Genomic DNA, 72,089 nt, shown 5'->3' with positions numbered 1-72,089 from the left:
TTTTAAGTTCATCATCATCATCATCATCATCCCATGTTCGGCTCACTGCTGAGCTCGAGTCTCCACTCAGAATAAGAGAGGTTAGGCCAATAGTCCACCACGCTGGCCCAATGCGGATTAGCAGACTTGACACACGTAGAGAATTAAGAAAATTCTCTGTTATGCAGGTTTCCTCACGATGTTTTCCTTTAAGACGTGATATTTAATTTCTTAAATTGCACACAACTGAAAAGTTGGAGGTGCATGCCCCGGACCGGATTTGAAGCTACACCCCCCGGAATTTAATCATAAAGATTTAGTATTTTCAGATAGTTTTTTCCCGTGGTTCTTTTAAAAACGGCTCTTTTTACTATAGGTAGGTAGATACATTATTTCTAATTATCAAATAACAGAACTCTAAAGCCGTTCAATTGGACATTATGCGGATATTTTTGAGATTTCTTGGTAGATAGAAAGTGAGCATTTATATTATTACTAATTTTTTTTTGTTTACTGAATGACTAAATGAAATTAAGACAATTAGTCACTTTCGCCTCAGTTTCGACACGTTAGTGACATGTCTAATAGTATAAAATCTTTGAATATTTATATTAGATTTATCAATGTACAGAAAAAAAATACTTTTTAATGTAGGTATCCTAGTTAGGTCCTTCTAATAATATAAACGCGAAAGTTTGTATGCTTGTTACTCTTTCACGGTTTTATTTTGGATTAACAAATAGGCTACTCTTTGTCTTGAAAAAATCCATGGTTTCCCGACATTTGCAAAAAAAGATGATTTTGATAGTATGACTGTTTGTTACTCTTCTATGTCGCGACTACTGAACCGAATTAACTCAAATTGGAAATAAAATCAAAAAAAAAAACAAAATCAAAAATCATTTATTTCAAGTAGGCTCAGTTTACAAGCACTTTTGACACGTCAGTTGACTATTTGTAAAGATTCTACCACCGGTTCGGAAGGCAGGTTCTGCTGAGAAGAAACCGTCAAGAAACTCAACAGTTGCTCTTTTTAAAAAAAGTAGATATAGATGGTAGCCTGTATTAACACATAGACTAGGTACTTCATATCCCGAAAAAACTCATAGTTCCCGCAGGAATTGTGAAAAACTGAATTCCACGCGGACGAAGTCGAGCGTCAGCTATTACTTTTATAAAAGCATACTTATTAAAGAATAGTATAGATACCAATGAGCAGCTGTTCGTAAATTCAAAGCCTCTAAGGTTGGTGCGTGCCCCGTGCCCCGATACATTTGGGCCGAAACACATTGTTATTAGGGGCAGCTGCAAAGCACGCTCCTATTAAAAAAGATGGTCAAGTTAAGACTGTCACCCTCAAATGGTTCCGTACAGTTTTAATATCCAGCTAACACCGGATAAAGCTGTGAACTTTAATTCATGGGAGCGATATTCTTAAACACTATTGGCTGCCGCAGGTAATTATGGATAGTAAAACTGTACTGAACCACTAATTGAGGGTGACACCGGACAAAGCTGTGAGCTTTAATTCTTGGGGCCGATATTCTTCAATACTATTGGCTGTCGCTAAAATAGATGTAATTTGATTGGCGCGTAAATAAAATAAAGTGTAATGATAATTTTACGGTAAAAGATCCACATCTGAATGATGTTCATCTTGTTCAATATTAATTATAAACTACTTCTAAGTTACGTAACTATATTAAATAATCATACAGGTAATAAAAAGTCACGTAAATTTTAAAATATTTTGACATTTAATTGTTAATCCCAAACAAAGCGTCACTAAAAATGAAAAAAATACTTGCTTATATTTTCATTTCTACACTTATCAATTAGTATTTATTACATAATAATTATAAGTCATACCTTGAATAATACGGTATGTATTTAATACAGTTTATAAAAAACTAGCCGACGCCGTGCGGTTTCACCCGCGTGGTTCCCGTTCCCGTAGGAATACGAGAATAATATATATTTCCTTCCTTCCTGATAAATTCATATCACAGGTTAAAATTACACTTACAAGTTAATAAATAGAAATTTTACTAAGTAAATTATATTTTAATTTAAGTACGGGACCCTAATAATGAGCACAAATGCCTCTACCTGAAGTAGGTGCGGTTTTTTGGCTTCCTCCGGCACGGTCGCGTTGTTCAAAGATCACAATCTATAACTGCGTACCGAGTGCTTTTGGACTATAAAATTAATTGAATGAAATAATATTAAAAAAAAAGTTATGTTACGATTATATAAACGATACAACCAGTTAAATAAATAATTACAGTGTCTATTATGACACAGTAATTTATTTATTTATTTAACTGGTACAGAAAATATTCCAGAAATTAGCTTTCTACTTGAAGATTTCCGGAAAACTTTTGAACTCTGAAATTTTTGAATATGTAAATTTCTTTTGGGGGCGAGATGGAAATTAAAAATTAAACTTTTTCGTTTGTGATAGACCAAACGAACGAGCTTGTTAGGAGGATCTCAAATATATTATATTTCTTTGGAATTTTGAAAAAAATAGTTTTAAGTAATTCGAGATAATAGACTATTCCCCCCTCTTTTCTCCGAAAGTACTGAATCTAAAAAAACAGAAGATAGCTTTCTACATAAAGATTGAAACCGTTAAACTTTGAAACTGAAATTTTGTATTTATTATTATGTAGGTGTGGCTTTTTAAGATGTCCAGCTTCTAAAAAAGGGAAGTTTCTAAATCTAAAAAGAAAATCTGGCAACACTGCAATAGGGCCATGGTACAGTGGGCGCAACATCCGAGGTTTGATCCCGGACCGTTTTATTTAGATTATTGCTGCCATTGATGTTATTTGTATTTTGTCGTAACCCACACTTAGCACTGCCTCGGTGATCAAGTGATTATCATGTGTGGATTAGGATCACGAGGGTTCGATACCCCTGTAAGATTCTACTGAGCATTTCTTAATATTTTATTATTTACAAGCTAGCCCTTGACTCCGATCTCACCTGATGGTAAGTAATGATGCGTGTATAAACCGAAAGGGGTGTGGATTTTCATCCTCCTTCTATCAAGTTAGCTCGATTTCATCTTAGATTGCATCATCACTTATCATCAGGTGAGATTTTAGTCAAGGACTAACTTGTAAAGAATTAACAACTAACATTGAGTTGTGTATAAAGGAGATGGTCATTAAAATTGAAAAAATACAAGGATTTTATTAAAATCTAAATAAGTGAATAAATCTTACTAAATAAAAAAAAGTTAAAAAAATTAAAACCCAAGTTTTTGAGTTATATCAAGATTTCGCCCATAGGGCAACTATGATGTGACAATTGACAGCAAACGTCAAATCGATTACTGAATTACTTAATAATGTCTTGGGAGATAATGAATATTATTTCGAAAGAATTAAAGTATATTCATAGATTTGTATAATTAAAAATAGTTAACAAAAATATCTTCTTTTATTTCCGCTAGAGTGCAATGACTGATCCTGGGCTCCATACAATTTTGGACCATCTACTTTCCTCTTTCGAGCGCCTCATTTTTCATTCACATATGACAGTATTTAACATTGCCTTTATCCGTATTTGAGTCTAGAAGTCAAAGTATACAATTTCAAGCCAAAAATGGCTTCTCAACAGGCGGGCTACGCTAGTGTCGGGTCCAGGGCCAGTTGACTGGGGCCCGATGCACGGCGACGGTCCCGCCGAAGGCGCGGCTCCGCACATATGTCGACCGCCATCTGTCCTATCTCGTGCACTTAACAAAGTAGCGCACGCGTTATACTTATGCTACACAGGATGATCTCTCTTTATACTATCTCATTGTCAACCCATATTCGGCTCGCTGCTGAGCTCGAGTCTCCTCCCGAGACTGCGATGATGTACCTACCTATATATTTATATATTAAAGATAAGGTTCTAAACCTATTACTTATTAATCTATACTAATAATATAAAAGAGGTAAAGTTTGTAAGTTTGTAACATTCTTTGAAAGGGGTTTTTAGTGGACTCAAAAGTGATTACAAATATAAGAAAACTTATGTCGAACAAAGGTTATGATTCACAACACTTGTCAGGACAACTTAATTAACAAATCAAACTGTAACCAAAATAAGATCCTAGAATGGCAGAGTATGTGAAGTCACGTACTTGTGAACGATGTGAGTAGGGTTAAAGGTACCTTTGACTGTTAACAAACACTCCCCTTTTCCACTCAAGTCTCTCACCCCGCCTATCCCAAGTAACCCATAAAGAATTACACAACAAGATATGTGGACGGCTCGAACGCCACGAGCACACTGAAGCGGTCCGTACCGCAAGTCGTTGCATCGCGTCGATAACAGGGTAATCTTCGGAACTACTGAATCGATTTCAAAAATTCTTTGACCAGTAGAATACTATGTTATCGAGAATTGCTATAGGCTATTTTATATTGGTATCACATATATTAGCAGAGTTATCACAGTTTTTGTCATACAGGTCGGACCGAAACTCCTCTTAAACAGTCTTAATCGCATGCGCTGCCTTAACCATTGTGTAAAATTGAAATCAATGTATGAAGGCTTTATGTACCTTCTTCAAAAGTTCTACAAAAAAGTCCGCGACACCATTTATTTATCTTCTATATATTAGCAAATATAGTACCTTTTCATCATTAACAGCTGATGAACGTCCACTGCTGGACATAAGCCTCTTGCATGGACTTCTAAACAAAACGGTCTCGAGCCGCTGGCATCCAGCTGCTTCCTGCAACCCGCTTGATATCCTCGGTCCACCTAATGGGAGGTCGACTAACACTGCGCTTTCCGGTGCGGGGTTGCCATTCCAGCACCTTGGGACCCCAATGTCCATCGGCTCTTCAAACTATGTGGCCTGCCCATTGCCACTTCAGCTTCGCGACTCGCTGAGCTATATCAGTGACTTTGGTTCTTCTGCGGATCTCCTCATTTCTGATTCTGAAAAATGGTGGTGTGTAAATATCTAAATAGCACGCCTGACTAATTTCGAGTCCTTAAAGGGCCCTTTATCATGAGTTGGTTCTTACAATGCATCAGTTTGGCTCGCGCCGCGTCGTAAGAACGAGCTCATGAATAGTGGTTTCATAACTAGTCGGGCATACTCCGAAGTTGCGTCACGTGAGTTTTAGCCGAGTTTAAAAATTCATTATTAATAATGATTCTCGTAAGAGAGGTTCATATGACGATTTCTACATACAAGCGACGAGTTTATCGATCGCAACAACCTGTATATCGATAATCGGCAGAGATCGCGGCGACACCTGCGTAGCGCGCACCTGCCCGCCTCTGATTCGCCAAAAACGAACAGTCGGACTCATCACCTGCCGCATCGATAATCTTGCGCGTCGAATATCGACTATCGATATTTCATAATACATATATCTACTGTTTGACCTCGAAATCCGATAGGACTTCGGTTCGACCCTCGATCAATGTCGTTCTCAAACTAATTGGCGAACAATTAATTTGTAAATAACACGAAATTGACAATTTCAAAAAACCCCAAAAGTCATGAAATTAATTACACTCTCGATCAAGTCATCAATATTCTCTTGCAGTGCGCTTTCATTTGAGATCGCTCGAGTATATTTGCAAACGGTTATTCTTCCCCACTTTCAACCCCCACAACTTTTAAACGGCTCAACCGATTTTCATCAAACATATATACGAACACTCACCAGTAAGTCATCTTTAATACAAAAAAAAAACCAAATTGCAATCGCTTCATCCGTTCGGGAGGGTGCCACAGACAGTCGGACAGACAGATAGACACGTCAAACTTATAACAGCTCTCTTTTTGCGCCGGAGGTTAAATATAGCAGACTGCCCAAGGTTTCAGCCGCGTAGTTCCCGTTCCTGTAGGAATACGGGGATAAAATATAGCCTATAATACTGATATAAAACGTGCCTTTCTATTGGTAAAAGAATTTCCTAAATCGGTTCAGTAAATCTAGAGATTACCCGCTAACGTACAAATATACAAACTCACAAACGTACCTAGATACATACTTTACAACCCGGTCCCTATAACTTGTGCTATTGACGGTCGTAAAGGTTTGAACAGTTCAAATCTTTCACCTTATAAATCTACTAGCTGACGCCGCGCGGTATCATCCGCGTAGTTCCCGTTCCCGTAGGAGTACAAGGGAAAAATATAGCACATGTCCTTCCTCGATAAATGAGCTGTCTAACACTGAAAGAATTTTTTAAATCAGACCAGTAGTTCCCGAGATTAGAACGTTCAACCAAACAAACAAACAAACTGATGAGTTTGTTTGTTTGTTTTAAGTTTTATAATATTACTTATAAATAGTATTATTAATAAGAGGTAAAGTTTGTGGTGTTGTAGGGGGGTAACCTCTGGATCTGGTGGTGGTAAAAGAATTTTCAAAATCAGGTCAGTAGTTCCAGAGATTAGCCTTTACCATACCACAAACTTTACCTCATTATAATATTAGTACCTACCTACTTAATTTAATTTATTTTAAGTAGGTACATAAGTATTTAAAGTCGCTGATATAGCTCAGCGAGTCGGCAAGCTAAAGTGACAATGGGCAGGCCGATGGCCGATGGACGTTGGGGTCGCAAGGAGCTTGGACGGCGACCCCGCACCGGAATACGCGGTGTTGGTCGACCCCCCACTAGGTGGACTGAGGATATCAATATTAGATATTGCAGGCGGCTCGAGACCGTTTTGTTTGGAAGTCCATGCAAGAGTCCTATGTCCAGCAGTGGACGTCTATCGGCAGATAAGGTAAGGTACATGTTTAATGTTTCATTACAATAAGTTGTTGTATGCCAGAAATTGTTGAATGCATATTAATTACTTATACTGTTAATCTGTGTATTCTCAACAAATAAATGAATAATCGAGTATAGGTAGATAAATAAAAATCTACCTCTAAATCTACGCAGGTGCTACCTATCTATTATCTATTTAGATTGTAGGTGTAGTTTTGTTATATTTTAATAAAAAGTCTACAAGTGTAGCTACGTCACTGTATACAATGAATTTCAAAGGTGCCAAGTCTGTGGTAAATACAACAGTAAGTACCTACCTCACTACCTAATTAAAGCGATAAGGAAGTTGATTCGGCTGCAAGCTGTAGTAACTAGTATCCAAATGCAGGTAGCTACCCTATCTACTTAAAGCATTTTACGACTTTCATTTCGTGATACAAGGTTAAAACTGGTACCAAGCACGTGTGCCTAATTATAATGAAATTATGATTATAATAAATGTAAAAACATCTTTATTTCTTACACCATAGAGTTCGACTTCGTAACACATAAATACACGTTTTACTGCTTACATATTCAACTGGAACCTCCGTTTGCATTTGCAAGAAATGAAAATCAGATGTTTTTGACCACGTGTAGCTGTATCAGTAGGTGTAGTTAATTTGAGATAACGAAGGCCGGTGAATTTACAAGACGGAGGTCCTGGGTTCGATCCCCGGCTGGAGGTTTTTTTAATTGGCTGGCTTCGGCTTTGGCTAGTTACCGCCCTAGCCGCAAAGCCGTGCCGCCAACCGATTTAACGTTCCGGTACGAGGTCGTGTAGAAACGAAAGTAGGTAATTTTCACACTACGCCTAACAAGATAGCCCGCTTTCATTTAAGGTTAGGTACATCATCACTTACCTTCAGGTGAGTTTGCAATCAAGGGCTAAAATTGATGATGATTCTGACCACGTGTATTAATTGATACTACGAGTAATATGATAAAGCTGAAGACTTGGTTTTTTTGTTTGATTGATTGAACGCGCTAATTTCAGGAACTGCTGGTCCGATTTGAAAAATTCTTTCAGTGTTATTTAGCCAATTTATCGAGAAATAGGGTATGGTATATATTATCCCCGTATTTCTACGGGAACGGGAACCACGCGGCATTAGCTAGTTAGTACTTAAACCGAATACGTTAGCCGACACCTCCGGCTCCTCATTTAAGCTGTCAGCTGTCAGCTCATGATCTGACCATAGATAGGTAAGTACAGTAGCCATTATGGTAGTTTACTCATAATACTTTTTGGAATAAGGGTCCGAAATATGTTGATATTAATTAAGAAAAGTTATTATGTATTTTATAAATTTTTCCATACGTCACGGTAGAGCCGTGGTCGCACCTACTGTATACCTATTTAATTGTAATTCATCATCATCAACCTATATTCGGCTCACTATGCTGAGCACGAGTCTCCTCTCAGAATGGGGGGAGGGGTTTTTTTTGGCCAATAGTCCATCACGCTGGCCTAATGCGGATTGGCAGACTTCACACACGCAGAGAATTAACAAAATTCTCTGGTATGCAGACACGTGATATTTAAATTCTTAAAATGCACACAACTGAAATGTTGGAGGTGCAAGCTCCGGATCGGATTCGAACCCACACCCTCCGGAATCGGAGACAGAGGTCCTATGTCCACTGGTCTACTGTGATTATTCTAGGAAAATCTCTATTAAATATAGGAACATGATAGATAATTGGCGAAACCACGGCTCTGCCTTGGCCATTTTCGTATCTATGCATTTCTATATGAAATATTTTCATGATTCATTCTTTGTAGCCCCCTATTTACGTAGACAGGATACAGTTTTTAAATTTAATTTTTTTTCTTTAAAAAGAATATTTGCCATATCTTTTAAATATGATCAATATTCCCATACCCCTCCAACTAGTCGGAAAAGACTGTGTTAGGAGTATGACAATAGTCCAACGGGGCGGGGATCGAACCACCACCGCTCGGTGATGAGTCTGGCCCCTTCACCACTGAGCTATTAAGGCTTCATTAAATTTAGTGTGAAGTGTGATATTTCGGAGTCACGCAGAGCAGGTGTCATATGTCCATAACACGTTTTCCGCTTCGGTAATATATTAAAAAAAATACAAGCTGGGGATCGAACCTGTGACCTAATTACAAATCTCTTATCCACAATTATGAACACACGCAGTGCAGGTGTTCCCATAATTAAGTTCGAACGTCCAGCGAGAGAATTGTTTTTTTTTTTTATTAAAAGAAACCTACAGTAGTAAAGTTGATAGATTTCGACTTCGTCCGAACCTTTCAAATTTTTTAACCGACTTAAAAAAGGAGGAGGTTATCGACATACATGTTTTTTTAATGTTTGTTACCGCTTAACTTCGTCATTTCTAAACCAATTTTAAAAAATCCTTTTTTGTTTGAAAGAGTATGCTTCCAGGTTGGTCCCATTTAATTTTCATGAAAATCGGTTGAGTAATTTTGTCTTAAAATTAAATCAACATTTTGCCAGACGTTGACTATTAAGAAAACCACAATTAGCCCACCCAGGGATGAAACTCAGGACCTCCATTTTGAAAATCCACAGCTCATACTACTGCGCCACAAAGGCCGTCAAAACTGACGTAGCTTAGAACCAGGAGTCGCCAATGGGATAGTTATGGTAAGATGGGGTTGATTAGGGATAGCGTAGGGGTAGGTTATTATTTAGGGCAGGGGTAGGATCGGGTAGAGGTACGATTGGGTAGAGGTAGCCTGGGTAGGGGTAGGGATGGGTAGGTAGGGTAGGTGTAGAGTGGGAGTAGGGTAGGTGGGTGTAGAATTTCATAGGGGTAGGGAATGACTCAAAGCGAAGCTGGACCGGATCCGCTAGTAATACTTAGGAGAAACTCAAAAAAGTGGTTAGTATCGCCATCTTTCGTTTCGTACTTGCTTTACTTTACAAGCTTCTACTACTTAGTTCACAATTATGCCGCTAAGACAAACGAATTTGGCGTTGGGCTTGTGTTGTGTCAAATTTAGCAGAGCTACTACAGATGGCGCTTTATATATCATTTTGATGCCCCTTGGACTACTAACCACTGGACCAACCAACCAACTATAAGTCGTGCGCATTACTGTACACGTGGCTACCAAACAAACAGGACAAACATCATTCGACCCAGGTATTAAGTTAATACGCCCAAGGTATACTTTTTATATGTGAATGGAGGCGCTGGCTTGATATTATATCAATGCTAAATAAGCTAATATTATAGAAGTAAAGTTTTGGGGTATTGTAGGAGGTATCTCTGGATCTACTAAACCGATTTTGAAAATTCTTTTACCACTAGAAAACCAAGTTATTTGTGACTTATATATTTACGTAGATAAAACATGAAACTGAACCTTTATGATTATATTATAATTATTAACATAAAGATTAAAAATTAGGAAATGAAATAAAATACAAATTAGGTGTTTAAAATATGTTTAATTAATATAACACATTTAATTATTAAATTTATTATTTACAACCAATAATAATAATTAAGATATACAACTTTTTTGTTTATTGTATTGTATACAAGAAATGCTAAAACTAATAATTTACAGAACATAAAATTAAAATTAAAAAAAAATATATTCATAACTTAGATTAGATATGAATTTACATTAATTATATTTTTAGTTACATGACTTTTAAAGATATAATAGAGAAAATAGGTATAGACAAATATAATTAATTAATTAACAAAGTCGAATGGCCACCGGCCCATAAAACACCGCCCAGGGAATCCAGATATACCCATATAAAAGTATATGGAGATGAAAATATAATGTATAAATTAGTATCTAGTTAAAAAACTGGCTTAGTAAAAGTATGTTTTTTATTATATATTTAGGGCACTCACTCTAGGGCAAATTGTTCGCCGGTGTACCAAAATGGCAAAGTAACATTTGAAGCTGTATTATTTTTTTCTGTTACCAACAAGCTTAACAAATAAGAAAATCTTCAAAAAATCATAAGTCTTCAAAAAATATCGTAAAACTCAGGCTGTATGGTCAACGATCTTGTTCCCATTGTAGATAAATTAAAGATGAATTAAAATGTCGAAAAACGTTGTAGCATACTTTTTTTGATAAAGTAATGATTTCATTATTAAAGTAGAATTATCAATATTTTTTTTAGATATAAGTAAACTGCCGGGTGGTCAGGGTAGGTCTGGGCCGGGGATGGCTATTCCCATTTAGTTTATTTTTAAATAGTTTGATAGTACTCAACCTTAAACATCTATAAAGTTACAACTTACGGACGGAATACAATACTACTATACTACAATATTAAGGACGGAAACGTATGATATAATTACCAAACAGTGCAATATAATAAACATTGTATAAGTTATTACTAGAGATGCGCCGAGTAACACTTTTGCCGAGTAACGAGTACCGATTTTTACTCGGTTAAATTTTTTTTCAACCGAGTAACTCGGTTCAATCAAATTCCCATTTCGCGCGCGTAAACAAGTATTAATTCAATACAAAATTGTTTTTTTTAAGTAGGCTTAGTTTACAAGCACTTTTGAAACGTCAGGTTTGGCTATTTGTAGTAACTCTACCACCAGCTCAGAAGGCGCAGTCTCTGTTGAGAAGAGCGATGGGAAATTCAACAGTTGCTCTTTTAAATCTTCCATTTTAATTTATTTGAGATTTTCAAAGATTTCCTAAATTACTGATAAATACTTTTTGATTAACACTGTTGTTTTAATTATATGTACCTAAATAATGCTTTTCTTAAACAAGGTATACTCGGCATTCACCGGCCGAGTTATTCGGCCGAGTACGAGTATCAAAAAATCCGCCAAGTACGCCGAGTACCGAGTATCAATCGAGTACTCAGCCCATCTCTAGTTATTACTGACAATTTTAACTTTGAAAATGAATTCAACCGACTTTAAAAACGTACCCACTAAACGCAGATTAAAGAATAATAGGCAGATGGAGACCGTTACAAATCCACAATCTGCGTACGCCTTTAAAACATATGCGTCGAACGGGTAGTCCTTTTTGTGAAGTCGGTTAAAAAGCACAACAACATACTTATACATGTCTAAATAAAACACCGTTACATTTAAAGCTAATAATTACATAATAATTGACCATTGACCCTAGATGGGAAGTCTTATTAATTATATACCTATATATAACAAAAGCGGCTAATTGTCTTATGACGGATGATAAACCGTGCGTTTTACATTACATTACGGCACAAGTGCGTAATGAGGTAAATTACGATATTGAAATTAGTGAAATAAGAGATACTTTACGAGCGAATGTGTTTTATAATACATTAAATGATCAAATTCCGCGCGTGCGTATCGAATGCGAGCCACTCGAGCAATGCGAGAACATTATCAAGTTAGCCCTTGACTACAATCTCACCTGATGGTAAGTGATGATGCAATCTTGTTACAAGGAAATTCCACACCCGTTTCGATTTCTACACGACTTGGTACCGTAACGCTAAATCGCTTGACCGTTCGTATTTGCCGGTAGGGTGGTAACTAGCCACGGCCGAAGCTTCCCACCAACCAGACCTGGACGAATTAAGAAAACCTTTATCAACCCAGGACCTCCGTCTTGTAAATAGCAGCGCATACCGCTGCGCCACGGAGGTTGTCATTGTATCCAGTTAGCAGAAAGTAGTACTTGGTATCTAGACCTCTAGTATCTACACATTACGTATATACAGCTAGTAGTTACTATAAAGTCAGACTAATTACATAAGGACTACAATCGCACCCAAATTCACAAACAAATTGTCTGTCACTTTCTGAGGAAAATGAGCTTACGAGTAGATTTGGTATATATCAAACTAGAACGGAGGGTGTGGGTTCGAATCCGGTCTGGGGCATGCACCTCCAACTTTTCAGTTGTGTGCATTTTAAGAAATTAAATATCACGTGTCTCAAACGGTGAAGGAAAAACATCGTGAGGAAACCTGCACACCAGAAAATTTCTTAATTCTCTGCGTGTGTGAAGTCTGCCAATCCGCATTGGGCCAGCGTGGTGGACTATTGGCCTAAACCCTCTCATTCTGAGATGAGACTCGAGCTCAGCAGTGAGCCGTATATGGGTTGATAACGACGAAACTAGAATATTTTGCCCGTTTTTTACACAAAAAGGATTTTTTACAGAGCTCTTTAACCGACGAACACGATTACAACTATGAAACATCGATTCTATAGAGACAGTTTTTATAATCGCATTAGATCTTTGATCATATACTTTTACAGAAGCAAGCAAGCGAGGCAGGTCCTTATGTAGTTAGTCTGGGACTATAAATGACTACCGAAAGGTGGTCTGTCCGTCGATAGGACTTCGCGGTGTGGATGACCCAGAACCATTCGCCATCGAATCGTCGCTGCCGTCTTCCTTCTTCAAGTCGTCGGGCTGGTGTCTACAGAATGGGCATTGTCGCTTCGTAACCAAATGTATCTCGTAGTCTTCCAAGTAAAAGAGCTGAAACAATAGAGACACTCAATTAAGTTACAGTGTCTCTTTGGTCTAGTGGTTAGCCTATTTGACTTCGGATCACGAAGTCTTGGGTCAGACATAAGGATGATGACTAGGTTTGAATATATTGATTTTTATGAGACATTCGAGTAAATAAGGTCAATATTAACTAATTAATACGTAAAAAATAAATATTGACGGATGTTTGCAAAATAAATGAGATCATAATAATTTAAAATGTACTATAATTCTTTTATCGTAATTATATGAAAATTCAAACATTTTTAGCTTCCTTACATTAAACGTTTTTCAATATATGAACTATAAACATAACCGTACCAATAACAAAGATATTTCTAACTTTTTTTGAACGGCCCATACAAATCTAATGATCAGCGAATCAACGACGTCATTAATTCGTGTCATTCTGTCTTTCAGAGATTCGCGACAGCGCCGCAAATCTGATCCTTTAAATCCCTGTAGCTCCGAAAGTAATGATCACAGATACCCTGTTACTTTTACAAAATTGCTTTACTATTCGGCTGTTCCATTTCAAAACCTAGTAAGGGACACTTTTTTCAAAAATGGTTTTATTGCATAATCTTGCTAACCTGGTAAGTCCCCACAATCTCTAACAACACCAGCAGCGAAAGATCAATAATACCAGATATATTTAAACATCAATACTTAGTAAGGCACATCATTAACCGCGTTGAACCACGTAAAAACTTAGTAAGTCACTTTTACCATTTCAAAACCTAGTAAGTATCAGAGACTTACTAGGTTTTTGTATGGTCGATGCACCTTACTAGGTTTATAAACGGTCGAACTCGCAGAAAGATATAGAACCCCACCAAGAGTTAGACTGTTGAATGAAAAAGTTTTACTACACAGTTCTTCCAAAAACTGTCTTTACGCCAAGGGGGATCAAGAAATATAGAAAGGAAGAAATTTGCAGTAAATTAAAATGTATGATGACTGAATCAAGAAGGGCATTTTGGCAAAATTTACCCGTCAATGATTGTTATATCGATTTAATTAATGATGGACAGTTAAAATAAAAACAGAACCACTCATATTAATTCGAATGCTTTTCTAATTACAGTTTACCAGAAGTTGGAGACGTTTTTTATTTATATTTTAGGTTTTATTTAACTATATCTGTTCATCTTTTGGATATAAGATATTTGAACTAAACAATAATTGTGTAAATTATATTAGTTCAAGATATGGGCATTGATTCTTAAGTTGAACGTAGAAGAAATATTAATTTAGTTTACGTAATCCATTTGAACAGAACTGCCACTCGAAGATAGGAGAGAAGTTATTAAGCAACATATGGGCCACATTTTATCCCTGAAAAATCAATGGTTCCCGCAGAATTGGTGAAAAACTGAATTTTACGCAGACTAATTCGCGGGCGTCTGCTAGTCAATTATATATTATGTTTGACGGCCTCCGTGGCGCTGTGGTATGCGCGGTGGATTTACAAAACGGAGGTTCTGGGTTCGATGATCCGGCTGGGCCGATTGAGATTTTCTTAATTGGTTCAGGTCTGGCTGGTGAGAGGCTTCGGCCGCAGCTAGTTACCTACTGACAAAGACGTACCGCCAAGCGATTTAGCGTTCCTGTATGATGTAGTGTAGAAACCGAAAAGGGATGTGGATTTTCATACTCCTCCTAACAAATTAGCCCGCTTCCATCTTAGACTGCATCATCACTTACCATCAGGTGAGATTGTAGTCAAGGGCTAACTTAAAAATAATTAAAAAAAACGAAAGAAAGAATAATAAAGAAAGATATTATGCTGATGGTAAAGTTATTAGTTATTAATTATATCTATTGTTCAAAACTATAAGGGTTTAGCCTAATTTGTCACAAAAGTGTTTTTAATAAACCTGAGATATCTAGGACGATCCTATCTCATTAAGTTAAATATTGAATAAATGTGCTTTTATAAAACAGACACAACAAGTACTATTGTCCTAAAATGTCTAAATTACACACAATCAAAGTTATATAATGATTTATTTATTTTGCTATCATCCGCGAAAAGTCGACGAACCCATGCGACAACGTCACCCAGGTCCGACAAAATACTCTCTACGTACGTTTCACCCCGAAACCGGAGCATCCTCAGGAGATGTTGACTCTACAACGTGCAATTGCAAAGTAATAAGTGTTTTATGGAACAAAGTTCCATAAAACACTTGACTGTTTATTTTTTGGTGCTATTACCCTATTACTTGTAATAAAGTTTTCTGGTCGATGAAATATTTTTATTAGGTACTTCAATATTTATATAAATAGTTACTAGAATGCTATCAAAGAGATGAGATAGCTAAACATATTTTAAACCATATCAAAACCTAGCAAATGCTCTTACTATGTTATGAAAGTCATTACTACATCATATTTACCGTAGCGGGTCAATAATTAATCTTAGTAAGAGCTATAAAACTTGTAATATACACTAAAATTAGAATTTAGGTAGTGTTATACATTCATAATTTTGTATTTTACAAAACCAATAACTCATTAGTTGTTCTACTTAAATAGTTTTTAAGGGCTAACCTCATTTATGTTTTTTCGATCTCCTGTAAAATTTAGTTTTAAGCCCTTACTAGGTTTTAAAATGGGTCAGCCGCATTGTTTCTGACATATAAATTAATATCTAGGACTTTAACTCTAACTTTATCTAGTTTCATATTTGAGATATTTATTTTGTAAGATTCCATCGTCATCAACTAGATGGCGCTATATTCTCTTAGCACGCGGTAGCGTTTGCCTTTTTAAATACTATGAAGTTAAACCTAAGCATTTAACTGATAGGCTTTCACAATCTCTTTGTGACAATTTTTGACAGAGAAGTACTAGTTTACAACTAGTAACTCTCTAAGATAAGTGGTGATTATTCACTTTGACTTCACTGTGCTCCAAAGCAAAAGGTATCATTATCAATCTTAGATTGGAGATTGGAAAATTCGCCATATTCCCTTTTCCCAAATTTTTTTAATTCTTTACAAGTTAGCCCTTGATTACAATCTCACCTGATGGTAAGTGATGATGCAGTCTAAGATGGAAGCGGGCTAACTAGTTAGGAGGAGGATAAAAATCCACACCCCTTTCGGTTTCTACACGGCATCATACCGGAACGCCGGTACTTTTTTCCGGAAAAAAAGTAGCCTATGTGTTAATCCAGACTATAATCTATCTCTACTTCAAATTTCAGCCGGTTCGGTTCAGTAGCCGAGGCGTGAAAGAGTAACAAACACTCATACCATCAAAATCATATGGTTTTCGTAAATCTCGTGAATCCAAGGATTTTTTCGGGATAAAAAGTAGCTTATGTGTTAAATCTATTTCCGTTTCAAATTTCAGCCAAATCGCTTCAGTAATTAAAGTTATGACGTTAAAGAGTAACAAACATCCATACAAACGTTTGCGTTTATAATATTAGTAAGATAGTGTGAAATTTCTCGATGACTGATTAAAGATTAACTCCGGAAGTTGTAGAAGAATGACTGACGAGAATGTTGATTTAAGCAAACGTGCAAGAGATTTGTTGAAAGGGAACAAAAAAATGCGCTACATTCATTTCTTTATCTAGAACCTCCTCCTTTTGAAGTCGGTTAAAAATACAATCTATTAAATCAGTGAATTTAAGAGCCGTGATGGCCGTGATAGGATATGACCTCTGCCTCATGCATTTCCAACTTTTCAGTTATGTGCATTTTAAGAAATGAAATAACACATGTCTCAAACGGTGAAGGAAAAACATCGCGAGGAAACCTGCACACCAGAGAATTTTCTTAATTCTCTGCGTGTGTGAAGTCTTCCAATCCGCATTGGGCTAGTGTGGTGGACCATTGGCCTAACCCCTATCATTCTGAAAAGAGACTCGAGCTCAGCAGTTAGCGGAATATGGGTTGATACTGACATTACTTTATTCGCATGACATAAATTACCATACTCCTATTTTATATAAAATTTAAGAAACTGTCATCATCCCCATTCAGAGTGTCCCGTAATTAATAGATAAAACGTAAAGACGGAGAGCCCGTGAACCCCAAAACTTCTTCATTTTATAAAAGCTGAAAGTTTGTTAGCTCTTGCTCCTACCATAAGTAAGTACGGTAGCTAATTATAGAGTTTGGACAGTGGTGGCCTTGGAAGATTAAGGATTCAGACCCTCAGCCGTTTAAGTATAAAGTATTATTTTTATCGACATAATCTGAAAAATTATATCCCCATTTGCCAGACACTTGGCATCATGACAACCCTTCGCCGTTGCCGGGTTGCCGCGAAGCTAATTCAGGGATTGATTTGCGTCACTACTTGAATCTGCTGATAAGTATGTACGTGCTATTCTCTAGGACATGTAAAACTGTTAACCTTAAACTTAAACAACTATTCTATACATATAATATTACCTCGGTTTGCTTGTGGTTTATATTTATTACTAGCGGACCCGGTCAAGCTTCGTTTTGACATAAGTGCACTTATTCTCTATCCCTACTCTACCCCTACTCTACCCCTACCCTACCCCTACCGCTTGACTCTTAAACGTTTGTATGGGAAATAGAAAAGGGCAGTTTTTAGGGTTTTCCTGAAAATTATTTGATTTTTTCTCACCCTTTAAACCTTCCCTATACCTCCACGAACATTTCAAGACCAAGATAAGATAAATCCGTTAAGCCGTTCTTGAGTTTTAGCGAGACTAACGAACAGCAATTCATTTTTATATATATAGATTTATACCTATGTTTCTATAGACTGTGACCACATAGCTCAATGATATTGTACTCACGTTTTGACAAGAAGGGCAGGTCGTGATGGGCAACTCCGGCAACATGTTCCGGTAGAACTTCGGCGGTAGCGGAGTCCTGTGTACCATCACCACACACGCGGGGCTCAGTCTGAGCAGTGCCAGCCGACTGCAGGTGACCAGGCCTTCGTCGTCCTGCAGAAAATTACTACTTTGAAACTTCGTTAAAGTAGTTTAAGGGACGGGAGTTGAGTAAAAGCCTTTAAATATAGTCCAATATTCAATAAAATCCCAAATTCAGAGCAAATTCAACATTAAGGATTGAGTTTAAGGTTGAATTTGCCAAGAAGTTGTGTTTGGCACTCATTGAGTGGGGACGTTTTTTGGTCGCTGATTGTGCATACACTTTTTAATAGGAGATCGATGATTTCTTTGGTCGCATACTAGGCATACTGGTACTCCGTTATGAGGATGTCACCGCCAGATTGGTGATGATGATTTCCCGAGACTTCGTTAGCGTGAAATCTTACCCCTACCATACCCCTCCAACTCAACCCTACCTCTCCACCAATTTCCAGCCAAATCGGTTAAGCCGGCAGCCGTTCTTGAGTTATAAATAGTGTAACTAACACGACTTTTTTTTATGTATATTTACTCGTAGATATAGAAGACTAGCGGACGCACGCGACTTCAGAGGGAATTCAGTTCTTTACAAATTCCACGGGAACCATGGATTTTTCCGAGATGAAAAATAGCCTATGTGTTAATTCAGAGTGAAATCTATGTCCATTCCAAATTTCAGCCAAATCGTTTCAGCACACACAAACTTTCGCCTTTATAACATTAGTGTGATAAGAGAAGATAATAAATACCTCGTTATATTTATCTAGAAATGGGTCAGTGTAATCCACATCTTCGCCTATTCGCAAGATTTCAGCATCGTCAAGTTTCCCGTTTTCAACGTCTGGTATGGGCGTACGGTCGATCAAATCCATTGCTTCTTCATGTGAGATCCCCTCAGCAGGCTCAAAACGTACCAACGGCAGTACCTCTGTAACAAAATTTTAACATTTAAGAGTATGAAACACGGCTAGAATCGCGGCACGATCCAAACTGCGAAACGGCTGAGCGACGCGCAGCTGCTCGCATCGCGCGCTGGGAGAGGGGTTGAGTTTTAGCCGTGTTTCATAATCAATTAATATGAATAACACTCACGATAGGTTAAATTCTAAAAAAACATTTAAGATCTTATTTTTTAACTACTCGGGAAAGACTATTAGGAGTGGGTTCGACAATAGTCCAACGTAGTGGGGAGGGGAATGCAAATATTAATATGTTGTCTGTGGTATGTTGGCATGCAGATTCTATAGTGTAGGAGTTAAGCTCACACTGTTAGCAGGGTAGAGCTTTTGGCCAATCCTTCTACACCTGTAGTCTGTGGTCCGACCATACGCAGACTATACAATCTTCGGGTCCTGTACAATATTGGATGATTATTATGCCATCAAAAGAACGCGTCTGGCATCAATGATTCCCAGACTTGTGCGCAGCTGCAACGCTCTCCTTAAGTTTTACTAACACATAATGGATTTTTTTTCTGAAATAAATGACTATTATTAATTAAAAAAAAATACTATTAAAAGACATATGAATAGGTCTCACCATGCGTAGCCAGTGAGTGCGTGAGGTCGTGCCTGCAGCGCGGACACTGCACGGCGAGCGGCGGCAGGTGTCGGCGACACCGCCAGCACAGCGGTGCCACCTCGTCCTCGCCGCCGCTACTGCTATTACTGCCAGCACTCTTCAGCATCAGCAGTTCCACACCTTCCTGTTAATCATCATTATTTTTGGAGTTTACTCCTTGAGAATCGAATTTTCATATATAGCCCCTGGTAGGTATGAAAAAAAAAATATGGACAATAAAATTCGATGAACGAATGACAGCGTTACGTTTTTTTGAATTCGATGAATACCACTGCGCCACGGAGGCAGTCATTTTTTGTGCGCAACCTATTTTGCGCACCTTTTAACCATGCGTGCGCGCGCCCGCACGCATGTGCATGCTGCTCCTCGGTTGCGCAACTTTTCACTTTTCAGGTGTAAGTATTGAGACGTACATAGTGTATGCTGCGGCGCAACATACACCTATTTAAACAGTCGATCTGAAATAGTAAACTCCATTCGTGCGTCGGAGCTGACACACTTTTATTTATTTTTATTATACGACATCGTCATTGACTGCCGATGGAAGTCCACTTCAGTACATAATCCTCTAGCCTGGACTTCCAAACAAAACGGTCTCGAGTCGGCATCCAGCGGCTCCCCGCTTGATATCCTCGGTTCACCCTCGGAGGGTCGACCAACACTGTGTTTTCCGGTGCACCATTCGAGCACCTTGCGACCCCAACGTCTACCGGCTCGTCGAACTGTGGCCTGTCCATTGCCACTTCAGTTTCGCGGTTCACTGAGTTATGTCGGTGACTTTGGTTCTTCTGCGGATCTCCTCATTTCTGATTCGATAAAGCAGAAATACTCCAAACATAGCTCACTCCATGAGTGACTTTGAGTCTTCTTATGAGGACTCTAACGGACTAACTTTTTAGGAGTAAGATAAAAATCAATACCCGAGTTCAAATCGATTCAGTCTTGTTTGATGGAAATATGCAATAAAATACTTTTATTTATATTGTAATATAGTATATATTAAAATAAAATAACGAAAGAATCACCTGAAACTTGTGTGGAACTTGTAGCCCTAATATTTTGTCCAACATTTGGCGTGCCAGTAGATTAGCGTTGACAACTTTAGCTTGCTTCGCTAGACAAAGGTACAAGCAACTGATTGTTTTTGATTTAAGTGAAATCATTGTGTAGTGAAAATCGAATTGCCGCTCTATCCATGTTACACATCGATTTTCTTTCTGAAATCGATTACTCTACGAAAATTAACAAATGTATGGGAATGACATCCGAGTGATAGGTTCATCACGTGACCTATAGATGAGAACCTACCCTATCGTTTATATTTTAACTAATATTATAAAGGGAAAAGTTTTTGTGTAAGTGCGTGTGTGTGTATGTGTGTAAGTGTGTATGTTTGTTCCTCTTTTATGTTTGTTTTTCTGTCGATCCGTTGCGACGTAACACACCAATGAAGCACCACCCTAAATATAACATGTTTTTTAATAAAGGATACAACATGGATACACCAGGCGGCGGCTCCCCGTCCAGCAGCGCGAGCACGTATCTCGCAGCGTTCAGCAACGCGTCGGGTTGCGCCAAAGAGAACGGCTCGTACACGCACCGATGTACGACATCGTACGCGTGGTATACGCGAGCGAGCCGCTCGTTGAGTGCGTACTGCTGCAGCGATGTAGCGCGACCACTGATTGAGAAACATTTGTACTTGAATTTGAATTAACGAATGAGTAAACGATAGTTTATTCACAGATATAAAAGGTAACTAGATTCATAAAGTGTGAATTCTTTGTATTGAAACCAGCGTACCCAGGGGCGTGGCCTAAATGGCTGTTTAATATTTAGTGAAAAACGAAATATGTTACCCTTACTTTAGAGTTGAATATTATTTATTCCTTTTGTCACAAAACGAAACAAGACTGCTAGTACATGCGCGGACACGCTTGCGATGTTCCGCACACCCGGGTGTACGCGGGCCACGCCCCCTTGCTATATCTATTGCTAAGAGCGTTAGCTTTTAGCGTTGTCTGTTCTGTGGTTTATTTAATTATATGTCGCTGTTACATCTATACTAATATTATAAAGCTGAAGAGTTTGTTTGTTTGATTGATTGAACGCGCTAATTTTAGGAACTACTGGTACGATTTGAAAAATTCTTTCAGTGTTAGACAGCCCATTTATAGAGGAAGGCTATAGGCTATATTTTATCCCCGTATTCCTATTATTCGTATTACGGGAACGGGAACCATGCGGGTGAAACCGCGCGGCGTCTACTAGTAATAATATAACGTTTTTTACCATTTTATTCTCCGGGAACGGCGATGTAAGTACTTTATTTCAATTAATTAATGAGATGATAATTATTAATAATAAACTAGTGGACCCGGTCAAGCAAGCTCTACCTTACCCTATCCTAACCTCTACCCTAAAGTCACTCAATTGTTTTGCCTTACTGTAACCTCTCCGCTAACATTTGAACTTTATGGTATGGTATTAAAGTTTAATTTGACTTTAATAATGTATTATTATATAATCGTTTGTATGGGAGTTTATAAAAGATTTTCATTAAGTCTTTTTCAGGCAATTTTTAAATTTTTCTCTCCGTAAGAACCACCCTCGAACTTTCAAAAGAATGTTCTTGAAAGAATTCGCGAAGAAGCGAAATCGGTTCAGCTGTTCTCGAGATTTACGCTTAGCAAAACATTAACAGCAATTATTTTTTATATTATAGTAATATTACACATTGTACATCTAAATCACGTCTGTCTGTGCCTGTCTATAAGTATGTTCACGAACTCCACCACTACTAAACTGATTTTTATGCGGTTTTCACAAATTCAAAAGAGAAAAGAAAGAACATCCAATATCCACTACATCATCCAACCAACAATTACTAAGTGATTTACTTGTCATCAGTTGCAGCCGAGTCGAGGCACTGCGTCGCCAGCAGATGGTACAGATAGCCCGCGTCGCTGAAGCGTTCCTCCGTGATTGCGTTTGTCACCAGCACGCCGAACACGCGCATCGCTGTCGCCGTCTTCCCCGCCATATGGTACGCTGATACACACAAACATACACTATTTTGTTATACATTCATTATTATCATTATCAACACATATTCGGCTCACTGCTGAGCTCGAGGGGTTAATAGTCCAGCACGCTGGTCCAATGCGGATTGGCAGACTTCACACACGCAGAGAATTAAGAAAATTTTCAGGTATGCAGGTTTCCTCACGATGTTTTCCTTCACCATCACATTCATTATTAACAGAAACTATTTTGTTATACATTCATTATTATCAGGAGCTGTTTTTAAATATTAAGGCGGCGCCGTACAAATTACATGAAAACTGTAGTTTTGGTTAAGTGGATTTAGGAGTTCCAGGTCAATCAATCAAACTAGAATAAATTTATTTAGAATTACTAGTCGTATACCTAGAAATTATATATTTTAAAGAGAACTATTATTTATTACTTTTCCTAAAAACAACATAGAACTTTAGCAAAATCGATAAAAAGCGTGTCAGGGTTTAGGTTCTGCTTTACGCATATCATTTAATTTTCATTTTATTTTGCCCAATCATCCTAAAGATATGAACTAGAAATGAGTTTGTTTAATTTTTCAAATTTTTGGCCACAATTTTTAAAATATATTTTCTAAACTGACTCTCAAATCTGTCATACATTTTAATATAGAGGCAGGCCGATGTGAATATTGCGGCTGCACGACTCTCGACTATTCAGTCGGCCACGAACATTCAAAGGGGTCACGTCGCTTTGCTCCACGCTGCCCAAAAATATAATCGCTAATAAATAAAATAATTGCTCTTATTTTATTGTGTCGATGTGCACACCGTGGTAATAGAAAACAAGCAAGTACGCTTTTTGATTTTTCAAATCAGTTCACCGATTTCTTTCAAAATTGTTATTTGGGCATTGCAAGAAATTTTGAATTTTAATTGAATATTCGAATTTGAATTTTGTATTTGTATTGGTATTTGTATTTGTTACATGATACTTACATGGTAGTATAATAACATCATTTTTAGGCGAAAGAAAAAAAAATAGCTTTTAGTAAGCGACTTTATCAAAAAAAGGGAGCTGCTACATGTAAACTGTAAATGATATTTTTTTCAAATCACTAAGTTTTACTGTGTCACGTGACAGCCCGCCCGCTAACACGTTAACAGAGAGCGCAAGTAGCGCACTTTAAAAATCTATTTTGCATCTGCCAAAAAAGCTCGGCGCGCTCTTAACAGTTTGTATGCGTCAGTGGAGCGTACCTCTCTGCGCTTCGACGAACTTGTTCTCCTGCGCCATCCGGTGCGCGTACGGCAAATACACCTCGCGCTTGCAGTCCGCGTGCTCGCGAGCGAGCGTGAACGCGCGAGACCACTCGCCGGCAGCCACCGCCAGCTGTGCCACTTTCCTGCAAACACAAAGTTATTCAAATTCATTTGTTTCATTTAGGCTTAGTTTACAAGCACTTTTGAAACGTCAAGTATACTGAGAGAAAGCTGCATGGACTTTTTATAATATATGTAATATATGTTAACGTTAAATTCTAACGAAATTATTCAATATAAATCTATAATATAAAAATGAATCGCAAAATGCGTTGGTAAGCGCATAACTCAACAACGCCTGGTCCAATTTGGCCAATTCTTTTTTTTAAATGTTCGCTGAAGTTCAAGGATGGTTTTTACGGTGAGAAAAAATCGAATCATTGCCGGAAAATCCATAAAAATAGTTCTTTTCTTTTTTCCATACAAATGTTTTCTAACTAAAACGTAGTCAATTTGAAGTAGGGGTAGTTTAAAGTTTCACGCGGACGAAGTCGCGGGCGTCCGCTAGTTCAATATAAATACTCATTTATTTCATTTAGGCTTAGTTTACAAGCACTTTTGAAACGTCAAGTATACTGAGAGGAAGCTGCATAGACTTTATATAATACATATGTTACCGTTAGATTCTAAATAACGTTAGTTTATAATCAATTTCGCGAGATTATAAATTGTGTATAGATTGTGAACTGAACCCATTGCTTACAATTTAACGTGTTATTATTCGGTGGATTGTAATCTATCGAAGTGAAACAGTAAAATTGTCAATCAGGATAATTACACTAAACCAAAAATAACACGTTAAATTTTAAAACGCAACACGCAAGCAAAAGATTCAGTTCACAATCTATCAATAGATTACAATTTACTGAATAATAACACGTTAAATTGTAAGCAGTATGTTCAGTTTACAATCTCGCCAGATAGATTATAAACTAACGTATTTCAAAATTTAACGGTGACATAATTTAAAGCTTTGCTTCATTTGGGCGTCCCTAGATGGCACTATTTATCATCATCATCATCATCATCATCATCATCATCATCATCATCACCACCATCATCATCATCATCATCATCATCATCATCATCATCATCATCATCATCATCATCATCATCATCATCATCATCATCATCATCATCATCATCATCATCATTATCATCATCATCATCATCATCATTATCATCATCATCATCATATCAGCCGATGGATGTCCACTGCAGGACATAAGCCTTTTGTAGAGACTACTATTTTTAACCTACTATTTTTATGGAGATGATTAATTAGTAATCTTACTTGAAATCTCCTAATCTTTGGTAAACATCTCCCGCAGTAGTGTATTCGCCGACAGCAACCAGCGCCTCTGCCAAGTGACGAAGCGATTCGCTCGAACCTTTGTCCATCTTCCGCGCTAGCTCTATAAGCCTGTAGGAGAAGCCAGCCTTAGAATGGTTTTTCTAGTGTACAATTTATGATTTTAACACAGAGTAACCAGAGTGAGTTTTTACAAATTGCGTGCTGAAGCCGGTGTAACAATTACTGATGCGACTCTTTGTGTCGTACTGACTCGAGAATGTATTCGCTTTTGAATTTTGTATTTGTGACGGCTACGACACCGTCGCGTTCCGTGCGCTCCAACTGCCTATTATTGTTTAATCTGTGCTATCAAGTAATGAGAGCCATTGTTATATGACAGGAGTACTAATTAGTATAAACTGTACGTTTGTTAGCTTAAGCGTACATATACAAGGCGGGATTGATTAAATTTATTACACAGTAAAAGTCTTTAACGTAATCTTTAATTAAAATGAGTTGAAGCGCACGGAACGCGACGGTGTCGTAAACGTCACAAATACAAAATATTCAAAAGCAAATACATTCTCGAGTCAGTACGACACGAAGCGTCGCATCAGTAATTGTTGCACCGGCTTCACACGTTACTTGTAAAGACTCACTCTGGTTACTCTGTACTTCACAGTAAGTTTAGTCCTTACATATCTCTGCGGCCGTACTCCGCGAGCAGGCGCGCGGCTCGCTTCACGTCCCCGACGGCGAGGTACATCTCAGCGGCGGCGCGCGGCTCGTTGACGCGGCGCGCCCACTCCGCCCGCTGGCGCGCCAGCATGGTCACTCCCTCGCCGTCGCCCACATATTCCTGGAATAGGGATGATGACAGTTTTTTCAATTGTATATAAATTAGGAGTATGCTAATAGTGGCGGGGAATAGTACGAACAGCCGATGGACGTTGGGGTCCCAAAGTGCTGGAATGCGACCCCGCACTAGTAAGCGCAGTGTTGGCCGACCCCCCACCAGGTGGTCTGACGACATCAAGCGAGTCGCAGGGATTCGCTGGATGCAGGTGGCTCAGTATCGTGATGTTGTCCCTACAAAAGGCCTATATCCTGCATTGGACGTCCATCAGCTGATATGATTCCTGAAAAACGCCCCATACAAAATGGTACGATTTAATGATGTCGTAGGTGCATGATTTAATGGACGTCTTATTATTTACCCTGCCCTACCCCTACCTTACCCCTAGGTAAGGTAGGGATAGGGCAATAGGGCAGGTAAGGGGTGGAGTACGGTAGAGGTAGTATAAAGTAGGGGTAGGATAGAGGTAAGGTAGGGTATTAGTAGAATAGAGGCAGGGTTGGGTAGCGATAGGGTTTCACGAGGACGAAGTCGCGGGCGTCTGCAGATAAAAGATAAAGCGTCAAAAAGAGAGAATGGAGAAGATGCTATTAGTAGTTAAAGTACTTGGACGTGTCAGTTCTCATACCTGTGCGTTGATGAACATGCGCAGGTCTAGGAATAGTGTAAAGTAGGGTAGGAGTAGAGTAGAGGAAGGGTTGGGTAGCGGTATGGTGTCCACAAGGAAAAGATAAAGCGACAAAATGAGAGAATGGAGAAGATGCTATTAGTAGTTAAAGTACTTGGACGTGTCAGTTCTCATACCTGTGCGTTGATGAACATGCGCAGGTCTAGGAATAGTGTAAAGTAGGGTAGGAGTAGAGTAGAGGAAGGGTTGGGTAGCGGTATGGTGTCCACAAGGAAAAGATAAAGCGACAAAATGAGAGAATGGAGAAGATGCTATTAGTAGTTAAAGTACTTGGACGTGTCAGTTCTCATACCTGTGCGTTGATGAACATGCGCAGGTCTAGGAATAGTGTAAAGTAGGGTAGGAGTAGAGTAGAGGAAGGGTTGGGTAGCGGTATGGTGTCCACAAGGAAAAGATAAAGCGACAAAATGAGAGAATGGAGAAGATGCTATTAGTAGTTAAAGTACTTGGACGTGTCAGTTCTCATACCTGTGCGTTGATGAACATGCGCAGGTCTAGGAATAGTGTAAAGTAGGGTAGGAGTAGAGTAGAGGAAGGGTTGGGTAGCGGTATGGTGTCCACAAAGAAAAGATAAAGCGACTAAATGAGAGAATGGAGAAGATGCTATTAGTAGTTAAAGTACTTGGACGTGTCAGTTCTCATACCTGTGCGTTGATGAACATGCGCAGGTCTAGGAATAGTGTAAAGTAGGGTAGGAGTAGAGTAGAGGAAGGGTTGGGTAGCGGTATGGTGTCCACAAGGAAAAGATAAAGCGACAAAATGAGAGAATGGAGAAGATGCTATTAGTAGTTAAAGTGTTGGAAAGTATCAGGTCTCATACCTGCGCTTTGATGAACATGCGCAGGTCCAGGAACAGTGCGAGCGCGCGGTCGTCTCTCGCCGCGCTGTGGTAGGCGCGCGCCGCGTCCGCGTGTCGCCCGCAGTACGCGTACACGTCGCCCACAATCACTGCGCGGTTCTCGCCGCTCTCGAAACGCTCCTGCAATCGAAGGTTATAAGATACCAATGCTCATCATTGGTTTGGGTTCAGAATCAAGTATCCCCGAATGTTGAAACGTCACTCAAATGAATCGCTCACTTGAAGCCGTCTAGCGAGACGAAATATCTTAGCGTAGGTGCCGGGCCCTCGTGTGGCAAAGAGAAAAATCCCGAGCAGATCACCGAACTTGTGACTGATGGTGTAGGGTTAAGGACGTCCTTGACAGTTAAATAACATGCCGCTTCTCCGCTCGTGTTGTTCTTCCTGCCTATTCAAATTTGGTAAGATCTACTAGAGCAGCTTTGGATACCCTTTGTAATATAGAACTTACTGCCGTTCTAGTGAGGTCAAGATATTTTTTTAATTTTCTGCGTGTGTGTCTGCCAAGACATTCCGCTGCCAACCCCGACGACTATAGACCTGGCAACATTCAACGCACGCACTTTGAGGTCCGACGAAAAGGTCATCGAGCTGGAAGAAGTTATGAGCAAGTTGCACTGGGATGTCATAGGATTGTCTGAAGTCCGAAGAGAGGGGGAGGGCTCGATAATCCTTGAATCCGGCAACATGCTCTACTACCGGGAGGGCGACCAACAGTCCCAAGGTGGTGTCGGATTTATCGTTCACAAGTCCCTCGTGAACAATGTTGTAAAAGTCGAGAGTGTGTCGAGCAGGGTAGCGTTCCTGGTCCTCCGAATTACCAAACGGTATTCGTTGAAGGTTATACAGGTTTACGCACCGACCTCGACACATCCCGACGAGGAGGTAGAGGTATTGTATGAGGATATTTCTAAAGCCATACATGCCTCAAACTCTTATTACAATGTTGTGATGGGGGATTTTAACGCAAAGCTGGGCGAACGTAGCGGTTCAGAGTTGAAAGTGGGACGATTTGGGTATGGGCAACGGAACGATAGGGGCCAAATGTTGGCTGACTTCATGGAGAAGGAGGGCCTCTTTATTATGAACTCCTTCTTCAAGAAGCCACCACACAGGAAATGGACCTGGATGAGCCCCGATGGTTCCACGAAAAATGAGATTGACTTCATCTTGTCTACCAAACGGCAAATATTCAACGATGTTTCTGTGATCCATAGGGTGAAAACCGGTAGCGATCACCGAATGGTTAGAGGCACGTTGAATATCAACGTTCAGCTGGAACGGTATCGACTGGTGAAGTCTACGCTCCGACCTACTCGTGCCCATATCCAAAACCCCGAGTCCTTTCAACTAGAACTGCAGAACCGCTTTGAACAACAGGTTCGTGGAAACTGTCCATTCCGTTGGGTCTAAGTTCTATAAGACCCACCGTACGAAAAGAACCAAAAAGTTCTCAGACCATACACTTAAACTCATGGAAGAGAGGCAAGAAATGAGATTGCAGTCTTCAGCAGATGCGTCAAAATACCGACAAATCAGTAGACAGATCTCTAAGTCGCAAACCAGTGACTTGCGAAACTTCAATACCGAGCGTATTAAAAATGCGATTGAAAACAATCGCGGCTCAAAAGTTTTCGCCAGAGATCTGTCTATTGGACAGAGGCAGCTGACGCGTTTGAAGACCGAGCACGGTAATCTGATTTCTTCCAAGCCCGAGTTATTAAGTGAGGTCGAGAAGTTCTATGGACAGCTATACATGACTACTCAACAGCCTGTTGACAACTTGGCTAAAGACCCCAGAGCCAAGTTGACCCGACACTATACCGAAGATATCCCGGACGTCAGCCTATACGAGATTAGTGTGGCTCTCAAACAACTGAAGAACAATAAGGCGCCAGGTGAGGACGGAATCACAGCAGAACTCCTGAAAGCGGGTGGAAAACCGATACTTAAAGTCCTTCAGCGATTGTTCAATTCCGTCATTCACGAGGGCACGACGCCTGAGGCGTGGCATAGGAGCGTGGTGGTTCTGTTCTTCAAAAAAGGTGACAACACCTTGCTGAAGAATTACAGACCCATCTCGCTGCTAAGCCATGTTTACAAATTGTTCTCGAGAGTCATTACGAATCGTCTCGCTAATAGGTTTGACGACTTCCAGCCTCCCGAACAAGCCGGTTTCCGAAAAGGCTTTAGTACCATAGACCACATCCATACGCTGCGGCAGGTTATACAGAAGACTCACGAGTATAACCAGCCACTTTGCTTAGCGTTTGTGGACTATGAGAAAGCCTTCGATTCGGTGGAAACCTGGGCTGTGCTAAGGTCATTGCAGAGATGCCGAATTGATTACAGGTATATCCAAGCGTTGAAGTGCTTGTACGAAAACGCCACTATGTCAGTCCGTATTCAGGATCAGACTACGAGGCCAATCCAGTTGCAGCGAGGAGTGCGTCAGGGAGATGTGATCTCTCCGAAGCTATTTACCGCCGCATTGGAAGACGTCTTTAAGCTTCTGGACTGGGGCGGACTTGGCATCAACATCAATGGCGAGTGCATCACTCAACTGCGGTTCGCGGATGATGTAGTCATCATGGCACAGACTCTGGATGACCTTAGTACCATGCTCAATGACCTCAGCAGCGTTTCTCAACAGGTGGGCCTGAAAATGAACATGGGCAAAACAAAAATAATGTGTAATGCTCATGTATCGCTCCACCCAGTTATAGTTGAGAACGCTGCACTCGAAATTGTAGACGAATACATATACCTAGGACATATGATCCAGTTAGGTAGGTCTAATTTCGAGAAAGAGGTGAACCGTCGAATCCAACTCGGCTGGGCTGCATTCGGGAAACTTCGCGACATCTTTTCGTCCGAAATTCCTCAGTGCCTGAAGACAAAAGTCTTCGAACAGTGCGTGTTGCCAGTGATGACCTATGGTTCCGAGACTTGGTCGCTAACTATGGGCCTCATAAGAAGGCTCAGAGTCACACAGCGGGCGATGGAACGAGCTATGTTAGGAGTATTTCTGCGTGATCGAATCAGAAATGAGGAGATCCGCAGAAGAACCAAAGTCACCGACATAGCTCAACGAGTTGCGAAGCTGAAGTGGCAATGGGCGGGGCACATAGTGCGAAGAGCCGATGGACGTTGGGGTCCCAAAGTGCTGGAATGGCGACCCCGCACTAGTAAGCGCAGTGTTGGCCGACCCCCCACCAGGTGGACTGACGACATCAAGCGAGTCGCAGGGATTCGCTGGATGCAGTTGGCTCAGTATCGTGATGTTTGGAAGTCCCTACAAAAGGCCTATGTCCTGCAGTGGACGTCCATCGGCTGATATGATGATGATGATGTGTCTGCCAAACCGCATTGGGCCAGTGTTGTGGACTATTGGCCTAACCCCTCTCATTCCGAGAGGAGACTGGAACTCAGCAGTGAGCCGAATATGAGTTAATAATGATGGTTGTTTTTTAGCTTGAGTTCTTTATGAGCTATAGGAGAGACAGGAAAGGAGATGGGACTATACATATAGTATGGTAATGCTTTAAATACTGAAGATTGCTTTTAACACTCACGAATAAAAAAAAAGTGTGGATTGGAGGAAATTATTTAAATAAATAACACAATCTTACTTGCAGTTGGTCGATGAGATTCAGGAACACAATATTTTCGCCACGCTGGAAAGCCTTTCTCGCCACTTCAAATGACAACTCTTCCAACGCGGCAGTGCCCAGTCGTTCCCAGTCCAAAGGGGTGACACCCAGACACGCCACGGCATATGCCTCGCTGTACCAAAAATGCATACATCATCATTATTGCATATGCATTCACATTCCCGTGGGAATACAGGGATAAAATATAGCCTATATTCATCAGGGATCATGTATGGTCAAATTATGAGAGATGAAAGTGTTTTTAATTCAAGCAAATCAATCAAATCTTTCCTTTTTATGATATTAGTATAACCTTTCTGGAAGGGTGTTTTGACCTGAGTGTATCAGTTAGGGCGCCCCAGAGTTCATGGGTTAAAAATCCACGTCCGGGTGACTGCATTGGCGGGTCAAACCTGGGCATTTGGCAGTACGTTGCCAGGGGATGGGTACTCCGTTTAAGGAAACCTCTTTTAAATTCTCTCGGTTTACCTCTATCCTCAACTAGCTGACGCCGCACGGTTTCACCCGCGTGATTCCCGTTACCATAACAATACGGGGATAATGTATAGCCTATAACCTTCCTCGGTAATGGGCTATCTAACAGTGAAATAATTTTTTTATAGCTCTTGCCAAGCCGTAGAATGCTACGTGCGGTGGGTCGAGCTTTCCTAGCCTATTGTCCTATTGTCCGTCACGGAGGCGGCGCAGGCGATGCTTGCACAATCTCCCTGCTGAATACAGGGATCTCTGGGATACAATCACTTATTGATTCGCAAATACGTCCGTTTAGATTTGTAGAAGCTGTGAGAGCTTCATCTAATCTATCTCGTTAGGAATTTGATCTAGATGAACCGAATCTAATGACTTGAGACGCTCAGACAATCTCACGATATTTTATCTACGCGGGTGAAACCGCTGGGCACAGTTAGCAACAAAGAAATCGCTTACTTGAACATTTTCTGCTGGACATATTGGTGTACGGCATGAGAGAGAGGCACGTGTATTGTCTGCATTGAGCTTGATTGCAGACAGAATACTCGACCACCCTGAAATTACATCAAAATTCATTTACTTAAATAATAAATAAAATAAATATTTTTCTTGTTTTTTTTTTATTCTTCACAAGTTAGCCCTTGGCTACAATCTCACCTGATGGTAAGTGATGATGCAATCTAATATGGAAGCGCTTTCGGTTTCCACACGGAATCGTACCGGAACGTTAAATCGCTTAGCGATACGTCTTTGCCGGTAGGGTGGTAACTAGCTACGGCCGAAGCCTCTTGAATGGGGCTTAGACATCAAAACCGGTTGACGGCTTAGGTTGTGTCAATCCAATTAAATTAAATAATGACCACCATCATAATATTAGATAATAACCGGGACCGACGGCTTAATGATCTCCGGGAGGTGGAAACACCAGATCCCAACTCCGGACTGAGAATTTTAACTGAAAATTTCTTAAAAGAAACCAAAACTCAGCAGCCCAACCTACTCGTAGGACCTCCTAATCGGAAGCCACATGAAAAATATAGAAATATGTACCTGAAAGCCAACAACTGAACCGGTGAGAGGTTGTGTAGCTGACGGGAAGTGACCTGCTTTGATAGACAACACTCCACCGCCGGACAGACAGAGCATTTCATCGCACCACGAGTTCCAGGAGACAGATGAAACAGTATCTTCCTGGAAAGAATAAAACATCATCATCATCATCATTAACAATCCATATTCGGCTCGCTGTTGAGCAGGGCTTAGTCCACCACGCTGGCCCAATGCGGATTGGAAAGAATAAAACATATATATAGAATAAAACATATTATATCACTAAATTTTGTGTATGTGGCCAGTTGTACAATCGCTGCAGCAGGACTGCAGCCTTAATAGCTCAGTGGCAAAGGGGCTGGACTCATCACTGAGGGGCGACCGCTGGTCTATTGTCGTATCTATAGCGAGGGCAAGTTCGTTGATGACACCATGATATGCGGGAGAGGGGGGGGGGAGCACTGAGCGGGTGTGGAGTCGTACGCGTGGGGCAGTGGGAAGGACTCCCGGTAGTAGCTTAATCTACAGATCCCTAGACTGGGCGTGGCCCGACACTAACTTGACCGATTTTTCAAGATACATTTGTAAACATTGGTAGTATCAGAAAAGCACTAAAAATAATCGTTCACATTTTGAGTTATATTTTTGTAATATGATAAGAGGACTATTTTTTATATAAAAGCATAATATAATAAATCATCATCATCACTATCAGCCGATGAACGTCCATTGCTGGACATAGGTCTCTTGCATGGATTTCCAAGCATAGCAGTCTCGATCCGCCAGCATCCAGCGGTTTCCTGTAATTCGCTTGATATCCTCGGTCCACGTAGTAGGGGGTCGACCAACACTGCGCTTTCTGTTGCAGGACCCCAACGTCCATCGGCTCTTCGAACTATGTGGCCGGCCCATTGCCACTTCAGCTTCGCGACTCGCTGAGCTATGTCAGTTACTTTGGTTAATAAATATACCTACTGAATAAAGCAGTTCCCCATTCGTCAGACTGTACACTCGACAAACGGACGACTCGTCGACGACTGCGATACGACCGCGAGACGCGCTCACGTCTAGACATCGGATGCTGCCCGGACTCTGCATCATCACCTTTGCACCGCCCGTACTGGGCTCAACTTCCCATATCTGTAAACAAATTAATATAAATATTATAAACGGTGAAAGAAAACGTCGTGAGGAAACCTGCATACCAGAGAATTCTTAATATTAATTCTTAAATATCTGCGTAGTCTGCCAATCCGCATTGGACACTGCTGAGCTAGTCTTCTTTCAAAATAAGAGGGGCCAAAATAGGCCAAAAGTCCACCACGCTGGCTTATGCAGATTGGCAGACTTTAAGAAAACCCACGAATTGAGAAAATTCTCAGGTATGCAGGTTTTCTCAAGATGTTTTTTCTTCACCGTTTGATAAACGTGATATTTAATTTCTTAAAACGTAAACAACTGAAAAGTAGGAGGTGCATGCCGCGAACCGGATTCGAACTTCCACCCTCCGGAATCGGAGGCAGAGGTCATATTCACTGGGTTATCACGGCTCCTTTATTATACTAAATATATGTATTTGAGAAGGTCTAACAAGTAAATATAATTACAATAACTTACTTGGCCATTCATCAATCCAAGAAGTAAAACCTCCCGGAACTGTAGTGTGGTGACTTTGACGTAGCGTATCGGAGTTGGGACCGTCCAGGACTTCGGCGTCTTCACACCAATTGTTGCAAGTTGTGTATCCTAAATTTTAAGAAGATTATACTAAATGAAAGAAAAGAAACTTGTTGAAGAGTGCATCTTACTTAATATTATAAACGCGAAAGTCTGTATAGATGTTTGTTACTCATTAACGCCGCAACGACTGAACCGATTTGGCTGAAATTTCGAATAGAAATAGATTTTACTATTAATTAACACATAGGCTAATTTTCATTCCGAAAAAATACATGGTTTCCGGGGGATTTAGGCGAAACTAAATTCCACGCGGACGAAGCCGCAGGCGTCCGCTACTTTAATATATTATGACCTGAGAACCTTAGATACCATTATAGAAAGGCTCATAGTTTATTAGGTTATACTTCTAATATGAGAAATCATGTCCCCAGGCGCCAGTCATTTATCTTCGTGGCAAGTTTACAAAAAACACCATCAAAGATTTTTTTAAGAAAACTTTAAAGGTCTCTAGTAAAGGGTTTCTGGAGCCTGGAAACCGGCATTCTTCTAAAACCAGGCAGAAAATTATGGAGCTTGGATCGTAGCATACTCCATAATTTGCTACTGTACTGTGGTAAGAGCATGGGCTGACAAACTGTGTGCTTCATAAAATGATTCCTATTCTAATACTAAAAAAGCAATCTGTTTATAGGATAACTTCAACATAACACCTTCTGATTAGTGTTGAATACCATCACATCATCACAGTTAGTGACCAAGTCTCAGATCTGTAAGTCATCATCAAAACACTGCTTAAAACATTCGTCTTTGGCACTGAGAAATAATTCTAAGCCATTCTTTTTCATATATCCCAATCCTTTTACGAGACCATAAATTTTAATTACAAGCGACACGCAGAGAGCATGCAGGTGGCTCTGGATCGTCGTATTTGGAAGTCCCTACAAAAGGTCTATGTCTTGGAATGGACTATGGACATACATTGACTGATGTGATGATGATATTGATGATGTTGATGATGATGATGATGATGATGATGTCGATGATGATGATGATGATGATGATGATGATGATGATAATGATGATGATGATGATGATGATGATAATGATGATGATGATGATGATGATGATGATGAAGATGATCCATGATGATGACATAACTCACTTGACATAACAGCAAAGCGTCGCTCGTAGCCACTAAGAGCGAACACTCGTTTGGTTGCGAAATTTTCTCCTTCACCCTGTATAGCATGCCATCTAAATCTGCCTGTTCGTATACCACTACGCGTTCAGGAAGTTGGACCTGGCGAAAAAGAAATAATATGAGAAAAGAGCAAACTTATATATATTTAATCATTCAAAGTGAAATTCAATTCTTTACAGACAGTAGGTCCCGCAGTAACCATTGATTTTTCTATAATAAGTAGCCTAAATGTTACTCAATAACCTAATCTCCAGTGAAAGAAACATTAAATACGTTTAGCCGTTCCAAAGATTAGCTTGGACAAACATTTTAAAAATATTGTGTTTTGGTATGGTGTAATTAAGTTTATAAAACACAATTTTGAATTCACAGACAGACACTTCTATATTATTTATGTATATTTTATAAAATATTTATTAGAAAACTGTCGAGTATCCAATTTCTGTTACTATCCAAAATATATATTCAGAACGAGAAGAATATGGATTAATTATTGCCTGTAGGCCTAACATACATGTCTACAATGGGACGACAATATATTCAATGTGCCGTTATTGGTCGCATTTGTTTTTTCATACTGATATATCTCGTGGCACGCATCTAAGGACTACTGAATAAGATAATCAGAATAATAATTGTTGGTCGTCTGGAAATAAGTTGCTTACAAACAACAACATCAAATCAATTAATCAAATCTAATCAAAAATCATTTATTTCAAGTAGGCTCAGTTTACAAGCACTTTTGACACGACAGTTGACTATTTGTAAAGATTCTACCACCACATTTTTGCAATGATCGCAAGCAGGTTGGACTTTACTGTTCCATGTCAAATGGATTGGAGCGGCAGTTTTTTTTTTTTTTTTTTTTTTCTCCTTTCTCTTATACTGTTACTCGGCAATCTGTCATTCGACATTGAGCCGTTCGTCTGTTGGTTAGAGGTTATGGGTCATCAGAAGGAGTAAGTCCATTAACAAATCTCCTATTATGCTGTATTCTAGCTATTTTTCTTGGCTAGATTTTGAACACTGTTGCGTTTCAGTCTGCAAAAAAGCAGGCTGCCGTCTCCTTCTAGATTGTTTGCCAAGTCATTGACATGCATTGCTAGTCGCTCCTGATATTTGATACTGTAGCACTGTATTTCCTGTCTGACTGTCTTAACATTAAGATCACTTTGGATATTCTTGTTACTTATGTATGGCGGGATGTTAAAAAGACATCTTAAAGCCTTGTTTTGAAATCTTTCCAGTATCTCAATGTTACTTGTACTGGCTGTTCCCCAAAGTTGTATACCATAAGTCCAGATCGGCTTCAATATAGCTTTGTATACTGCTAACTTGCTGGTACTATTCAGCTGAGACTTTTTGCCGGTCAGCCAGTACAGGTTTCTTAATTTTGTGTCAAGCTGTTTGCGCTTAGTCCAAATATGCTTACGCCATGTAAGCCGTCTGTCAAGATGCATGCCAAGATACTTAGCGTCATCTGCCTGAGGAAGCTCTTCATTAAAGAGTTTTATGGGTGGACATGTTTTTCTGCGAAGTGTAAATGTAACATGTGTGGATTTACTTTGGTTTGCTTTTATACGCCATTTTGTTAGCCAATCTTCAATCTCATTTAGATGGATTTGCAGGTTCAGTGAAGCTGCTTCCGGATTTTCGTGTACTGACAGAACAGCGGTATCATCGGCGTATGTTGCAGTTGTAGTGTTTTCTTTTATAGGCAAGTCAGCAGTAAACAGAAGATATAGTACGGGGCCCAAAATGCTTCCCTGTGGGACACCAGATTCAATATTGTATAGCGGCGATACTTATTTGTCACTGGAGTAATCAAAATTGCACCTCTAAAAGAACTTTTAAGTAAAACTGTTGATTCTAAATCATACACAATGACTACACTCAGATCAGGGCATATAGTAAAAATTATGCCTCAAACAGTGGACACATATAAGAAAATTAGAGATGCTTTTACTACGAATAATGTCAGCCACTACACATACAAATTAAAATCGGAACGAGCATACAGAGTGGTGTTGCGTGGACTACATTCCTCTGAATGCACAGAAACAATAGCAACTGAACTCAGAGAAAATGGGCATGAATCCAGGCAAATCGTAAATGTCCTACATAAAAAGACAAAAGAACCATTACCGCTTTTCTTTGTAGATTTAGAACCTAATGCAAATAACACAGACATCTTTAAAATAAAAACAATAAATTACACAAAAGTCACCTTTGAAGCTCCGTACAAAAAGAAGGAAATCTTGCAGTGTAAGAGATGCCAGAGGTTTGGTCACACTAAAAACCAGTGTTATAGACCATTTCGATGCGTTAAATGTGGAGGTGACCATCCTACTACAACATGTAGTAAAAGCCCAGAAATAGAAGCCACATGTGCAAACTGTCAAGAAAAGCATCCTGCAAGTTACAGAGGCTGTATCCAATATAAACAGTATAGGGATAAAATATTTAATGTAAAAGCCAAAATAAAACCACTACAACAAGAAAATCGAAAAGAAAGACCAGCTTCTCCAAACTATTACAATACCTCTACTAACCCCGACAGCTATGCTGAAGCTGTAAAACGGGATCACGAATTCACAAGAAAACCAAATGCAAGACCAACCAATACTGTTTCATATGAAACAGACAGCCTAGGAAAAATGTTAGACACTATGTTTAACAAATTTCAGCAAGTCATGACTAAAATGATGGACAACATGATGGATCGAATGGTCCAACTTTTCAAGGCTCTTGTAACCAACCAAGTAAAATAGGTAATCTGCGAATAGTTACATGGAACGCCAATGGGATGAGAGAACGTCAGCTTGAACTTGAGGTATTTTTAAATACTGAAGGCATTGATATAGCACTAATAAGTGAAACAAGAACAACAGCTAAAACTTACATAGCAATAAAAAATTATGTAACATACATGACAAACCACCCATCAGGAAACACTCATGGAGGAACAGCAATAATTATAAGAAAAAACATAAAGCATTTTGAAATGGAAGCTTTCTGTAAAGAAAAAATTCAAGCCACCTCAGTTAAAATACAAAACAATAAGACAGACATCATTATCTCAGCTGTATATTGCCCTCCCAGGCATACTGTAACTTCTGACGATTTTAACACATATTTCTCTACTCTTGGCCCTAGATTCATATGTGGAGGGGATTGGAATTCCAAACATACGTACTGGGGATCGAGACTAACAACAACTAGAGGACGTCAGTTGTATAAAACATTGAAAAGCTCTTGTTTAGAATATGCATCAACGCGCACTCCAACATACTGGCCGAGTGACCCTAATAAAATTCCAGACCTTCTAGATTTTTATGTTTTGAAGGGGATTAGCTGCAATTACCTAAAAATAGAATCCTGCATAGATTTATCTTCAGACCATACTCCTGTAATTCTAAATTATAGCAGCAAAATATTATATAGTAGACCTGTCCCAAGATTGTACAATCGAAAAACAAATTGGAAACTATACCAACAAGTAATCTCCTCTAAGATAAATCTAAAAGTACCATTGAAAACAGAACAAGACATTGAACAAAATATTGAAGAATTAAACATCCTTTTACACACAGCAGCTCAAGAGTCTACCCCATTTCTCAAAGAATCTGAAATCATGGCTCAAATTTACCCAAAAGCCATAAAAGATCAAGTTAGGGTACGACGAAACCTTAGAAAATCTTGGCACCATAGAAGATACCCAAGTAACAAAAAGGCGTTTAATGAAGCCTCGGAGGAACTAAAAAATCTTATTAAAACATACAACAATGATAACCTACAAAATTACTTGACGAGACTAACACCTACACCAAGTACAGACTACTCTCTATGGAAAGCCACCAGGAAGATGAAGCGACCTAACACTCATGTACCACCAATTAAAAAGCGAAATGGAACTTGGGCTAGATCTAATATAGAAAAAGCTACAGAATATGCAGAATATTTAAATGGTGTATTTACACCCCATCAGAGCTTAGATCAAATTCATGAAAGCGAAGTACATACATATCTTCAAACTCCATTCCAAATGTGCCTGCCGCTGAATAGCTGTTCTCCAAAAGAAGTTACTCGAGCCATTACATATCTCAAAGGCAAAAAAGCTCCAGGATATGACCAAATAGATGATATGTTGTTAAAAAAACTGCCACACAAAGGAATCATGCTCCTAGTTATTATTTTTAATGCCTGTATTCGACTAGGTCATTTCCCTAGCCAGTGGAAAATCGCACAAGTGGTCATGGTCCCAAAGCCTGGTAAACCACCCCAGGAGACGTCATCATACAGACCAATAAGTCTTCTTCCAATACTAGGAAAATTATTTGAGAGAGTCCTACTCAACCGACTTCTACCTTACTTACAGGACATAATTCCAACCCATCAATTTGGTTTTCGTTCTCACCACGGCACTGTAGAACAGATTCACCGTCTAGTAGACATCATTAGCAGAACCCTAGAAAACAAACAGTATTGTTCTGCTGTCTTTATAGATATAGGTCAGGCTTTTGATAAAGTTTGGCATAAAGGGCTCCTATATAAAACAAAAAAGCTCCTACCACACTCATTCCACTGCCTTCTAGATTCTTATTTGCATAATAGATGCTACCAAGTTAAATGGAGCGGCAGTGATATTAATATTCCAATTTATTTAGTATTCTATTAATAGTCTGCTGCTAGATTATAATTTTCTAACACATTTAATAATGTACTTTTACTAACATAACTATGAGCCTATTGAAGCTTGATATAAAGAATTATTATTATTATTATTACATTTATGGAAGGTTAAAATCAACTTACAGCCAGTCGATGTTTAAAGATAGCTATCTTCTGCACTCTGTCGTGGCATTTGATCCTAGCTTTGTTCCCGGTGATCAAATGGTGGATAATCACGTCCGTCATATTCTCCCTGTACGCATATCGTTCACGGTACAGGCCGTGGACTGTGTTGAAGACTATTTGAAAGCACCAAAGAGTCCCGTCCTGACATGCGACTGCCTGAAAAAATCATTGTAAGCTTCTATATTGGTCTAATAATAGGGATGATGACAGTCTTTTAAATTGTATACAAATTAAAACTACACTAATAGTAAAGCAATTTTGTAAAAGTAACAGGGTATCAGGGTAATTGAAAAAAAATTATAATAATTTTACCATAGTATTAAGGGTGGTGGAGGGTGCAACACACCAGACCCACTCCAGCGCTGTTGTGAATATGCAGACTCCTTCAGAGGTTAGTACACTCCAGCCGCCAACTCCACCGACTAGAATTAGTGCTCCAAGTATCGAAATCGATAGAGCTGACAAACCTAGAATTGAAATAAAACAACTTTATTGAGTAAACAGTATATAACCTTAAGAATCAAAGTCACCGACATTCCTCAACTTGTAGTGAAGCTGAAGCTATGGGCGGGGTATATAGTTCGAAGAGCCGATGGACGTTAGGGTCCCAAGGTGCGGGAATGGCGACCCCGTAAGCGAAGCGAGTCGCAGGGACTCGCTGGATGCAGGCGACTCAGGATCGTGATGTTTGAAAGTCCTCACAAAAGGCCTATGTCCTGCAGTGGACGTCCATCAGCTGACATGATGATGATGATGATGAAAATTCTTACCTGTACTTCTTTCTTTTAAAATTTGTTGACCCTGGATATTATAGAATGAGAGGGTCTCATTCCAATCTGTAACTAGGAGAGCTGACTTTGAGAAAGTGACTGCCCATACAGCAGCATCCCTTGTTATTTTCTGAATTTCATCACCTTGCTGGAAGAAATTATAGATGCTAATGTGATTTTTTCTTCAACATATTGGTCCTGCACAAGAGAAGCTTAAAACATATATATACCAACATTATTTATAACAATAAATATGAATTAAACTGGCTGGAAGAATTTTTTTTTTTTTTATTCTTTACAAGTTAGCCCTTGACTACAATCTCACCTGATGGTAAGTGATGATGTAATCTAAGATGGAAGAGGGCTAACTTGTTAGGAGGAGGATGAAAATCCACGTTCCTATCGGTTTCTACACGACATCGTACCGGAACGCTAAATCGCTTGGCGGTACGTCTTTGTCGGTAGGATGGTAACTAGCCACGGCCGAAGCCTCCCACCAGCTAAACAGATTAACAGATATTGGTGGTATCTGTACTACACAATGAGTTTTGATTAACTTATGTTATGTTGTATCTACTATAACTATATTCTATACTAATATTATAAAGAGGTAAACTTTGATATTACCCCTACTAAATTACCCCTTACAACTAAGGGGTAATTTTTGGATCTACTGCACCAATTTTGAAAATTCTTATATCACTTAGCCACATTATTTGTGAGTGTCATATGCTATATTTGATCTCTGTATTCTCACGAGAATGGTAACAATGTGGGTAAAACCACAGTGCATTTGTTAATTTTTTATTTTAATATATAAATGCGAGAGGACATTCATCACGAAATCTCGGAAATTGCTTGATGTATAAAGCTGAAACTTGGCAGGGAGGTAGTTTATAGTTAGTAGTTAGTAGGTATCCACTAAGAACGGATTTTGCGATAGGGCTGGATTAAAGAGGTCTAAGGACGAACGAAGTCGCGGCCGTCCGCTAGTATACTTATATTTCTACTAATGCAATCAAAGCAGATGTCATATCAATATTTACCTTATTACGAAGAGATACCGCTCCAATCGCCAGACCAATTGCTAAATACTGTCCGGCTTGATCCCATGCACAGCATGTGATACGACCTGAAACTCTGTATTTTTGTACTGCTTTCACATCTGCTGACCAAAATGCAAAGTCTGAGATAGCGCATGATGCCAAATGAAAGGTCACTGGATTGTAAGCCAAACACTGGATTGCTTCACTATGCCTGTACAAAATAAAACAATTTATAGTCAATCTATTCCAGGAAAGAATAATATGAAACAAGAAAGGCGCTAAATGGCGCTTATTAATAATATACTTACGAATACTTGAGTATGCCTTCCATTTTAGATGTCCATATAATGACATTTTTGTCAGCACTGCCACTCGCAAATTTCTTCCCATCCATACAATATGCAACTGTATAAACTGGTCCTTTATGAGCCTGGAGTAGTTGAAGGAGTGCACCATCTCTTGGATCATACACCATAACCTTCTCTCCTGCACCAACTATTAGTTGAGTACCGTCTGGACTAAAGCATATTGTATGGACACTAAAAACACATAACAGATTATTTTATCTATAACAATATTATAAAATCACTATCATTACCATCTGATAGTTATGGTTAATGAATTGAATGTTATCACCCTAAACCCGCCAACCCACATTGGAGCAGCATGGCTTTAAGCTCTTATATTTGTAGCTCTAATTCTACATGAAGGCCTATGATTCAGTGTCTCATGCATGGCTTATGGAGTTCATGCGGTTGTACAAGGTCAATACAACAATACAGTGGATGACAGTCCTTCGTCACCCAGGCACATCTGCATGTTCTAAATCAACTGAAGTGATAGTGATTAAGCGAGGTATTTTCAAGGGCGATAGTTTGAGTCCTCAATGGTTTTGCCTAACTATTTTACTACAGGTTTGTGGTGAGCTCATATCTCACTTGGTCTACATGGATGACCTCAAACTGTATGCATCAAAGCATTAAGATGCCAGTGTCATTCCTGAAGATTACTCGAACATTCAAACAGAACTGATACCCTTGGACTTTAAAGTCCTCCTCTTTAAAATCACCTCCATTCATCTGTAATCTGTGTCATCCCTATGGTTCCAAGTTTCTTATATTTATGATCTTATGATGATTGATTAAGTCACCAATATACACCTGACAGATAACAACCACAATGTTCTCTTTGGTTTAAGATACATCGTGGATTTTTTCTAAATTAAAAATAAATCACAATACCAAGAACAGCAGAGTAAGTCTGTTTAGAATATTATCCTACTCTTGTTATAAACAAGAAGGTTATATAGAGGTATAGGCATGTTTGTTACACACACAAATACTACTGAATACAATTGACTGAAATGTGAAATGGAGATGGATTATACTCTAACACACTATCACCATCATCATATCAGCCAATGGATGGCCACTGAAGGACATATATGCCTTTTGTAGGGAAGGCGCCTGCCCCCAGCAAATCCTTGCAACTCACTTGATGTTGTCAGTCCACCTGGTGGGTCGACTAACACTGCGCTTTCTAGTGTGGGGTTGCCATTCCATCGGCTCTTGGAACTAAGTGCCCCGCCCATTGCCACTTCATGTCGTGACTTCTGCGGACTTCATTTCTGATTCGATCACACAGACATACTCTAAGCATAGATCGTTTTAATTAATTTAATTCGGATTAACACATAAGACTAATCTATATTTAAAAATAGTCTATGTTTGCCGCGGGATTTGTAAAAAGTTGAATTACACGCGAAGTCGTAGGCAATAGCTGATATTAAACAACGCATCATCGATTTATAATCTCTTTATAGAATGCAAACACAAGTCTAATTTGAAAAACTTACCTCGAGAATTCTATTTTATCGGCTTCATGGATTTTATTTACCCATTTAGGTACGGTCCTCATTTTGACTGGTTCTACGAATAAGAATATATATTTATATTCTTAATATTAGCTCTCAGTATTTCGATAGCTTGATGATACGATACGATATTTATTAAACATTAAAGAAAAGTAAATTGGTTGGCAACGGTTACGAGGAAAGTGTAAACATTAACACAAGAGAAGAGAGGGACGGTTTGTGTATGAAACTTTAAGATATCATCACGATTATTAGGGACATTTGAAACCAAGTGAAACATTATAACCGTTAGTTTACTTTAAGAATTACTATTTAGTCACAATTTCAGTTGTTTTGCGGCATGAATTAGATTTTAGTATTTTTAAATTTACAGTTTACTGTGTTTACGACTTTGACGTTGGCACTCCGTAGTTGCCAATATATAATGTATTATCTATGGTAGTTGCCATAAAATTAAATGGACGATGTTTGATGATCATCTGTGGTTGCCTAAGTAAAAAAATATTATAATCTGTTTCTTAATTTCAGAACGTTATTTTACTAAAATTTATATTACAGTTACAATATTTGTGTCTTTTATTTTTTTTTAATTTTGTACATAATTCCTGTTTCTTTTTTATAAGCAAAAGCGCCATCTAGATAGCTTCACTGACAACATTGTGCAATAGAGTTTAATTGTTTAACACTAAACAAAGAGAGCGCCACTTTTCACAAAGTGTTTTTAAACTTATTAACAATTTATCAATACATTTATTTAAACAAATTGAAGAGCCTGTCAGTAATTTAAAATAACTACATTTTATCAAGTGCTTATAGTAATTTACTTATCATCGACCCATAGTCAAGCTTTAAAAATTTTTGTCTGTATGTTTGTCTGGGCTAATCTTTGGAAAAGCTGAACAGATTTTAACGAGATTTTCACTGGTTGTTGGTTGGTGGTTTCACTTAGGTAGAGGAGGTCATATGGCTCAACACTGTATGTATATATATATATGTGACCTGTTTTTCTTGTTTCGTTTTGATTATCTAGGTACCTACCTACCCATTATAATCTAAGTACCTAGGTACTTACAAGATACTTACTTAGCACACATAAATCAATAGGACACTTACACACTATAATAAGTAAAAAGTGTAGATAAAAAAACTCCTCCCCCACGCCTCTCTCTGTATGTTCGACTGTTCGTAATAAACTCCAAGTCTAGGTACCGAGCGGATTTTCATGGGGTTTTTACCAAAAGCAATACCAGTAGTGGTTTACAAGGAAGGTTTCGTATAATAACTTACTTTGTAAAGATTCTGTGCAAATTGCACAGATAATAATAGGCAGACAAAGCGTACGGAACACGGTGGTACCGTAGCCTCTCTAAATACTAAAGGAGATCATTCACGCTCCATACATTTTTGGGCTCTTTTTGAAAGTGCCGGCCATCAAAAAAAAATGGTACGAATCGTTAGAGCTAGCCATTGGGAGTAATAGCTAATATGGCATGAAAGTTGTAGGAGGCCTCTGTACCAAGTTATACAGGTTCGAAGATTCGTTATTTCCATACATTTTGTCGATTTTCAAAAGTGCCCGCCAAGAAAAAAATCTGGTACGTATCGTTAGAACTGCCAATTTAGAGCAATAGTTAGTACGGCACAAATGATGTAGGAGTGCTCTGAACCAAGTTATACAGGTTCGATTACTCGTCACTTCTATACATTTTACTGAGTTTTGTAAGTGCCCACCACCAAAATAAATGATACGTATCGTTATAACTAGCTATTTGCAGCGTTAGTTACTATCGCATAAACATTGTAATGTAGCTCTGTGTCAAGTTATACAGTTTCGATGATTCGTTAAATCCATACATTTTTTAAAGTGCCGTTTTACAAAAATATGGTACTTATCGTTAGAACTGCCCATTTGAAGCAATATTTAGTATGACACAAATGGTGTAGTTTTGGTCTGAACCAAGTTATAAAGGTACGATGCCTCGTCACTTCTATGATTTTAATTGAGTTTTGTGCCCACCAACAATATTAATGAAACGTATCGTTTTAACGGGTCATTTGTGGGAATAGTTATTAGAACACGAATATTGTAGAATTGCTCTGAACCAAGTTTTTCAGTTTTGGTTAGTATAGCAGACACTTTGTGGAAATGCTGTGAGACAAGTTATACAAGTGTGACTATTTGTAATATCCATGAATTTTATTAAAAATTGCCAGCCATATAAAAAGGTACGGATCATTAGAGCTGACTGTAATAGGAACTGGGAGTAATAGTTAGTATTGTACAAATGCTGTAGGCCTGCTCTGAGCCATGTCATACAAGTTCGATGATTCGTAATTTACCGATTTGAGCAATATAACTATTAGGTAGGATTGACAGAAACATTGTAAGATTGCTCTGATCCAAGTTATTTGTGTTCGACTATTCGTCACTTTGTTTTTGTTGATATCTGTATAGGAAACACAAAATAATAATGATTAATACACTGCTCGAACTAATAAATGTCTTCATAGTGTTGCTGTGTCATCATTATTTGTTATTTTATCCATGTTAGTAATCCACAATTACCATTACTTGAAAGAACTTAAAAAAATATTTTTATTTACCTCTACCCAAAATCCACAATAACATAACAATTTTTAAATGCATTTGCACAATAATGTGGCATTGCATGTGGCACAAAAAATGAGTATTATTAATTCTATATTTTATTATTGTTTTATGTTTTCCAACTCTTCGGACAACAACATCTCGGAAATCAATGTATGAAAGAATGTATTACGAATCATGAAACTTATATAACTTTGTTCAGAAATCGGATTGTTCTGAACCGTGTGCAACGTCCTTCAATCTATTGCTCCTAATGTCTAGTTTTAACGATATATGTTTTTGGTGAACGGTATTTTAAAAAATCTCTCTCTCGAAACTATTTCGACAGAGCTGCCATCTACCCCAACCAACTAGTGGTTGAGGCATGCAACTACACTCTCAACCTTAACGCTAACTTCAAGCAGAGGCGTCCCAAAAACGTCCTTTACGATCCAGACTATGACATGACGACCGACAATGCTTCCCGGGCAACACAATCACAAGCAACACAGCGTCTTCGCCAGCAAAGACGAGGTCCCCGATGTCTAACGTCACCCGCACGTGGGTTTTCTAACTCACGATCTCGGGGGCGTCCGGACTGATTCACTCAGGTTACGGTTACACCCTTCCGAATGGCCCTCTAAGCCGAGGTCCGAGTCTCATAGGAGACGCCCTTAGAGAGCCGTTCCGTCCTCTATCTTTATTTCAGCCTTCGGGTCTCATCAGGCGATGCTTCTGCGCTCGCCCAAACCCCCCGGTGACGCCGTAGTGGTCCCACATGGAGCCATCGGCACTTACTCAACACAAAAAAAAAGTATTTAAAAAAATCCATAAAATATATGGATTTGATGAATCATCGAAACAGTATATCTTGATTCAGAGCTATACTACAACGTTTATGCCATTATATCTGGAAATATGAAAATACGTATCATTAATTTTGTTTGTGGGCACTTTCAAAATTCAATAAAAGACATAGAAGTGACGAGACATTGAACCTGTATAACTTTGTTCAGAACAATCCTGCATCATTTGTGCAATACTAAATGATGCCCCAAATGTACAGTTCTAACGATAAGTACCATATTTTTGTAAAACAGCACTTTAAATATTCAATATGATATATGGATTTGACGAACCATCGAAACTGTATAACTTGACACAGAGCTACATTACAATGTTTATGCTATAGTAACTAATGCTGCAAATGGCTAATTACAACGATACGTATCATTTATTTTGTTGGTGGGCACTTACAAAACTCAGTAAAATGTATAGAAGTGACGAGTCATCGAACCTGTATAACTTGGTTCAGAGCACTCCTACAACATTTGTGACATATCAATTATTGTTCCAAATGGGTAGTTCTAATGATACGTACCAGTTTTTTTTCTTGGCGGGCACTTTTGAAAATCGACTAAATGTATGGAAATAACGAATCTTCGAACCTGTATAACTTGGTTCAGACCCCTCCTACAACTTTCATGCCATATTAGCTATTACTCCAAATGGCAAGTTCTAACGATTCGTGCTATTTTTTTTCTTTGGCCGGCACTTTTAAAAAGGGCCCAAAATGAATGATCTCCTTTGCCCTTTTTTATTCTTACTTACTTAAGTAGACCCACTCAAAGAAGTGTTACACAATTTAACTAACTTTGTTAATTTCGCATGAAAAAGTGAACTTCGGAGTGAAATTCGGTTTCGGTTTTTCTGTTTCGAACGTAAATACTCGTTTCGGTCGGACAGTATCAAATTATAATGCGAGATACTCAATTTAAGTATAGCTAGAATCCAGGCTACGATCATGGGTACTTTACCCATTTTATCTTAAAATAGTAGACACCGCGCGGTATAACCCGCGTGGTTCCCGTTCCCGTAGGAATACGGGGATAAAATATAGCCTATAGCCTTCCTCTATAAATGGGCTATCTAAAAATATTTTCAAATCGGACCAGTAGTTCCTGATATTAGCGCGTTCAATCAAACAAACAAACAAACTCTTCAGCATTATAATATTAGTATAGATAAATATGTTAAAGTAGGTAGGTACAGTAAAAGTTTACAATGATTTTATGGCGGTATAAGTCGCGAGACTTCGCTAGTATTTAAGTAGGTACTAAATAATTATGTACTAGCGGACGCCCGCGACATCGCCCGCCTGAATGTCGATGTAAACTTTTAACTACCAATACCCTTACCCTACCCCTGCCCCTACCCTACCCTACCCTACCCCTACCCTACCCCTACCCTACCCCTACCCTACCCATTAAGGCTGCACTCGCGACGGAAGCTTAAAATGGAGTAACTTCTCCCGTTTTCCTAACATTTTGTGATGAAAAGTAAGCTATAACCTGCCCAGGAGTATGAAGAACAAATTGTACCAAGTTTCGTTAAAATCCGTCGAGTAGTTTTTGTTTCTATAACGAACATACAGACAGACAGACAGACAGACCAAATTTTTTACTGATTGTATTTTGGCATCAGTATCGATCACTAATTACCCTCTGATAGTTATTTTGGAAATATATTTCATGTACAGAATTGACGGGGTGTAAGGGGGAGACTAGTACCAGTCAGTCTCCCCAACTGCCAACCTCACCTGCTCGTGGTGCACCCTGCAGATGGACCGACGAGGCTCTGGCGACCGACAAATGGCGGTATATCCATTCATAATGGCTAGATTTTCAAATGGCACAGGCCGGTGTCGGGCAGCAGCGACACCGGTGCGAGAAATCTGGTCCTGCGCTGACCAACCCGCATGCCCAGCGTGGTCAGTATCGGGCAAACCTTTGTAGATGGACCAACAAACTAAAACACAGCCCCTAGTCCCCGGCAGCCCCGCTATTCCTGGCTCTGGCAGCGGTTACGGTAACGGCGGGGCAAGGGGTGTTAAGAATCTCCGGCAGAGATTCCGCTGCCAACCCCGACGATTAGACCTGGCAACATATAACGCACGCACTTTGAGGTCCGACGAAAAGGTCATCGAGCTGGAAGAAGTTATGAGCAAGTTGCACTGGGATGTCATAGGATTGTCTGAAGTCCGAAGAGAGGGGGAGGGCTCGATAATCCTTGAATCCGGCAACATGCTCTACTACCGGGAGGGCGACCAACAGTCCCAGGGTGGTGTCGGATTTATCGTTCACAAGTCCCTCGTGAACAATGTTGTAAAAGTCGAGAGTGTGTCGAGCAGGGTAGCGTTCCTGGTCCTCCGAATTACCAAACGGTATTCGTTGAAGGTTATACAGGTTTACGCACCGACCTCGACACATCCCGACGAGGAGGTTGAGGTATTGTACGAGGATATTTCTAAAGCCATACATGCCTCAAACTATTATTACAATGTTGTGATGGGGGATTTTAACGCAAAGGCGAACGTAGCGGTTCAGAGTTGAAAGTGGGACGATTTGGATATGGGCAACGGAACGACAGGGGCCAAATGTTGGCTGACTTTATGGAGAAGGAGGGCCTCTTTATGATGAACTCCTTCTTCAAGAAGCCACCACACAGGAAATGGACCTGGATGAGCCCCGATGGTTCCACGATAAATGAGATTGACTTCATCTTGTCTACCAGACGGCAAATATTCAACGATGTTTCTGTGATCCATAGGGTGAAAACCGGTAGCGATCACCGAATGGTTAGAGGCACGTTGAATATCAACGTTCAGCTGGAACGGTATCGACTGGTGAAGTCTACGCTCCGACCTACTCGTGCCCATATTCAAAACCTCGAGTCCTTTCAACTAGAACTGCAGAATCGCTTTGATTGCCTAGCAAATTGCGAAACTGTGGACGATCTGAACAACAGGTTCGTGGAAACTGTCCATTCCGTTGGGTCTAAGTTCTATAAGACCCACCGTACGAAAAGAACCAAAAAGTTCTCGGACCAAACACTTAAACTCATGGAAGAGAGGCAAGAAATGAGATTACAGTCTTCAGCAGATGCGTCAAAATACCGAAAAATCAGTAGACAGATCTCTAAGTCGCAAACCAGCGACTTGCGAAACTTCAATACCGAGCGTATTAAAAATGCGATTGAAAGCAATCGAGGCTCGAAAGTTTTCGCCAGAGATCTGTCTATTGGACAGAGGCAGCTGACGCGTTTGAAGACCGAAAACGGTAATCTGATTTCTTCCAAGCCCGAGTTATTAAGTGAGGTCGAGAAGTTCTATGGACAGCTATACACGACTACTCGGCAGCCTGTTGCCAATTTGGCTAAGGACCCCAGAGCCAAGTTGACCCGACACTACACCGAAGATATCCCGGACGTCAGCCTATACGAGATTAGTGTGGCTCTCAAACACCTGAAGAACAATAAGGCGCCAGGTGAGGACGGAATCACCGCAGAACTCCTGAAAGCGGGTGGAAAACCGATACTTAAAGTCCTTCAGCGATTGTTCAATTCCGTCATTCACGAGGGCACAACGCCTGAGGCGTGGCATAGGAGCGTGGTGGTTCTTTTCTTCAAAAAAGGTGACAACACCTTGCTGAAGAATTACAGACCCATCTCGCTGCTGAGCCATGTTTACAAATTGTTCTCGAGAGTCATTACGAATCGTCTCGCTAATAGGTTTGACGACTTCCAGCCTCCCGAACAAGCCGGTTTCCGAAAAGGCTTTAGTACCATAGACCACATCCATACGCTGCGGCAGGTTATACAGAAGACTCACGAGTATAACCTGCCACTTTGCTTAGCGTTTGTGGATTATGAGAAAGCCTTCGATTCGGTGGAAACCTGGGCTGTGCTAAGGTCATTGCAGAGATGCCGAATTGATTACAGGTATATCCAAGCGTTGAAGTGCTTGTACGAAAACGCCACTATGTCAGTCCGTATTCAGGATCAGACTACGAGGCCAATCCAGTTGCAGCGAGGAGTGCGTCAGGGAGATGTGATCTCTCCGAAGCTATTTACCGCCGCATTGGAAGACGTCTTTAAGCTTCTGGACTGGGGCGGACTTGGCATCAACATCAATGGCGAGTACATCACTCAACTGCGGTTCGCGGACGATGTAGTCATCATGGCAGAGACTCTGGATGACCTTAGTACCATGCTCAATGACCTCAGCAGAGTTTCTCAACAGGTGGGCCTAAAAATGAACATGGCCAAAACGAAAGTAATGTGTAATGCTCATGTATCGCTCCACCCAGTTATAGTTGAGAACGCTGCACTCGAAATTGTAGACGAATACATATACCTAGGACATATGATCCAGTTAGGTAGGTCCAATTTCGAGAAAGAGGTGAACCGTCGAATCCAACTCGGATGGGCTGCATTCGGGAAGCTTCGCGACATCTTTTCGTCCGAAATTCCTCAGTGCCTGAAGACGAAAGTCTTCGAACAGTGCGTGTTGCCAGTGATGACCTATGGTTCCGAGACTTGGTCGCTAACTATGGGCCTCATAAGAAGGCTCAGAGTCACACAGCGGGCGATGGAACGAGCTATGTTAGGAGTATCTCTGCGTGATCGAATCAGAAATGAAGAGATCCGCAGAAGAACCAAAGTTACCTACATAGCTCAACGAGTTGCGAAGCTGAAGTGGCAATGGGCGGGGCACATAGTTCGAAGAGCCGATGGACGTTGGGGTCCCAAAGTGCTGGAATGGCGACCCCGCACTAGTAAGCGCAGTGTTGGCCGACCCCCCACCAGGTGGACTGACGACATCAAGCGAGTCGCAGGGATTCGCTGGATGCAGGCGGCTCAGTATCGTGATGTTTGGAAGTCCCTACAAAAGGCCTATGTCCTGCAGTGGACGTCCATCGGCTGATATGATGATGATGATGATGATGACAGAATTGACCTCTCTACAGATTTATTATAACTATTATAGATTTAATACTCCCGTGATTTTTAAGCTTTTATTTCGCCCCCTTATATTTATATTTTCGCATGTATTATAAATAATAAATAGTCCACTATCCATTTCACAAAAATATAACACGAATTTATTTTCGCGACAAAAAGTTTTATAGAATGATCTTCGTAGATATTATGATCTCAAATCAGTCAAAAAGTTTTATAGAATGACCAAGTTTCATTTGAATTCATTTTGTACTTTCCGCGTGATTCTCGATCAACATAAAATACTACAGGCAGACAGACATCCAAAAATAAAAGAATATATTTTTGGGTTAAAATCGATACTTATGATACCTGATATCTTTACTAATATTATAATGCTGAAGAGTTTGTTGTTTGCTTGTTTGCTTGAACGCGCTAATCTCATGTACTACTGGTCCGATTTGAAAAATTCTAGATAGACCATTTATCCAGGGAAGGCTATAGGCTATATATTACCCCCATATTCTTATGGGAACGGGAACCACACGGGTGAAACCGCGCGGCGTCAGCTAGTCGATTATTATGTCTAATGCCCTCCAACTAAAATTTTCAAAAATCAATGTACAACAGAATTGGACCTACTTCAGTTTTATTAAAAGTATATAAAATTTAAAAGAAAATATTTACAAAAAATATACGACATCCTAATTATTGTTCACCCAAAACGCCTTTTACCAAGTAAGTATTAATGTTTGTTGACACAGATTACACAGTCTTTTCTAACAAATATTTTACAGTTCCGGTCAGAAGACTCTCCCAGGTCAAATGGATCATTTATTACCAAATGTGCGGAACGATTTCACACGACGAAAGATTTTAGGAGACGTCGTAGATTGTATCTATTCAGCGACATGGACCTTTGGACTTTGGAGTCAAGGTACAAAATCGACTGTTGAATCAACCAAAAAAAAATATACTGATGATATTTTATTAATGACGTGTGATATTTGAAACGCTACTGTCCGCCCCTGACGCGCCCTTTCCCCATAAATTACAATACGTTTACAACTAGCAGAGGTATTGTAGAAATAATCAATGCTAGCATGAAAATAAAGTTTAAATTCCTTTAATTCGTCTTTAATTTATTGTTTTAAGAATGACATTAGTTTTCTTCAGAGCTTAAGTGGTTCCGTTGATGATTTTTTCCGAGAGATCCTCAGACAGCTCGTCGCCAATGTCGCCGGATATTGAAGCAGGTAGCCAGACAAAGGTAATCTGTTGTTATAATGAATATTTGACTGATATTAACATTGTCTTTCTTTTAGCCACTCTTTTTAATGCCATTTATAATTTTATTTTTATTGTCAACGTGTCGCGAAGCTGAAGTGGCAATGGGCGGAGTACATAGTTCGAAGAGCCGATGGACGTTGGAGTCACAAGGTGCTGGAATGGCGACCCCGAACTACAAAGCGCAGTGTTGGTCGACCCCCCACCAGGTGGACTGATGCCATCAAGCGAGTCGTTGGGTTTCGCTGGATACAGGTGGCTAAGTATCGTGATGTTTGGATGTCCCTACAAAAGGCCTATGTCCTGCAGTAGACGTACATCAGCTGATCTGATATGATGATGATGATGATGATTAAAAGTTTTGTAAGTTTAGGATAACTTCGCGGTTCACCCGCATGGTGTCCGTTCCCGTGGATATGAGTTCCTCTTACAGTTTATTATTCGCTACATACAAAATGTTAAATTACAAATTATATCTCTTTCAAATATTACTTTAGATTAATTTAAAGGATAAAACCATACGTACTATTATGTATTTTGGTTTTTACTGTCAACTTTTAATAAAATAAAGCCACTGACGTATTAATTAAAGCCAATTAAATTATTAACTTTAGGATTTAAAGACAGTTCTATCCCGTGGTTCCCCGTTTGCCCGCTTGGCAGCGCCACAGTACGGGAAATTTCGTTATTTTCATTTTAACACAAAATTACTGAACCGATTTTAAAAATTAATGGGACCATTCTGGAATAGAATCTCTTTGAAATAAAAAATAATTTAAAAATGTTAATAAATGACTAAGTTAATGAGGTAGCAAACATTAAAAAAAACATACGCGTCGAATTGAGTGAACCCCCTCCTTTTTTTAAAGTCAGTTAAAAAATACTTGTGGCTTCTCCAATTCAGGACTTTTTTAACTTTTTCTATGTTATGTACCCAACAAACAACTAAATAGGAACTTTTTGCAAAATGAGCTCATGAAACTTCCCGAGAGCAATGCTTTATAATTTCGACATATCCACTAATGAACTGTTCCAGTAAGTAGGTACTTACTTGAAGAGTAGTTAAACTTATTAACTACTTAGGTACCTAATCTTACTAAATAAAGTTTTCTTTCTGTCTTTCTATTTACAAAATTGTAAAGTGTCGTTAAAAGTTTACGTGAAGTGTTGAACTGTGTGCGTGGCGGCACCTGAACTGGGTCCTAACTGAAAATCAGTGCTGCATACTTTTTTTATTGAAAGTATGCGGCAAAATGCTGAGTTGGGGAATTTTTCTAGGTTGTGCCACATATTACAGGGCATTCTTTAGTGCTCCACTGTTTGAGTGGACAGTTAAGCCATAATATGTTATAATTTAGATTTAATGTGATATGTGGCATTACTTAAATATAAAGATCTTTTCTTTCTTTTTCTTTCTTAAGTGCTAAGTTTGTGGATGCGCGTAACCGATTTTGAAAATTCTTTTATCAATATTCATCATCATCATCATCATTATCATTATCAACCCATATTCGGTTCACTGCTGAGCTCCAGTCTCCTCTCAGAATGAGAGGGGTTAGGCCAGTAGTCCACCACGCTGGCCCAATGCGGATTGGCACATTTCATATCAACATTAAAGCCACGATAGTTATTTGTGTATCATGGGCCATATTTTATCTCCATATTCGCGGGTATGGGGGACAACACGGGTGACACCGCCGGGCGGCTAGTATTTACTTAGTTACTTAGCTTTTTTGAAGATTTCACAACCTAGCGCGCTTTGTAGTAGCGTACCAATAGGCTACTTGCCTCTTTTGTAAACAGTGTTTAAACTGAATTATGGAAGTTTTATAAGCTATATTTTATTTTGTCACGTCAATAATACCAGTAAAAAATTTAATAAAAATGAAAAAATATCTACATAAAATTTTTGCCGCCGAAACACAACACATTATCAAGTGACGTCATTCATAAAGATAACAGCATGATTGGCGTTTGCAGTGATGTGATTATATCACGTCACCGCAAGCGCCAATCACAAACCTGCCTTGTAGCAAATGACGTTACAGTTTATGATTGGCGTTTGCGGTGACGTGATAAAATACAATTTTGTTTTTTAAAAATATTACAATAGCGAGATTATTTTCACAAATAAAAATGTGATTAGAGTTTCTAGGCATCTAAACTGCCTCCATGCAAAAAATCTTCTTGGTTTAGTACAGCAGGCGAGTAGCCTATTAATGAATTCCGGAATTACCGTATGCAACCCCTTGGGCTTTAATTAAAATGTAAATGGCGGATCGTTCTTTAGAGGCGGGTACCCGTGGATTTAGAGAACCGGCCCGAATTAGGCTCGGGGTGAATCTTGTTCCTACTTAAAACAGCTATCACATGAACACGGTTGAGTTTTGGAAGCTCGGGGAAAGCGCTTGCTTGAATTTATGAATTTAAATTGTCTTATTAAAATTTAGGTAACTTTGAAATTTAAATTAAGTTTTAGGTATAGGTACAGTATTAACGTTAAAGTACGAGTAGGTAGGTACATATCTAAGGTAGGTAAGGTAAATAATATATATGACCTCTGCCTCTGATTCCGGAGGGTATGGGTTCGAATCCGGGGCATGCACCTCCAACTTTTGTGTACATTTTAAGAAATTAAATATCACGTGTCTCCAACGGTGAAGGAAAAACATCATGGGGAAATCTGTATACCAGAGAATTTTCTTAATAGGTTTAAACAGGTTTAAGGTATATGGTTTAGAGTGTGCCCAATGAGGATTGACAGACTTCACACACGCAGAGAATTGAAAAAATGCCTCTGGTAGGTATGCAGGTTTCCTGATGATTTTCCTTCACCGTTTGAGACACGTAACATTTTGACGTGACAACTGAAAAGTTGGAAGTGCATGCCACGGACCGGATTTGTACCCACACCCTCCGGAATCGGAGGCAGAGGTCATATCCACTAGGCTATAACGGCTCTAGGTACTACCTACTGCTCTGTATTGTGTATACGTAGGTATATGCATACTTAGCAACATGTATAGAACAGTGAACAACAAAGCTCGGCTCGACGCACAAAGGAAGTGGAAACCCAAATCAATACCTTCCTGCTAGAAAGGGACGGACGTATGCAAAAGGGGCGGCTCGGATCTCATTTAGCAACCCGCCCCACTCAATTCCTCTTAACAACCCCTAGCCTCTAACCACGGATTTCAACAATTCAATTTAGCACGATAGGTAGATATATACCTATACGTCAAGCTTATAAATACAATATTTGAGAACTATATACAAGCATAATTCCGGAAAGTGTGGGTTTGAATCCGGTTCGGGGCATGCACCTCCAACTTTTCAGTTGTGGACATTTTAAGAAAATTAAATATCACGTGACTCAAACGGTGAAGGAAAAACATCGTGAGGAAACCTGCATACCAGAAAAATTTCTTAATTGTCTGCGTGCGTGAAGTCTGCCAATCCGCATTGGGCCAGCGTGGTGGACTATTGGCCTAACCCTTTTCATTCTGAAAGCAAACTTGAGCTCAGCAATGTGTCGAATATGGGTTGATAACGATGATAATGATGATACAAGCATATCTATTGTTATAGTATAGCTATACTTGTGCCAATAAATATAATTATACCTAGGTACTTGGTAAAAAAATCCTCAGTGCCTGAAGACGAAAGTCTTCGAGCAGTGTGTTGCCACAGTGATCACGGATCCGTGAATTAAAATAAAATAGGAAGATACTTATATGTATAAATGAGTGATCGAATCAGAATTGAGGAGATCCGTATAAGAACCAAAGTCACTGACATAGCTCAACGAAGTGGCAATGGGTCGCCATTCCAGCACCACTGCTGGATATTTTTATTACTAGGTACCTACCTACTTACACGTATTAAAGAATAATAGGCAGTGTCGTAGCACCTTCAAATACAAAATTCAAAAACGTATACGTCGCATCAGTACCTACCTAAGTAATTTTCAATATTTTTCAAGAAAAATGGCTTCTTATGATTGATTATTATAATAATTTCCGTAATTGTATTTAGTGTTCAATTTAGAAATACAAATTGTAGAAAAAAGTTTGTACCTATATGCGGATGTCAAAGTTTGTATGTGCGGAAGGAGACGCGTGACGTTTGGGTTTATATGGGTTTCCGGTTTCACCACAATGCTTGTAAAGACTCATTCTGGATTATCTTTATTCTGTGCCTACTTATAAAAAATTGTCGCCATTTTCCCATTTCATACCTACGCGTAAGTAAACGCAATAAAATTTAATTGGCAATAATATGTAACGAGTACATGCATAATAATTAATTAATTAATTGGCAAAACCGTACAGGCATATAAATTATCCGCTTGTAATTATTTTGCAACGTATCACTAAAATAACTCTGTACGTAGTAAAATTCAGGTTCATAATAAATTAATACGAATTTACGAGTTCTCGTCCTGTAAGTATTGCTAGGCATTACGAACTTCGCCCGAAGGTCGTATTTCACTTAAGCCTTATGTTATAGTTAGCGGAGTTACTTTTACCGATGAATTTCATGTCATCCAAAACCCTGCTATTCATCTTTACATTTCAATGTAAGTAAAAAGTATCTAATATCTACCTTATATCATCATCATTATCAACCTATATTCGGCTCACTGCTGAGCTTGAGTCTCCTCTCAGAATGAGGGGAGTTAGACCAAATGGCCCACCACGCTGGCCCCATGCGTTTGATAAATGTGATATTTAATTTTTTAAATTGCACATAACTGAAGAGTATGAGGTGTTTGTCCCGGACCGGATTCGAACCTACTCCATCCGGAAGTGAGCTCTCACAGCTCTCCTTATTATATACCTAATAAATAGATAAATTCTTATAATATGTATCTACATAACCATCGTCATCAATACATACCTACATATAAATAAAATTATATGCCAATGATTTCAAGATAACTGCGTTTTCTCAAGCTTAAACTTAACTAAAACACCAACAATCTTTGTAAATTTATATCTATCTGTGGTCTCGAGAGGTTTAAGACGCACTGATTTTTTACTTAATAAGTATTACTTGTTTCAATACATTGTTGAGACTGACTGGGTGCTTGCGTTGACTGGCTGATTGCATAACCGCAACGAAGGTATATGCAACGCAACGCACTAATGAGACATCTCCCTTACTTGTAATGTTGTTTACCTTAGATGTGGATGCTTTGTTAAATTTTGACTAGGTCTTAAATTCTTCGTTGTACACTCGAAGTACTTCTTCTTCTTTCGACTTCCTGAGAGTGCAACTGCTGCGGACGATATAATTACTCGACAAGTAGATATGAATAAATGTCGGACGCTTTGACGTTTCTTTTTATTGGATTACTAATAGTAGTTTTATCTGCGCCACGGGTTCCGCATATGTAGGTATCCGTAGCCCGGATAACGGAAATAGGTGAAACAAATCAGCAAGACGGGTTTCACCTATTTGTCGTCAAACTTTTTTTTTCAAACTTTTCATATGCAGGGTTGCTAGGGTAAAAAATCTATCAACCTGACTACAATAAGTTAACACACACACATCAGCAGGTATCAAGTGTAACGTAAGTAAGACATTATATTACAATAATATTGTAGTAATTAAAAGTTATATGTTGTAGATCTTTACCGTCAAACTTATTCACAATATGTGTACGAATTACATCAAAGAATGAAAGCTAAATTTATAAGTAATAACAGAGACCTAATTGCGGATGCGATGGCTAACATAGACAGGATACAACATTTCCGAAAAACATACGAGACTTCCAACTCCTACGTCCTTGGCAATTTATTGTATGATATAAAAAGTAAATTTGCAAGGATGGTTCGGTTATACACGATGTCGTATGATAATTTAGAACATTATATGCATCATGACGTAAGTATGATACCTATGCTTAAACAATTTTTAAGTGTAGGTACTAATAAAATAGCACATTCAAATCCGTCAACGTTCACCAACTAAAAAGGAGACTTATTGATACGATAGCGAGTTTCGTTGAGACGTCGCAGCGACGCAGCTTCGTCGCCGTCGCTAATTCGCTAATGGAGAATCCCTCTGTAATGCGTTGATCCGTTGCGATGCAACACAAAGCAGTAATGAGGCATTGCCTTAACAAGGAGGTCCTCGAGTTGAAAGGTGTGATCTGTGCTTCCAAAACTGTAATACCACATGAGAAGTGCATATATAAAGCACTGAGTTGCGGTTGCACACGACGCGTTGTGGAAATCACAGAAAGATCAAATAGCGATATTCGCGTCGTGGCTGACACGCTATTCGATCTCAATGCGTTGTGCTCCGAACTTTCAAATCCCGGGTTGAGAATTTTAACTTTTTTATTTTTTATTCTTTACAAATTAGCTCTTAACTACAATCTCATCTGATGGTAAGTGATGATGATGGTATCCAGAATTGGAACACAGGACCTCATGATTCAAAAACCACATGACTAACCTCAACACGAGGCAGTAATTAACAAAGAAGATACATTTACTTACTACTCTTATTCACAGCTTGTCAGGCATCTGGCAGAGGTTCAGCGATTGTCAATGGATATTCACGGTGTACAAGAAATGTTATTAGAAGCTGACAGAAATGATAAAGAATCAAAAAGAAAAACAACTGTACCAGCAATAGCAACAATTCGTGTTGCCAAAGGGCGTAAACGATTACTGAGAAGCAAAACAGAAGAACAATATGATTTTCCCACCAAAATATCTGCAATTAAGAAAAGGCCGAGAGAATCAAACCCTTCTTATGGTGGATTTGATTCAGATATAAACTAATTTTTAATTGAGAGCCTCAATAGCTTAACGTTAAAGAGGCCGGACTTATCACTCAGAGGTGGTGGTTTGGTCTCCACTCGATGAACTATTGTCATACCCACTCCTTACACAGTGTTTTCTCATTAGTTTAAAAGTAAAGGAAATATTGGTCATAGGTATTTAAAAAAACGTTAAGGCAAATATTCTTAAAAATATATAACTGTTTTAAATCAGCTATTGTGCTCAGGATTTTTTTTTTATTGAGAAAGAATACAATAAGGAACTTAAGTTAACTTATCCTAATAACTATACAAATCATGCCCACGTGGAATGGTGGCAAGAATACTGGCTGCATTTCCGCGCTGGACAGCCAGGCTGATCCTTTGCGCAAAAAATGAGCCAGCCCTTCTGTCACCAGTCGAGGCAACAAGCCGCGGTGAAATAGTACGGAAAAATTTTTTGGCACTGCGACTCCAATCAGCTTAAAATTTTTCAAACCTTATTAATTAATTATAGTATATTTACGCCTTTGATGGTCATTAGATGGTTGACTAAGGGTAACTAGCTAGCTGCTCTAGCCCTTCTCATTCTGAGAGGATGCTCGTGCTCAATAGCGAGCCGTATATTGGTTGATAATGATGATTTCCACAGGAACAGGAACTACGCGGGTGGAATCTCGGGTCGTCTGTTAGTAATTACTATAAAAAGAAATTCACCCTTAATTATACAGAGGTACTTAGTCCTGATTCAGAGGAAACAAAAGCACTCAAACTTTATGCCATTTCGCCTGCATACAGCCGCACTAACTAAAAACGGAACGCGGGGATACATTGGTTTACTTTTGGTTAAGAATTTGTTATTGTAAGCCATATGGGCGCAGGGCGGCGCAGCGTGGAGTTTTTTTGTGTTACGACGAATTTACAGCCATCGTTAAACAATAGGACACATGCTTTAGGTGGCGGTCCATCTGTGACGTAAGCAGCCTTCGCTATTGTCAGTCCACAGGCAATGGACTAGCCGACTAGGGATGTTAAGAATCTTCGATTCCGATTCCGAAACGTCTAAACTTCCGATTGATTATATTTCGATAAAATCAACTTACCAAAGACTTCGTTAAGTATAACAAACATGGGAACGAGGTGTCACAGCCAAAATATCAAAGATTCTATATACCTATTCAGAATCATCCTCCTCCTTGCATCGTATTCTGACGATGTCGCGCCATGTTGCTCGGCTTTTCGTGACTTGCATAGCCTCGTGTACTTTGGTGCCGAGAATGGTGCGGATTGGGTCGGACTAACGCATCGGGCTACGTCTTCGAGGTCTCTTTCCTTCCACTTTGCCAGTGATCACTAGTTTCTCTAAGTTATCTCTTTCTTTTATCTCTTTCTTTCCTGGCAATGTGGCGGAAGTACTCGAGGATCCTCTGAAGACAGGTGGACAGCCTCTTCGAGATGTTAAGTTGTTTTAGCACCCATACATTCAGAATTATAATCAACATTAGTAGCCGATGGATGGATTGCTCGACGCCCCATTAGGTAGACCGAGGACATCAAGCGGATTGCAGGGAACTGCTGGATGTTGGCTCGAGACCGTTTTGCTTGAAAATCCATGCAAGAGGCCTATGTCCAGCCGTGAACTGAACGTCTATAAGCTGATAATCATGATTCTCACGCTAACGCGAACTACGCGGGTAAAACCACGAGGCGTCTGCTATTTCAAATATAAACAGGCAGACCACAGCCGACGAATTAAAAAAGCAACGATAAAGCGGCATCAATCTGCCATGTATACCTATTATTTATGAAATATAATCTCTTTTGTAAGCACAGTATAATCCTCACCCTAAGTTCCAACTCCAACCAAGTTAGGAAATTAAATAGCGCATTATTAATATTCCGGGGGAACTGCCTGCGGTCATCTCCGCCTCGAGGAATCCACTTAGCGATGAATCGATACCTAATTGTGTTCGACACTCCTTCTCGAAGATTGCGCCGACGTATTTTATACTGAAAAAAAATGAGTCTGTGATATTCCTTCCATCATTAGATAGAATAAAATGAAGTAGCTTCAGCTGTGTATTAGTTAGGTCTTTTACACTATGCAACGGATTGACTCCTAATGGACGACCGGTCGCCCATAGTATTCGTTACGTGACATGTAAAAAAATATAAAGTAAACTAAGGGCAATAGGCGAGCACAGTATCATGCCCCGCGCGATAGGGGAATATAAAGATTTTTTTACTGACTGTCGGCTTCTTCAACGCAGACGGGCTCACCGATAAAATACTCGCGGGCAGCGAATGGTTAAGACACTTTTCAATAGAAAGATTTTTAAAACAAGTATGTATAGAAAGTACATACATATACAGAAAATACTAATATATTTAATAAATACCAGAGTTTAAACAACAGAGGCATAGCGGCTGCCGCGCCATACCTACGTTTCGTCCTGGTTGACAACGGTTGGCGGGCGCGGGTTGTTCCTTAAAGATAATCTGTAGTATATATTAAACATTTGTTTACCTATTAAGAGCGCGCAGCGTGTCGATACGATATGGATAAAATTCGAAGCGCAAACGAGACACCGAATTATGACTTTCACGTGAGTGAAAAGCACGGAGCGATTAACGCGCGACGCAAATTTTATGACGTGAGCGCCAAAACCATTTTTACCTAATTGCAAGTAAATTAAACAACGTAACGAAAAACAAAATGGCCATGTTCAAGATATATACCTAATTTTCTATACAAAACAAAAATTTAAGAAAATAAGTTTGCTTTTCCTAAGATTGAAAGCAAAATGTGAGCAAAACATGTATTTTTCAAAAAAGTAAATTATCGAGAAAAGTTTTACAAATTGTGTATTTTGTATAGTCATAACGAAGCTAACACTTTGAAATATCATTTACCTAAATATCAGGCTCCTAACTTTTCCAGAATCTGAGATCCAGAACCATTTGTAACCACCAAATTACATATTGCACACTCTTAATGGTGAAACATTGTTACCTAATACATAAGAACGTCTTTGTATAACTAAATTTAATGTTTCTTGCAAATAAACGATTCTGATTCTGACTCTGATATCAGGCCATCTTCATATTATGATAGGATAGGATAGCAAGAACGGTTGCCAATCACGGAGTCCGGACAATGGTGGCTTTGAGATATAAAAATAAAAATTTAAACTTATTATAAACCTGTACCAGGTCAAATTCTGTACATTGAAAATATTGGTGGGCATACATGAAGCCAAAAATGTTTTTCGATAATTTGTCTGTCTTTCTGGCCATAATTTATGTTGAACGAGCATCATGCTAAAATAACAAAAATATTTAGTTGTTTTCCGCCTTTTTCCATCGATAATACGAGTCATGATATTTAGCAAAAACATGAATGTACTGAAGGAGTACATGAAGCTCACATTAAGTTGCTACCAACGATTTTACACTATACAGGATGCTGGGGAGTATTTCCCATAACTCTGGGGTTATATTCTTTACCGAAAATTAATTTAAAATGTTCAAGGATCATGTATTCTAAAATGATGATGATATTAACGGGGCAAATAATGTAAAAAGATCTTTAAATGTGTCACTTATAATTATGACGTAGCCAAGTTTGACGTATTTTAAAATCTTGCATTTCACTATACTATTTATGTATTTAGATAGCTATATACATGGATAGTCTAAATTATTTAAATTTATTTGTATGAAAACATAAAAAGTTTAAGAAAATATTAGATATGCAGTTCTGGTCTTATAAGTGGACTCGTCACCACCTTGAAGTTGTGGGAAATACTTCAGAGCACCCTGTATAAAGCACTATAGTGTAAAACCTTTGGCTGCTACCATATACTTACGAATAAAAATGAAGCTTAATATGTAAATAAGTTAAGGAAGTAGGTGTACAACATTTTTTTTTATTTCTTTACAAGTTAGCCCTTGACTACAATCTCACCTGATGGTAAGTGATGATGCAGTTTAAGATGGAAGCGGGCTAACTTGTTAGAAGGAGGATAAAAATCCACACCCCTTTTCGGTTTCTACACGACATCGTCCCGGAACGCTAAATCGCTTGGCGGTACGACTTTGTCGGTGGTAACTAGCCACGACTGAAGCCTCCCACTAGCCAGACCAATTAAGAAAATCTCAATCGACCCAGCCGAGGGTCGAACCCAGGACCTCCGTTTTGTAAATCCAGCGCGCATACCACTGCGCCACGGAGGCCGTCAAACCGACATATAGATACTTTGAGACTTCTGACACTTCCCAATAATTATGAAGGTATTCTAATGAATATTCACATTTCCACTGAGAACTCGGAAAATTTCAACGCTGACATAATAATGTAAGTATCCGTATTCCGTACTGCCTATTCATACCAAGTTATATTATAATTTTAACGTGGGTTGCTTCGCGTGACGCAGCTACAATAAAATACAATTGAATTTCAACCATAAGCCGTTGGTAATAGATTCCATTTCCATTGCAGTTGAACCAGGGGTCCTCCATTACGAATGTCATGGATTAAATCGACAGTATTTACTTAACATTTACTCTTTAATTGTGCTTCGAGTCTTTCGTGGAGCGTACGCGGGCATCACGCCTTTCATGACAAAGCACGTTTGACAGTAGGCTAGCACTGTTATTTTATCAAATTACCTTGAACCTGCTCGAGCGGGGCTGACATAACCACGAGCATATAGCTTGGCAAATTTGTTCGTAACACGCCCGCGCAGTCCTTTCCCCCCGTCGCCCGCATATCATGGAAGTCATCAACAAACTTGCCAATAGCTCTCTTGTGTATACGAATAATGCGAATAAGGAAATCATACCTATCTGCATAATAATAAAACAAAGTTCACCGCCGCGTTCTCTGTCTGTCTATTCACAATAAACTCGAAATCTATTGAATGGATTTTCATGCGGTTTTCATCAATAGATAGATTGATTCATGAGGAAGGTTTAGGTATTTAATTTGGATAGATTGTGTGTATATTGATTGAGATATGACGATAATTGTTGGGAGTGTCTAAAAAAATTAAGCTGCCTGTTTCATCGAGAACACTGCCTTTAAGAAACTAAAAAATAATGCATTGTGGGATAGTTAGAAGCTTTTAGGAAAACTAAATTTAACGCAGAGCGTCTGATAGTCTTTCATATGATAACACGCTAACGTTTGAACCCGTTCTAAAAAACTGAAAATTTCATTAAAGTTTGTTCTGCGTATTTTTCGTGATGTCTATAATATTCGTATGTATTGATGAAAGCATACAAAATTCGGCCCAAGACAAGAGAAGCGTTCAATAATTGGTAACGAATAGCGCATGCGCGGGCCACGAGCCTGTCGCACCTTGCTCTACCATAGAGTTGCTAGATGTCTTAAATCGGCCACTGACGATCCTGTAAGCTCACATGCCAGCAGCGCTAACGGCTTGACAGCCGATAAAAATGTTCGTGTGTTAGTCACATGCATGACATCATGCCGATCGGATGAGTAGCAAGCATTATACTAGTATTAACTGCCGCGATGGTCCCAAGGTAAGCTGGCTCGGCTACTAAGAATGAGGTTCAGGGTTCGAATCCCGAGACACCGGACAAGCGAATAAAAAAAAATACGTTATTGAGATATTTCTTGCAAGAAAAATTTTAATAGCAGCCTGAAGTTGAGAAGTTATCGGTGTTAGTATTTGCGAATAACTAATGGTTATGATGGTACGAATGTTTTCTACTTTTTCACTCCGCGACTACTGAACTGCATTCGGTGAAATTTGGAATGGAAGTAGATTAAAACCTTGATTGACACATAGGCTACTTTTTATGGCGGAAAAGTTAAGTTACGTAGGCTCATTTATCGCGTATAACACCGAGGGGCGCAGCTAGTTGGATTAATAAAAAATTAAAGTAACGTTTGCTACCTACCTGCTATTCGATTATCATCATCACATTAGCACATCCCGGGGGGTCTACCCACAGAGACGCTGCCGTACTTCACGTCACTCATTCAATTCATAAATCGCTACTTTTCCACATTTCAAACACAATTCCAACCTTATCCCAAAGAGCTAAGACTTCATTTCGCACTTCGAATCAACATAGCGTAGTAGTTCCAAAGCAAATATAGTTTTTTTTTTATTTTATTGAGCACAACAATAGAGGCTTTTATTGGCCGTTTTGTAAATCAGAAACTGTCACGAAATGTTAACTCATCGCTCTATCGGCTGTGTAAACATTGGAAGCAATATCGACTGGAGCTTCGAAAATAGCTGATCTTCAAATATGTATGAAAAAAATATAACAATTGGTGCTGTACAAACGGATTTTTGTATTTAGTATTCTTCACATAATCAATTTAAGATAAAGAAATCAATCGTACAATAAATTAAACATCAATCCTTTCAACAACTATTTTTTTTATTCTTTACAATTTAGCCCTTGATTACAATCTCACCTGATTGTAAGTAATGAAGCAATCTAAAATGGAAGCGGACTAACTTGTTAGGAGCAGGATGAAAAACCACATTCGGATTCTACACGACATCGTACAGGAACGCTAAGTCGCTTGGCGGTACGTCTTTGTCGGTAGGGTGGTAACTAGCCACGGCCGAAGCCTCTCACCAGCCAAAACTAGCTAACTAACAAATAATTACTTACCCTTTGAGCAAATTGGGCTCTTATAGGTATCCTTCAAACACGCAGTTTTTAAAATACTTACTTATGCTTATAAAATCTAAATTCATTTATTACAAGTGGGTTTAGTTTACAATTGGTTTAAAGTTTGACTATTTGTAACTATGTGTTTGGACTCTACCACGTCCGAAGGACAGATTCTGCTGAGAAGAGCAAGAGACTCAACAGTTGCTCTTTTTAACCGACTTCCAAAAAGGAGGAGGTTCTACGTTCGGCTGTATGTATATTTTTTTTTTATGTATGTCCAGCGATAATTCCGTCATTTGTGGACCGATTTTGAAAATTCTTTTTTTGTTTTGAAGGGTTTGATTCCAGGGTGGTCCCATTATTTTCATGTCAGGATCTGATGATGGCATCCTGGAGAAATCGAGAGGAACTTTCGAAAATCGTAGAGACGGCTAGTGCGTTTGTTAGTGTTTCCATAAGGTATTTTAAACCACTACAATTTTATGAAGGTCTGGAGTTGGTCTGATGATGGAGCCGATACACAGACGATGGAACTCGTCAACGATTTACAGCAGGTACCTTTTGTTTGGGCTTGATTTATTTGTATTGATGAGAACTTTCCACCTAGATGGTTGTGACTGTATTAAGGGTCTGATGATGAAGACGAAGGACAGTAAAGAGAACTCCTCGACGGTTCACAGTAGCTACCTTGTGTTTGGACTTGATAAATTTGTATTGATGAGAACTTTCCGCCTAGATGGGTTGTGACTGTATTAGGGGTCTGGTAATGAAGACGAAGGATAGTTCAGGGAACTCCTCGACGGTTCACAGTAGCTACCTTGTCTTTTGACTTGATAATTTTGTATTGATGAGAACTTTCCACCTGGATAGGTTGTGACTGTATTATTATCGGTCTGGTGATGAAGATGAAGGAGAGTTAAGGGAACTCCTCGACGGTTCACAGTAGCTACCTTGTCTTTTGACTTGATAATTTTGTATTGATGAGAACTTTCCACCTGGATAGGTTGTGACTGTATTATTATCGGTCTGGTGATGAAGATGAAGGAGAGTTAAGGGAACTCCTCGACGGTTCACAGTAGCTACCTTGTGTTTGGACTTGATAAATTTTATATTGATGAGAACTTTCCACCCATATGGATTGTGACTGCATAGGGGGTCTGGTGATGAAGACGGAGGACAGTCACCTTTCACGTTTTTCTGAATATTCATATTACGTGTGGATAAAGGGGGAGTGAAATTTTGTATATGAGTTAAGGTAGTATTTTTAAAATTGGTATTGTGGGACTTAGATACTTATCATAAGAAAGTGACGTTTCAACTAAATTGCTCATTAATTTTTGTTCACACTCAGTTAGGTGTGCTAAGACTAAAAATTAAAAAATAAAAATTTTAATAAAAAAAATTCAACCGACTTCCAACTCAAAAATTAACCTAAACTAAAAAGCAAAAAATAACATCTGATCAGTTTGAAGGCGGTGCCAAGCCAGTGATGTTTTAATTCAAGCCGTTTAAATTACACAATTTCTGTGGTTCTTTCAGAAACGGCTTTAATTAAAACATGACACTGGATTGGCACCGCCTTCAAACTGATCAGAAGGTAGCACATAGGTAAGATGTTATTTTTTGCTTTTTAGTTTAGGTTAATTTTTGAGTTGGAAGTCGGTTGAATTTTTTTTATTAAAATTTTTTTTAAATAAAAATCGGACTACTCCGTAAAAAGTTATAGATGTTCATACATAAAAAATATACACGTAGAATTGTTAACCTTCTCTCTGTATATCCTCGGTTGAAAATCATCATACATTATTATAATTTACAATAGGTAAAAATTATTACAATTTCTATATTTTTCATCCTGTAATGAAGGTGGAAGCTGATCCAATGGTCTCCAAGTATCTAATTTTGTAGTAACCTAAGCTTAGTACATGAATGTTTTTTTAAATCATGGCTAGAACTTGTGCATTGGCAGGTCCATAGCTTGTGGATTTGTATACTTATACTTACAACCAACTATCTTCTATGTCTCATAACGTAAGCACACTGATCGATTTAAATTGAACCACTCCCACATTTATAGTCCATAGTAGATTTAATTTTTTTAAAGATTTTATATATCTCTTTAAAATGAACAATATTCCCATTCCCCTCCAACTAGTCGGAAAAGACTAGTCGGAAGTGAGTACGACAACAATCTAGCGGGCGGGGATCGAACTCCGACCTTTCGGTAAAACTATTAATTAGCCTATAAGCTATATTTTCATTGTAGTTTCATAATCTCCAACTCGCACCTGAGAGCGCGGTTTTAGTCGATCCTCCACTAGGTGGACTGAGGTCATCAGGTGGGTTGCAGTTAGACGCTGGATGCTGGCGACTATAGACGTCCATCGGCTGTTAATGATGATGAACCTCCAACTATCAAGTCTGGCACTGTTTTTTTTTTAATTTTAGTCGAATCGACTTGGTAGGTACTTTTAATTAAAGAAATTCAACCAATGGATGAACACAAGTAATAAGTGAAGTCAATACTCGTATCTGATAAGTCATCAATGGAAGGACTGAAAGAGGAAGTCACAACGGATAAGCAAGGGCAAATATCTTTTCCCATCACCGGAAGACCAAAGTCATTTGAACAAATAAATCTTAATCCGCATTGTGAGACGCATCGCAATAACACTGACTCGTAAATTCGTAACCACGACAATGGGAATTAGAAGTACGGCCCATTGTCGCAAATTGGGCATTCCGTCGCCCGTGAAATCACCGTGGAACTATTGACAGCGGGCGTTAATAAAAACATGAGGACATGTCAAAACTGACCAGATTTAGTAGGCGACAAGTGACGGGCTTTGTTCGGGGTCCATTGAAATCCGTGTGGGCCTCCTCGACGCCTACGTGGATGCTTCGAGATGACGGGAATGCTGTGACAGTGTTTGCGCATTGGATCGCTCGGAGATTTAATCGGCGACTTGTGAAATTAAGCACGCACCACATTCAGAATGTATTGAGGTTTGAAAGTCATTGGTGATGAGGGTTATGTGATCCAATTGAGTTATTCTGTTATGCTAATTGGTTATTTGACTATTCCATTTTACTAAACATTTCCCAAGTTGTGGCGAGCATTTCATAGATGGGAAAATCGTCTACCTGGAGATCTGTGTACCTGTATTGGTTAAGGAATTTTACTTTTATTACGGAGATAAAACATAACCTACGACACTCGCAAATAACAAGACTTTCTATTATTAAAAGATTTAGTTTAAATCGGTTAAGTATAAATCCAAAGATGACAGGTCGACATAAGAGACGGATTTAAAGGGCAAAACACAATTATTAAAAATTTATCTAAAAATTATCTAAAAATTCCCACCAAGATTGTTACCAATCACCCCTCGAGTGTCAGAATAACCTTGAGCGAAGTCTTGCACTTGTGACCGATGTAGCATTAAGGACGTCCTTCACAACTAGTTAACACTCCCCTTCTTCATCCAAGTCGTTCTCCCAGCCCAGCCAAACCTGGCAATATCCCACCAGAGTATCCCTGGTTCTAATATATAACACAGCCGCGTTATATAGCCGAATACATTTTCTCCGATTACATTCTCCCAACAGTATAGATTATTCTCAGATTAAAAAATGTACTAATATTGAAAATAAACTCATGTTCGGCTCACTGCCGAGTTCGAGGCTCCTCTCGGAATGAGAGGATTGGAGGATTGGCAGACTACTTACACGCAGAGAATTAAGAAAATTCGAGACACGTGATATTTAATTTCTTAAAATACACTCAACTGATAAGTTGGAGGTGCACCGGACAGGTGGACCGGATTCGAACCCATATCCCTCGGAATCAGTGGCAGAGGTTATATCCACTGGGCTAACACGGCACGGAAAATAAACATGTAGATAAGTAATTACAACTGATTTTGAATTCCATTTAAAAAAAAAAGATCTACAAAAATGTCCGCGAAAGCACATTTAAAAGTGATAAAGTTCCCTATTCAGGATTTATTTTGTCGTTAAAAAGGGGCACATGGAAAGAGGTGGAACTTTATATGAAAGTTTGGTGATTGAAGAGATAGAAGTTAGGTTTCCACGCGGGCCAAGTCGCGGGCGTTTGCTAGTAACTTAACAAAAGATTAGCTTAAGGAGTAATACTGATCCAGTGATCCTCAATGAGGGAGCGGCGCCAGCGCACGTGGCCTTGTTGTTACAGACTTACAAAGTCGTGCCGGCTAATCTTTATTAATATTATTAATGCAAAAGTAAGTCTGTCTGTCTGTCTGTTACTGTTTCACGGCTAAACGGCTGAACCGATCAAGATGAATTTTGTGGTAATGGTAAATGGGACCTTAAAGCAAAACATATGGTACTTTATGACCCTAAAATAAAAATAAAAGGGGGTGAAATGGGGGTTGAATGCTTGTATGGAAAGGCTTTTTTAGAGTTACAGTTTTAGAAATTTGTTCATCATCATCACCAACCTCTTTAATATGTGGTATCTATCCTAAGCGCGCACATAATTGATTGATAAATTTAAGTCATTTCTTCGGGTATGCGGACGTTTTGTATAAAAATTTAAGTTATAATTAGTGTATTATATTGTTATGTTATATTAT

The 72,089-nt window shown here is 39.1% G+C and overlaps 1 protein-coding gene across 1 annotated transcript; it reads right to left on the bottom strand.

The window, feature by feature from the left end:
* Positions 1–11,753: 11,753 nt before the first annotated feature.
* On the bottom strand, positions 11,754–44,775 carry LOC112058306 (intraflagellar transport protein 122 homolog). Its single transcript, XM_052890661.1, has 23 exons — positions 44,360–44,775; positions 42,813–43,043; positions 42,505–42,715; positions 41,459–41,606; positions 41,001–41,155; positions 40,647–40,844; positions 35,793–35,930; positions 34,568–34,696; positions 33,926–34,090; positions 32,951–33,091; positions 32,357–32,454; positions 31,388–31,541; positions 27,717–27,875; positions 26,051–26,211; positions 25,353–25,481; positions 23,996–24,141; positions 22,619–22,769; positions 21,211–21,399; positions 20,744–20,852; positions 19,677–19,842; positions 18,887–19,065; positions 18,057–18,209; positions 11,754–13,252 (listed from the first exon to the last, which is right to left on the bottom strand). Exons 1-23 carry the CDS (start codon positions 44,419–44,421, stop codon positions 13,079–13,081), a joined length of 3,546 nt encoding a protein of 1,181 aa, XP_052746621.1. The 5' UTR covers positions 44,422–44,775; the 3' UTR covers positions 11,754–13,078.
* Positions 44,776–72,089: the final 27,314 nt, after the last annotated feature.

The sequence above is a fragment of the Bicyclus anynana genome, chromosome Z (assembly GCF_947172395.1).
Source record: "Bicyclus anynana chromosome Z, ilBicAnyn1.1, whole genome shotgun sequence".
NCBI classification, from domain to species: Eukaryota; Metazoa; Arthropoda; class Insecta; order Lepidoptera; family Nymphalidae; genus Bicyclus; species Bicyclus anynana.
The sequence above is the reverse complement of the archived record's forward strand: the minus strand, read 5'-3'. Positions and strand labels throughout refer to the sequence as shown.

What these genes read in the sequence shown, in the direction of transcription:
- LOC112058306 (XM_052890661.1), bottom strand. Translation starts at nt 44,421, where the DNA reads ATGAGGACCGTACCTAAATGGGTAAATAAAATCCATGAAGCCGATAAA. An exon ending in CGGTATCTCTTCGTAATAAG is followed by an intron (nt 41,607 to 42,504) that starts GTAAATATTGAT and finishes AATTTCTTCCAG; the next exon opens with CAAGGTGATGAAATTCAGAA. An exon ending in TTTAAAAGAAAGAAGTACAG is followed by an intron (nt 41,156 to 41,458) that starts GTAAGAATTTTC and finishes TTTCAATTCTAG; the next exon opens with GTTTGTCAGCTCTATCGATT.